At 37.8% G+C, this 60000-nt stretch overlaps 2 protein-coding genes across 3 annotated transcripts; one reads left to right on the top strand and one right to left on the bottom strand.

Annotated features, from left to right (window-relative positions):
* Window positions 1-3715: 3715 nt before the first annotated feature.
* Window positions 3716-35737, bottom strand: LOC106869395 (cerebral cavernous malformations protein 2 homolog). 2 transcript variants are annotated; one of them, XM_089358998.1, is made up of 12 exons: window positions 35125-35737; window positions 17534-17671; window positions 16156-16236; window positions 15068-15160; window positions 14392-14479; window positions 13134-13180; window positions 11889-12024; window positions 10745-10793; window positions 10044-10200; window positions 9214-9352; window positions 7672-7801; window positions 3716-6892 (listed from the first exon to the last, which is right to left on the bottom strand). In XM_089358998.1, exons 1-12 carry the CDS (start codon window positions 35671-35673, stop codon window positions 6763-6765), a joined length of 1737 nt encoding a protein of 578 aa, XP_089215124.1. In that variant the 5' UTR covers window positions 35674-35737; the 3' UTR covers window positions 3716-6762. The 2 variants fall into 2 exon arrangements, with proteins under 2 accessions (XP_089215124.1, XP_089215125.1); XM_089358999.1 differs by lacking the exon at window positions 35125-35737 and adding an exon at window positions 19652-19863.
* Window positions 24903-55454, top strand: LOC106869417 (DGAT1/2-independent enzyme synthesizing storage lipids). The gene is made up of 10 exons (XM_014915148.3): window positions 24903-25997; window positions 44199-44603; window positions 45530-45697; window positions 47084-47182; window positions 47549-47643; window positions 48279-48342; window positions 49595-49670; window positions 50943-51006; window positions 52472-52557; window positions 53040-55454. The coding sequence occupies exons 2-10, from the start codon at window positions 44306-44308 to the stop codon at window positions 53059-53061; spliced, it is 972 nt and encodes a 323-aa protein (XP_014770634.1). The 5' UTR covers window positions 24903-25997; window positions 44199-44305; the 3' UTR covers window positions 53062-55454.
* The last annotated feature ends 4546 nt before the right edge of the window (window positions 55455-60000 follow it).

Raw genomic sequence — 60000 nt, 5'->3', positions numbered from 1 at the left:
ACATGTTTCTAGTAGCATCAAGAATGACCTGATTTAACATACATACATACATACATACATATACGCACACATTTGTGTCGATATATTGATATATATTTAACACTTTTTTGTCAATACAGCAAAATGCTTATTCGTATTCAATGGAATCATTTTTATTATATCGAATTTTATGTAAAGCCTAGTGTCATATATATTCCAGTGAAAACATTACTCAGAGAAAAACGAATGCATTACAGATAGAGAGAGACCTAACTGATAGACCGACAGCTATGCTAACAGAAAGACACCAGACACTAGACAGTGTTCCTATTGTCTAGGTTTGTTTCTTCATAAAGGTCAAAACGATGACAATTATGATAATTATTGTAAACTATGTCACCAGATTTATACTACTATGTGATGAGAACAGCTGGTGAATTAGTTACGATCGACTGTACACAGATATCTCAAAATATATATTATAAACACATGTAAAGAAGGATTTTCTTAAATTAAAAACTATTATATCTAAAAAATCTTAAAAAATCAGAAATGGCATGAACCTTTTGGAAGGAAGCTAATGCATCATGTGTAAGTACTTGCACTGTTTACGGCTTTTCAAACACACGTGTTAGGGGAGAAATCACACACACACACACACACACTTAATTCGATCAGTTAAAACCAGCTGACTGAAACTCAGTTTCCACATATGCTAAACACCTGCTTTGTCAACCAGTAATTTTGGATGAAACATACAAAAGAAGATATAACAAGATAGCGAGCAGAACGTACTCTTCTGATTGGTCAGCAAGAATGTCATGGTGATACTATGTGACCTCAACTGTAACATGGAAAACTTCATGCATGTAAGTACCAGAGTAGATCACTCTCAAAGAAAAACTACTTCGTTTATGCACAAACGGATGAGTAGCTTCTATTCTACTAAGCGATATATTCTGCTTTATTATACGACGATATTATCTGCTGATTTATGCACAGCCATAGCATGTCGTGAACATAATACGTTGTATTCCGCCGAATGGACTTGTTAAACATAGGAATGACAATCTAACCATGCTCAATGCTACAGCCTGCATGTCAAATTAATTCGATAATCGGCAACTTGAAGGCTTCCCTGAAGATCATAAATATTTCTCCTGAGCAACAATGTATCTGTATGATGTCGCCTTGACATCCTTGTGTTCGTATCTTGCTAAAAAAAAAGAACGTATAACCTATGTATCACCCATAACAAGTGGCAAAGGATTGTTTGTATTGTGGAATTTCATCCAATTCCGGTAATCAAAGAAAAATAATATGAATCTATTATCATATTGTCTTTGCGCAGCTTCTAACGCTGGAGATGTACTACGGTGTCGGCTGTTCACTACCAGTGAACTAAAGTAACACCCCTTATTTTTCGAGCACCTTCCGGAGTATTCGAGCGGTTCCAACCAGTGATGTTTTCTCCAAGTGCTCTACCCTTATTGCAGCCCCTATTTGTTCCTCGTACTTCTCGAGATTTATATCAGCACCATTTCTCAATCAACTTTCTGTCTCTTTTGCATATGTCCTTGAGCGATATTATGCAGTCAGTAGGTCAGAATGCCAGACAATACTATTAGCATAATTCCTGCGTTAAATTGGCAAAATCATTACAGCGTCAGACAAAATGTCGTGGTATATCTGCTGGCTTTCTACATTCTGAGTTCAAGTCTCGTTGAGGTCAACTTTACCTTTTATTTTTCCACAGTGTTTGAAACAAAGAACCAGTGAAATACTGAGGTTCCCATTTTCTCAATTGCTATCCTGTTTTGCACCGGTACCAGAAAAAAATGGCAAGTATACCTCGTTTTACGATAGTAATTAGTTCTAATATATGCGACCAAACTCGAAAATAGAACGAAAAAAAAAACATTGAAAAATTCATTAAAATTTTTATATAAGACTTGTGAGTGGATTTAGCAGACGGAAACTAAAAGAAGCCCGTCGTATATATGTGTGTGTGTGCGTGCGTCCCCACCACCACCACCACCATCGCTTGACAACCGGTGTCGGTGTGTTTACATCCCCGTAACTTAGCGGGTCGGCAAAAGAGACCGATAGGATAGATACTAGGCTGACAAAGAATTAGCCCTGGGATCGATTTGCTTGACTGAAGGTGGTGCTCCAGCATGGCTGCAGTCAAACGACTGAAACAAATAAAAGAATAAAGGAAGAGACACAGAAACAATTTAACGTTTGTGTTTTTTTTCATTTACGAAGGCTTTGCACAACTCCTTGCATTAATATTCATCAAACGTGGTTTAAAACACACAAGAAATTAGTTGTCTCCAACGGTGCCATGTTTAATGAAAGCTTCCAGGATATTTGTCTATTCGTTGGTCATCCTATACCCTGTAGGTTAAAGTTATCTCCCTCAGAATAAAGAGGTTATGAAGAGTAATTTCCCCTGAGGTCGGACTTTAGTTTCCGACGGTAAAACCAATACGGACTGATGAATATCACCAACGTGAACTCTCCCTTTATATGTGATAAAAGTATTGCACGAATGTTCTGTTTAAAACGTGTTATTACGTATTTACACTAAAACGGGAAATAGTTCATCATTAAAATGAAATAAAATTGGGTGTGTATTAAATTTACAAATTGTATAATTGGACAAGAGAGCACCCAAACTATACATTACAAGAAATACACCAAAAAATCAGTTTTCTCTTCCTAGAATGTTATCCATCCGGAATCACACATACACAGAGTACAATACAAGTGTACAATGCAAGGAATTTAATAACAATGACATTCTAATTACATCGTAGATAAGGATTGGCTCAAATGAGATATGTCACGATTTTGTAGTGGGAAGGATGTATATAATTGATTGAAACAGCCTCAGTGTATTACTGGTACTGTTGCTAGAGCAACAAAAGGCAAATTTAACGCAGCAATGATGTGAAATCAGAACTATGGAAGATAATATCAAACTCTGTATGAACGAATAAGTGCACATCTATGCAGTCATTTAATTTGCTAAAAAAACCAGCTAAATCTCATATATACAGGGTGTCCACAAAGTCTGGGTACATGGGGATTAACACATATTTTAAGAAATTATTATTTCTTACATTTAATTATTTATGTTATGATTTTATTTACTTCATGTACCCACATGAGGATTAACACATACTTTAAGAAATTATTATTTCTTATATTTAATTGTTTATGTTATGACTTTATTTACTCCATGTACCCACATGAGGATTAACACATACTTTAAGAAATTATTATTTCTTATATTTAATTGTTTATGTTATGGTTTTATTTACTCCATGTAAATTTGAACTCAGTATGTAAAGATGGATGAAATGCCAGAGCATTTTGTCCAGTCTCCTAATGATTCAGCCAGCTTACAGCCATAGAAATGGAACTAAATATTAATTTCTTTATTGCCCACAGGGGAGCTAAACATAGAGGGGACAAACAAGGACAAAGGGATTAAATCGATTACATTGACGCCAGTGCATAACTGGTACTTATTTAATTGACCCTGAAAGGATGAATGGCAAAGTTGATCTTGATGGAATTTGAACTCAGAACGTAACAGCAGACACAATACTACTAAGCATTTCGCCCGGCGTGCTAACGATTCTGCCAGCTCACTGCCTTGCATATTCAGCTGTTGCTCAACTGATTCTGTAAATAAAAATGTCATAAAATAAAGCTTGACAATATATAAGGTTCTAATATATATTTTTTATTTCCTTGTTACTGTTGTTGATGTTAATATGTCATTGTGGAGAAGAGGAGCAAGGTTCAAATCCTATAGTAGACACTGGATTAAACAGAGAGCAAGAATTAGAGAAGGATAAACACTAGGATAGTATTGCTACTTTATTAAACGATTTGTGTGTGTGTGTGTGTGTATGTGTGTGTATGCACCCTTTTCGAGGCATGATATAATAATGGTTTGAGTTTGTTTGTTTCCAGTCTTCCATGAAAGACATGTCTAGCTTTGAGAAACGATTACTTTGCTTCAAAAGAGGGTTGGTGACAGGAAGAGCATCCAGCTGTTGAAAATCTGTCCAACCCATACAAGCATGGAAAAGCAGATGTTAAAAAAAAAAAACTGATAAACAATATGAGACAGACAGAGAAAAATGTGTGTGTGTGTGTGTATTTGTAATATAAAATGTACAGGGCTTTAGTGTAGGTCCGGCCCTGACCTTCAGTCACAAGGGAAGATGCCTCCTTACAACATAACAAATAAGCAATCTATAAACATGGCTTCAATGAAAAGACATGAATGTGTTTCTGGGTGTAATATTGAAATATTTTCCTGTAAGACATGTCACTGGTTTACAGCAAGCAATCTTTTAATTGGTGTTTATACTTTAGTAAGTTGTAGTGTAATGCAACACCACGACCTGCGAAAAAGATCAGGCCGTTTGGTGAGTAAACCAACAAGAATGGTTACTGAAAGCTAGGTGTTTCGAATGGAGAAAGTGATTCAGCTGAAAAACAACACACACACACGTGCGTATACAACCTGTGAGTGTAAAAAGGCGATATAAATTAGCAGTTGATTTGAGCCAACAACCAGGAAGATAAACTCATTTAGTTGAGTCAACAATCAGGCCAGCTATACAGGGTACACTTCTCTATGGGTGGTATATATTGCACCATGACAACAACAAAAAAAAACAAAAACGAGAACCATTCAACAGCATTTTGACCAATTGCTACAGTGAATGTAGGTCAAATATATCATAGCCATATCATAACAACTGTTCAACTATTTGAGAAAGACAGAGAGAAAGAGAAAGAGAGGGAGAGAAAGAGAGAGAGAGAAAGAGAGGGAGAGAAAGAGAGGGAGAGAAAGAGAGGGAGAGAAAGAGAAGGAGAGATTGTGTGTGTGTGTGTGTGTGTGTGTGTGTGTGTGTGTGTGTGCGTGTGTTACTCATTATTTGTAATAACAACAGGATGGTATTTTAAACTAGTTTGTCAGCATTCCTAGAAACCTCAAATGTCAGTGTAAATACCTGTCAGAAGGTTGTTTATCTGTGTGTGTGTGTGTTTGCCAATCACTCTATCTGTCTCTCTCTCTCATACACACACACACACACACACACGCTCTCGCTTTTTGTCTCTCTCTCTCACAAACACACTTTCTCTCTCACTCTGCCCTCTCTTTGTCTTCTCTCTCCTCTCTTACTCTGTTCCCCCGCTCTGTATCTCTTCTCTCTCTCTTTCTTTCTCACTTTCTCCCTTCCTTTCTCTTAGACAGGCTTTCTTGGATGGGATGCTGTGTTCCCATTAACAACATCACAGTCAAGATGCAGCTTTTCATTTGTTTCCTCATCAACAACAGAAATCTAAAGTGTATGTGGTGCATATGTTGAGCATGCGAGTGAGTTGTGTGTACCTGTGTGCATAACTATGCATGTACATGAGCACATATGTATGGGGGTATATGTGCATGTGTATATGTGTGTGTTCTGTGTAGATGTCTGCATGTTTGTGCATCTGCAAGGACATCAGTGAGTGCATTTTGTGCACATGCAAATGTGCATTATTTGCATACATTGCATATATACACATATGCATATGCATTTGTGGATGTGCATGCCATCCATGGCCATCACGTCTCATCCAAAGTGTCTTTTCCTTTTTCCAAGTTGTTAGGTTGTGATTTGAGGGAGACTTGGTTGTTATTTCTAGCAAGTTGAGTGACCACCAACTGACTCTGTTATTGGCTCCAGAGAAATTGTTTTTACAGCTGGGTGGGAGAGTGAAGGTTTGGGTCCAACTAGAAACCACTCATCAGTAAAAATAAGGGGCAGCAGCCTGGCTTTATTTTCAAACAGGAAGAAATGAAGGAAGCAGAGCCAAATGTCTTGCTCTGGTTATTCTTTCCTTCTTTTGAAACTTTCAGACACAGAGGCCTGTGGCCATGCTGGGGCGTTACATATTTCTGTTTATGAATTATTGTAAGGAGGCAAACAGTACCCAGGGCCTTTGTGGGTCACACTCACTCACAGATCAGTGATATATATATATATTCTTGTATATAATGTGTTGTGAATATATGGAAAGAAATCCCATAAAACTCAACAACAATTTTGATAAAAATGAAGAGAAGGTGAGTTTTATGGGATTTCTTTCCATAAATTCACATAACACACCATTATACAAGTATTATTTTCATATTCGCAAACCTACGCCAGAAAGCTACCAGCAAAATATGAAGAATCCATATTAGAAATAATTTTTTGGAAACCTCCAAATTAAAGGACAAATCTAATTCAACTTTTTTACACCTGTATATATATATATCATCATCATCATCATTGTTTAACGTCCGCTTTCCATGCTAGCATGGGTTGGACGATTTGACTGAGGACTGGTGAAACCGGATGGCAACACCAGGCTCCAATCTAATTTGGCAGAGTTTCTACAGCTGGATGCCCTTCCTAACGCCAACCACTCCGAGAAATAGAGAGAGGGAGAGAAAGGAAGATAGTTGTATATAAAAAAAAAAAAAGATATCATAAGTAATGTTTCTATGGGAACAGTTTTGGAAGTTTGAAACAGGTAGCAAAGGGTGGATGGGTAGATGATTAGTGGAGGAGTTGGGAACTGAAGTGTCACTCAGTAGCATGGACTGTCATAAATGATGGGGGGGGGGTGCATTGGAAAAAGAAACAAAAAAAAATAAAACATAAATACTAAAGAGAAGGCAAGAAGGTCTGTATGTGGGTGTGGGGGGGGGGAAGTCAGATTTCATGACACAAAGCTGTCCACATCGACACTGTTCTCCATGTTATCGATCTGGTCCGAGATGCAGTCCATCATTCGATCAAATTCATCCATATCTCCGCTGTTTATTGAGTGAGTTGTAATGCCGTTGTCTCTTGATAAATTGGTTGGAGAAACGTGAACAGAAAAACAAAAGGAAAAAAAGAAGTAAATAACATGAAATTATATTAAACAAATCATACACACACACACACACATATATATACAAGGGTTGGACAAAATAATGGAAACACCTTAAAATTTGAAGCAAACTTATTTTAACATGGAGTAGGACTGCCTTTGGTAGTAATTACAGCTTGAATTCTATGAGGTATGGACTCGTTCAAAGTTTGAATTGTTTCCAAAGGAATTTTCATCCATTCTTCAGCTAAAACAGTCTCCAGTTCTTGTAATGATGATGGTGGAGGATATTGACTCCTAACTTGTTTTTCTAAAATGCACCATTAATGTTTAATAATATTGAGATCTGGGGACTGTGGTGGCCAGATAAGATGTTCAGCTTCACTAGAATGTTCCTCATGCCATTCAGTAACAACTTTAGCTGTGTGAATCGGTGCATTATCATCTTGAAAGATTGCGTTTCCCTCCAGAAACAGTTAAATTTGATCAGATAAAATGCTTAAATAGTCTTTATTTGTCTTCCCACCAGCGCCTGACAACTGATGTTGGCGTGTTTACAACTCTGTAACTTAGCAGTTCGACAAAAGGGACCCATAGAGTAAGTACTAAGCTTACAAAGAATAAGTCTTGGGGTCGATTTGTTTGACTAAAAGGCGGTGCTCCAGCATGGCCACACTCAAATGACTAAAACAAATAAAAGTGTAACCAATCAGTAAATTAAAGACAGATAAATAAACCCAGTGGATGACTTACTTGCAGAGCTGGGAATTGCTGTGGAAGCTGGAGATGGTTCCATGGCCATTTGCTGGAAGCGCCATAGAATTTTTAGACAGGAATTCTTCAAACACATGATAGTCTTTTGCTTCTATGAAAGGACCCATGCCTAATAGAGATGTTAATAGAAAGACATCGCATTAGAAAATAGTGTGGAGATGGAATTGAAAGAATAACAGAAGAATGGTTCTTGAAGGCGTTGTTTAGCCCAAAGTCAGTCCAGAGTGGGGCCACAGGAACCTTTGTCCCAGGTGCAAAATTTCTGAAGGATAATTACAAAGTAGCAGTAATAAATAAACAAAATAGTGGGCTCTCCCTGGGTGCTCATGATTATTATTATTTATGTTATTTTTAAACATTATTAGTGTTATTTTATTTTTAGCTATAGTGTATCTAGGGTAGCGAAGGTGCATAGCTCAGTGGTTAGAGCATCAGGCTCACAAGCATGAGGTACTGAATTCGATTCCTGGACCAGGCTGTGTGTTGTTTTCTTGAGCAAGGCACTTTATTTCAATTTCACGTTGCTCCAGTTCACTCAGCTGTAGAAATGAGTTGGGACATCACTGGTGCCAAGCTATATCGGCCCCTTTGCCTTTCTTTTGGATAACATCGGTGGCATGGAGACAGGAGGATAGTATGTATGGGTGACTGATAGTCTTCCATAAACAACCTTGTCCAGACTTGTGCATCAGAGGGGAACTTCCTAGGGGCAATCCCATGGTTGTTCATGACTGAAGAGGGTCCCTTTTTTTTTTCATCTAGGGTAACATTATCTCATGTATACTTCTTGTTTGAAGAAAGTAAGGTGTGATTTGAGGGAAGTTTGGCTGCTATTCCTAGATAGCCAGTGTCTGAATTAAAGACAGGATGTTTATATGTGAATTGTTTTTGAGGCTGGTATCGACCACATTCGGATGATGCTTTTTACGTGCCACCAGCATGAAGAGCCAGTCAGGCGGCACAGGTTGAGGTGTTATTAGCTTTAGTTTGGGCTTTAGTTCTTCCAGCAATGCTCAACACATTTGGCAGCAACTTTCCTCCGCTGGGTTCAGTTGGTTGCTTGTCTTGTACATCCATTCCATGTAATGGTGACTATCTTCAGACCATCTTGGAATGTCTGCCACCAAATGATTTTCTGTCTGTTATGAAATGCCTGTCATCAAATGGTTCCCAAGTCAAGTCATGGCTGTTTTAGGAGAGCAATACAAGGTAGATTTTGGCAAGTCTGATACACAAAGCGGGCATGAATAGGGGTGGTGCACATATCGCTAGATAGGGGTATAATCCAGGTAAACTTGGGTAGAGATGGTAAATAAGATGGACTTGGGTAGGTATGATATATAGGGTGGACCTGGATAGAGTTGGTATACAAGGTAGATTTGAATAGGGGTGGTACATATACTGCGATTTCATAGCAATAGAAATTACAGTAGTTGTGTTAAAATGGTATTTGAGAGAAGTGAAATGACAAAGAATGTCTCCAAGATGTCTGTGGAATGAAATTACTGATTGATATCTCACCAGTCATCATATGTTTCCTTTCTTGTCCGAACAAATTGAAAACTTCTTTGCAAAATTCTCCTGTGGTTGCACCTTTCTGTCGAGCAGTGAGCAGAACAGCAAACTGACACAGTTCTGTTTTGGTGAGGCATTTGTGCAGCTGCAACATCAACAACAACAATATTAATAGTGACAACAAAAACAACAACTTTATGAATGAATCACAACAACAACTTCAACGCTTTTGTTACTGTATTTATTTTGAGATGCTCTGTTTCTTTCAATTAATTTTAAATATAACAAAGAATTTAGTAAAATAACTTAGTTATCATTCAGCTAGTGTTAGGAACATAAATTGATGATGATGATGATGATGATGATGATGATACTCTTTACTCTCTTTTACCTGTTTCAATCATTTGACTGTGGCCATGCTGGAGCACCGCCCGACCCCAGGACTTATTCTTTGTAAGACTAGTACTTATTCTATCGGTCTCTTTTACTGAACTGCTAAGTTACGGGGATGTAAACACACCAGCATCGGTTGTCAAGCGATGTTGGGGGACAAATACAGACACACAAACAAATACACAAACACAAATATACATATATATATATATATATATATATATATATACACACACGACATGCTTCTTTCAGTTTCCGTCTACCAAATCCACTCACAAGGCTTTAGTCAGCCCAAAGCTATAGTAGAAGACACTTGCCCAAGGTGCCACGCAGTGGAACTGAACCCAGAATCATGTGGTTGGTAAGCAAGCTACTTACCACACAGCCACTCCTGGATAATGATGATGATGATGATACAAGTATAAAGACACTTTGAGGCTTACCTTCTTCAGATAATCTTGAATGACCTCAGAATAATCACCACCAGTCAGACTAATCTCACTTTCGGTGGTTACACTAATTGTGCGCTTGGATGCTTTTGGGGAACGGCTGTAGGATGAAGTGTTGTTCTTGGTAAGGTTCTGGTCAGAGGTTGTTATACTGGAATGGAAGAGAAACAGAACAAATGAAAACTGTTGACAGATACACATCACATTTTACAGCTCTGGAAAACAAGAAAATAGGGAGGACAGCAATGATGAAAAGTACCAGTAATACACTGTGGTATTTAGATCACCTACTGCTTACCAATGGAACTGCTCCTTTAGAGATGGCTATGTGCACTTTAGAGATGGCCAAGGGCACTTTATTATTTACTCTTTATGTCATCATCGTCGTTTAATGTCCATTTTCCATGCTGGCATGGGTTGGACGGTTTGGCTGGGAGGCTGCACCAGGCTTCAGTCTGATCTGGCAATGTTTCTACAGCTGGATGCGCTTCCTAATGCCAACCACTCCGAGAGTGTAGTGGGTGCTTTTTACATGCCACCAGCACAGGAGCCAGTCAGGCAGACAGGCCTGGCATCGGCCACGATCAGTTGATACATTTTACATACCACTGGAAAACGTTATAGTGGATATCTCTAAATACTGAGGTTAAATGTCTAAATGAATAAACAGAAATAAAAATAGAGGGAGAACTTACTACGATGGTTTCAGTGCTGTGTCTTGGGCATTGTTAATGGTGGTGGAGTCTGGAGATCAAATACAGAAACAAGAATGAATACACATAGATAAAACACATGCACATACACACACAAAGAAAGCCATATTAATACATGGGAGTATATATATATATATATGTGTGTGTGTGTGAGCGAGCATACATATACACACGCTTAAACACAAGCACACACATAGATACATAACCATCATCATTTAATGTGCGTTGTCCATGCTAGCATGGGTTGGACGGCTTGCCTGGGATGGCACATATATATATATATATATATATATATTTGTTGTATTCTTTTACTTGTTTCAGTCATTTGACTGTGGCCATGCTGGAGCGCCACCTTTAGTCAAGCAAATCGACCACAGAACTTATTCTTTGGAAGCCTAGTACTTATTTTTTCAGTCTCTTTTGCCGAACTGCTAAGTTACGGGGACGTAAACACACCAGCATTGGTTGGGGTGGTGGGGAGTCAAACGCACACGCACACATCAACATGTACACACCCATATATATATATATATATATATATATATATATATATATACGACAGGCTTCTTTCAGTTTCCGTCTACCAAATCTACTCACAAGGCTTTGGTCAGCCCGAGGCTATCATAGGAGACACTTGGACAAGGTGCCACAAAGTGGGACTGAACCTGGAACCATGTGGTTGGTAAGCAAGCTACTTACCACACAGCCATCCTGCACTTATATATATAAGATAGCATATATATATATAAAAACATAGAGGTGCAATGGCCCAGTGGTTAGGGCAGCAGACTCGCAGTTTCAATCCCCAGACCAGGTGTTGTGAGTGTTTATTCAGCGAAAACACCTAAAGCTCCACGAGGCTCCAGCAGAGAGTGGTGGCGAACCCTGTTGTACTCTTTCACCACAACTTTCTCTCACTCTTTCTTCCTGTTTCTGTTGTGCCTGTATTTCAAAGAATCAGCCTCAGATGCAGAGAAAGAGATGAGAGAAAGATAGTGAAGATGTAACATTTTTGCTACAATACTAACCTCACCAATCTCAGTTGACCTGCAATGGCCATAAGCACCATCTCCTGCGACCTGCTTATAAAGGAGAAAAATTATAGAAATAACTTCCACAGACTTACCACTCTGTGTGTTTGAAGAAGGCACTGATGTTCCGAAAGCACCATTTAAGTTGATGTTGATGAACTGAATGGCTACATCGGCATAAACAAGCTGGAAACATTGGTCGACCAACGCACAAATTTCTTCAGCTTGCATCTTCAATGAACAATTAGAAAATTTTTTAAATATATTAAAAATGAAGGAAAATTAATTACCAAACTATACTTGTGTACAGAATAGTTGACTAGGCATAAATACCTTAGATAAATCACACCATACAATTACCCAGGTAGAGTACCTCAGACTATGTATGATGCAAAACATTTTTCCCCCAGGGTGCCATGACTATCAAGGACAATCACGCCTTGCATTTGTAAGATTTGAGGGTTAATAGACTGTGAGGTGTCATTCTTCAGCAGACCCAACTCATTTTCAGGGTCAGGGGCCAAGTAAAAAACAAATTGTATTTCCAATGGTCACAGTGCACCACCTGCTCCAAGAATTGAACCCATGATCCTCCAGTGATAAATGCAACATGCTAACCACTCAACCACAAACCATCAGTTCTCAACCTGAGGTCTGCAAAGTTAGTACTGGGGGTCTGTGAACTATATTCAAAATTTCATGTATATATATATATACACATACACACATATATATACATATACATATATCATCATCATCATTTAACGTCCGCTTTCCATGCTAGCATGGGTTGGACGATTTGACTGAGGACTGGCAAACCAGGAGGCGACACCAGGTTCCAATCTGATTTGGCAGAGTTTCTACAGCTGGATGCCCTTCCTAATGCCAACCACTCCGAGAGTGTAGTGGATGCTTTTACGTGCCACCGATACGAGGGCCAGTCAGGCGGTACTCAGTCAAATCGTCCAACCCATACTAGCATGGAAAGCGGACATTAAACGATGAACGATGTTGTTGTTGTTCAGGTCACTGCTTGGAATCAAACTCGGAATCTTGGGGTTAGTAGCCCATGCTCTTAACCACTACGCTATATGCCCATATACTGTTTTATTTCTACAGGATTAACTAAGCTGAGCTGATATAACAGAGACAATTTATGACATCTAATTTAAGATGGAATGTTTGCCTTTGCTCTGTAGTGCCGTTTCCTAGGAATTGGTAAATACATGGTCACAGCTCTTCCAATTGGTCTGTTTCTCTTTTATTTCTAATCTCAAATTGATGTCTATAGTGTTTGCTATCACTACATTGGAAATCTTAGCAATGAATTCATAATTTACCTTGTCTTCAACATAAAGTACGGCCAAGTTACATTTCTCTGGAACTCCTGTTAACAAATGAACGAGAGATGAAATTAATAACATGAATGAATGAGTAGAAAATAAGAAGGAAAAGCAGGAGTACTAAGGAAGTGTTAATTATACTAGGGAGGTAGGGAGTATATGAACTCATGACGGAGTTAATAACGTAACAGACAACAAAGGAGAGTAAAGATTGTTTGCCAACATAACATGGCAGTCCTGGTTTAGGACGAACGTTGCTGTAATTTAGCCCCAGGAGACATCATCTCCAGCTGGCTATACGACATGAATTGTGTCCTTATATTTTCGAATAAGGGAATCTAGCACCCCAACTCAGTCGTATAGCCAGCTGGAGATGATGTCTCCTGGGGCTAAATTACAGCAACATTCGTCCTAAACCAGGACTGCCATTTTATGTTGGCCAACAATCTTTACTCCAAAGTACTGTTACTCTTTACTCTTTTACTTGTTTGTCATTTGACTGCGGCCATGCTGGAGCACTGCTTTTAGTCGAGCAAATCTACCCCAGGAATTATTCTTTGGAAGCCTTGTACTTATTCTATTAGTCTCTTTTACCGAACCGCTAAGTTACGGGACGTGAACACACGATGTCAAGTGATGTTGGGGGGACAAACACAGACACACAAACATATACACATACACACACACACACACACATATATATATATATATATATACACACACACATACATATATACAACAGGCTTCTTTCAGTTTCCGTCAACCAAATCCACTCACAAGGCTTTGGTCGGACTGAGGCTATAGTAGAAGACACTTGCCCAAGGTACCACACAGTGGGAATGAACCCAGAACCATGTGGTTGGTAAGCAAGCTACTTACCACACAGCCACTCCTGTGCCTATGTTGCTGAATATCTCTCGTTGTGAGATTTACAAATAGTAATTTTCTAATTTATAGATCAGTGATTAGTTGTCACTCTGAAAACTATATATTTCGAGCGGGAATTTGGCAGCGCCACCTGTAGCCAAACAATTATTCTGTGCTGATGAAGGGAAATAACCCATAAATCGCGATACACAGATATTGTTTTGAGCTGAGTGGGGGTGCTAGATTCCCTTTTTCGAAAATATAAGGACACAGATCGTGTCGTATAGCCACCATTACCACCAGCACCACCACCATTCTGCTAGGTCACTGCCTTGATGATGATGATGATGATGATGATGGTTTCCTGTATAACACTGTTAGTACTTGCCGTATTTAATCGGTAGAATGTAGTCGTTGTCGTCTTTGATGTAACACACTGCTGCTATCTCATGGATGCAGATACGAAGTAGCAACTCCTGTGGGAGAGATGTAACATAGTCATTAGGGAGCTGGTGTGTTGTCAGTTTTGATAAGGATGATAAGGGTGGGCGGGGGGGGGGTGGAGATTCGGAGGAAGGTGGGGGAGGTGTAGAGGAAGATGTAATATGAAGGAAGGTGAGGAAGGTGGGATGGTGTTGGGAAAGGTGAGGGGGTCGAGCAGAAGGTTGGGAAATGTAAGGAAAGAGTGACCAGTTTGGTGACAGAGTGGTCTGAGATGGCACACATCCACGTTGGTCAGGTACTTCTCTCTCTCTCCCCTTTTTGATTTTGTGTAGGAGTGAAGGAGAGAAAGAGGAGAGTAGTAGTGGTAGGAGATGAAGGAGAGGGAGGGAGAAAGTGAGAGAATATGACCTGAGGGGTAGGACAGTGATGAAAAAGAGAAAAGCAGAGGACTGAGAGAGAGAGAGACAGACTGACAGACAGAGACAGACAGACAGACAGAGACAGACAGACAGACAGAGACAGACTGACAGACAGAGACAGACAGACAGACAGACTGGGAGAGACAGTAAATATGTCGGCAGTATCATCATGTGCTACAGAAGAAATAGTTGTCTGCTTACATCTTTGCAGGTCAGTTTTATGTTGTGGACATTGAGTGTGAAGCAAGTGCCATGCTCCTTATCCGTTGTCCGATGATGGACTCTGCCTTGTTTCTGGAAAATGTTGGAAGAACGTGAAAGTAACAGTGTAATGAAAGAACAAAAACATAAAACAAAAACATAAATAATGATGACGATGACGATGATGGTGGTGGTGGTGGACTCTCCCATCAAAGACATCGTATGAGCAAGTCTATAGTGGGGGGTGGATGCTCAAAGAGTGTTACCACTAGAATAAGAATAGCCTGGGCAAAGTTCAGAAAGCTTCTACCCCTACTGGTGACAAAGGGCCCCTTGCTCAGGGTGAAAGGTAGATTGTATGATGTATGTGTGCAAACTGCCATGCTTCATGGCAGTGAAACACACACATATATACGACGGGCTTCTCTCAGTTTCCGTCTACCAAATCCACTCACAAGGCTTTGGTCAGCCTGAGGCTATAGTAGAAGACACTTACCCAAGGTGCCACACAGTGGGACTGAACCTGGAACCATGTGGTTGGTAAGCAAGCTGCTTACCACACAGCCACTCCTGCGCCTATATACAACAACATGAAATTTTGATGAGCTGGATGCTCTTCCTAACGCCAACCACTCCAAGAGTGTAGTGGGTGCTTTTTAAGTATCACCAGCATGGGGCCCAGTCAGATGGCACTAGCATCGATCACGCTTGAATGATGCTTTTTACGTGTCAGTCGGGCGGCACAAGCATCAGCCATGACTACAATTTTGCTTGACTCAACAGGTCTTCTCAAGCAGAGCAGATTGCCTAACAATTGAAGGGTGCTTTTAAACAGGCCGGTTCAATATGCTATGCTTGAGAAGACCTGTTGAGTCAAGTGAAATCATAGTCATGGCTGATGCCAACTGCTAGAAATAACATCCAGATTACCTCGTATGACATTCCTATTATGTTAAAAGATGAACACACTAACATTTTATGATGCCTGAATCAATAGCTTTGTATTGTTTTATTCATGAAACAATTAAAAAATAGCAACAATCAGCATTAACAGCTGAAATAGCAACAGTGAACATTTAATAGCTTACCTTGCCTTCATCAATAATGCGTAATACATCTGTTCTGTTTGTGACATCATCAATCTGCACATCTGGAATCACTCCAGCAAACTGTAGAAAGTGAAAGTAAAGTGAGTTGGATGAAAATCCAGGCAATCGTCATCTTCTGACCACAGATGATGCTGCAATATTCACACGGCAAACCATGCAAATAGCATCAGGCATTTTATTCACATGATCTACTTCAATTTCTTTTTTATTTGTTTGATTTGGTGGAAAGTAATGTGTGTCCCACGGTTTTTTATTGGCCCCTAGGACTGGTGACATTGAGGCCATTAGGACTCCCTCTTTGAGCAGTTCCAATTCAACAATGGAGTAATAATATGTGCAGGGAGGGAATTCCAGAGGATGAATATTATGAGAATAAGGCAGCACTGAGCATAATGGTTAGTTTGGGGCTTGGTAGACGGACAAAATATGGGTGATGAAAGGAGACATGCAAAGTGGAAGGATCTGGATAAGTGGAGGTGGCACGGGGTCAGTCAGCTCCAAGGAGCAGTGGCCATTGCAGTTACAGAAGTAAAAGTAGAGAGAGAAGACAATTCATCTGTGGAGCAGAAGCTGGAGTATGTCTTATTTCTTTACTGCCCACAAGGGGCTACACATAGAGGGGACAAACAAGGGCAGACAAACGGATTAAGTCGATTAGATCAACCCCAGTGCGTAACTGGCACTTAATTTATCAACCTCGAAAGGATGAAAGGCAAAGTCGACCTCGGCAGAATTTGAACTCAGAATGTAAAGACAGACGAAATACCGCTAAGCATTTCACCCGGCGTGCTAATGTTTCTGCCAGCTCGCCGCCTTGTATGTCTGGAGCATGTCTGTGAGTTTAATAGGCTTTCTTTGACTGTGGTCCAAGACATATGAATGTAAGGAATAGCAAGCATTATCTCAGATACAGGAGGAGAATTCCACTGTGGGATTCACCTGAGCTTCGTTGTAGTATATTAGAGAGGAATGACAAGAAGTATCATCTGCAAAGCAATTAGCATTATCAGGTGGTCATGTAGCTTGTTTACAGCAAGAAACCTGTTCAGTCCTGACCCTTCCTTTCATACTTAAACCTCACATCCATTAGCATAAAGCTGCCTTCCTCTCTACTGTAGCCTCACTCAGTTAAAGTGAGTGAACTGCAGAGACTGGTGGGAAAAATCTTCAAGGTGAAGAGCCAGGAACCATGTGGTTGGTAAGCAAACTACTTACCACACAGCTACTCCTGTGTTAACTTCAAACATGAAACCCAAATGCCAGATTTAGTTCACAGAGAGCTGAATTCTTGATCCCTACTGGTGATGGTGGTATTCATTATGTTCTATAGACAAGATAAAATGTACATTCAACTTACACGAACTTTCTTCTCCACATAGTTTTCCAATAATGTCTGAGGGTTGACGCTATAGTCAGGCTGTGACATGTGCTTGGCACCTTCCCTAGAATCAAGCCTGTCATACATATCTGAATCACGAGAACTTCGATAAGGGTTCTGAAACAGTAAAAGACAATATTAAAATGGTACAACGGAATGGTTTTATAGAAACAGTAAGACATTTTTCCAGTCAAAAAGTAAGAAAAAGCCTCTGTATGGCCGTTCAACCTGCTAGAAATAACAACCAAATTTCTTAGAAATTTCTTGTAAAAATAAGTGTACACTGAATAACGTAGTCCTAGATACACTATTTTCTTAGGGAAAGGCGGGATGTTCCCAGCTGGAGCATCTTTGATCATCAGTCAGCTGGATTAGAGCTGACATGGAACTAAACAACACTTCTGATACAGTCAAAAGATCACAGAATTATAACAGATGAAAAATAAGAATGTGTGATGTTCATGCTTCCCTTCAGGAGGCTGCTTTTGAGCAAAATGAAAATGCTGCTAACAGAAGCATTTAACTAAATTCTCCCAAAGTAAACTTCTGACACTCATTGTATTGTCCACTGCTCAACTCCTATGTCCAGCATACACCCTGCTTTTATTGATGATATACATACCAGTAATGTATCTGGGTTGGCCAAATGGGCTATATAGTTCCTAACCACATGGCCTTTCTGCTTAATTACGATTCCTGACAAAACCACTGAATTTTGAGGGAGGATAAAAATTACTGCCAGAGCAGCTGTCTGGCTTCCGTGCTAGTGGCCTGTAAATAGCCCCATTTGAGCGTGATCGTTACCAGCGTCGCCTTACTGGCACTTGTGCTGGTGGCACGTTAGAAAATTATTCGAGCGAGGTCGTTGCCAGTGCCGCTGAACTGGCTCTCGTGCAGGTGGCACATTAAAAAACACCATTTTGAGCGTGGCCGTTGCCAGTACCGTGTGACTTGGCCCTCGTGCCAGTGGCACGTAAAAGCACCCACTACACTCTCGGAGTGGTTGGCGTTAGGAAGGGCATCCAGCTGTAGAAACTCTGCCAGATCACAAAATCCAGGCCTTGTACCTATACTAGAAAAGATTATTATTATTATTATTATTATTTAAAATAGTCTGATTCAGCCCCTTTTGCAGGCTCCTTACGGAAACCTACGAAAAGGACCTAATGGGACAGTTTTGAATAACAACATAACTCCCACTAAATATATATAAAGTTTTCTTTCGAAAACTTGCGCAAATCGGGCAACAAAAACAAAATGGAGTTTGTTATTGTGTGTCTGTCTGTTTACGTTTGGTATTTACAAATGTGTATCTGGTTTATTGTTTCGTAATAAGGCGTGGTTCTTTTCGTTCAGGCAAATACGTATAAAGTAGGAAAGAAGAAAACTAGGACAACAACGATGATAATAATATACATAACAACTATAGGCCTAAACACTAGTATAATGTAGTCCTAACAAGATGACCATGGACAGCAAAACCTTTCATCTGTTGGATGAAGTTTACCTGATCTACAGCTAAAAAACTATATCCTACATAACAAGCTAGAAATAGCAACCAAATCTACACCTCTCCCTTCTTTAAAAGGAAATAGATAATGGATAATGTAACCCTAGATGTTCGCAGTCTGAATAAAAACCTGGTAGGTCAAGGCCGGAAGGTCTTGGATTATAAGCCTACACGATCAGTTAGTTGATAGCTGAACAGTTGTTTTTATTTTTGTCGTTTTTTTTTTCAGGCGGACTAGGCATAAACTTTACTACTCTATGCACAATAAAAATAACCAACACATAAACATACACAACGGGGAAATAAAAAAGCTCTGTGATCGATTCAACTGCTAGAAATGGCAGCTAAATCTCTACCAAATAACGCACTACCATCTTAAAAGTGGTAGCTTACATTAGATAATGTTGTTTTAAGATGATGAAGGCTGGAATGCCTTTAACAATGGGTATACTTCAACAAGAGTAACGTGAGGCCAAACAACTATAAATATTTAAAAAACAGGAAAAGAGAAAGAAAGCGAGAAAGAGAGAGAGAGAGGTGAATGGGAAAGTTTGCGAATTCACAAGTTTATATAAGGAAATATGTACCGTTTTATCGCTATTTTCTTCTTCCATCAGATAATATAGGCCATAATTTGGAATGATATCATCAAACTCTGCTATACAACTACTACTGCAGCACAATTCCTCCAACTTGGCCGTCACAGATTATTTAACGCTTCCAAACGAAAACAACTTCCAAACTTTCCCAAACTTTCAACCAAGTTGTAAAACAATTGCGAGTTACTTCCCCTTTGCTTAGCTATTGACGGAAGTAACTGACTTGAGGAACACACTGCTTCAGACACAGGTTGTTGACAAATGCGTCACAGTTAAATTCATTGATTGATTCATTCATTCATTCATCTGTATACCCGTATTTGATGGCATAAAAGACCCACAGACATATCAGATGCACACGAATACACGAATTTCAGCGGCACATATTCAGGAAAAGGTTTTCGTGCATTCAAATTTATGGGAGGCCCAAATTCTGATATAAGACTAGGGTTGATGTTTTTGTTTGTACACATTTTTTTGGAAAGGAGTATATCTTATATGCCATCAAATACGATATATATTTTGTAAAGTTAATCAAGTGGAAATGCTACAGTATTAGTTAATGGAGTCCCTCTATGGTGAAGGCGCGTGGCCTTGTGGTTAGGGGTGTTTCATTCACGATCACTAGCTCGTGGGTTCCTTCACCAGGCAGCCGTTGTATTCTTGAAAAAAAAAAAAAAAAAAAAGACTATTTCACGTTGCCCTGCAAGTGGGAGAATGGCAGAATCGTTGGTGCGCAGAGATATTTTACTGCAAATCTTCCGGCTCTCTCTATTCCGAGTTCAAATTCCACTAGTTCTGGAGAAGGCAACGAAAACCACTCCAGAATTCATCCTAAATCTAGTCTTTGTAGCCGAAGTTGCAGTAATCTGCTTAACGGTGGTAGAGTAGAGTGCAGAACTTTCCAGTTCGCATAGGGAAGTTTCACATGCACAGGGCCTGCCCTAGATTAGTCTAGCGGTGGTACCTATAAGAACAAGCAGCCACATTTTGGCATATTTATCGTTTGGTACTCTCACGCCGCCCAAGCTTAGTTTTTTCACAACTTTCTGGAAAATGCATATTTCTTAATAAAAAAAATTGCAGAGATATGATTTTGAGGGCGAAGAGAACGATTATGTTAATACTATTTAAACAAAATTTTCGAATCCCTTTTTCCTGTCACTAGATTCTATTTCTTGATGATTCTCTTTAAAACGCATATTTTTTTTCATGACATTTTGCAGAAATACGTTTTCGAGGGTGTGGATTACATAATGAAACGATTCACAATATTGCAGTGCACCACACAATTTAATTATTGATATCAATTACAATTTCCAGTATGTCAATTATGGTGAACGCTCATTTTATTACCAGTGGAATGAGTATATAATCGATTGAACGATTGATTAATCATTTAATCTGTCAATGTCCTTTCGTGACAGTCTGTGATCTTACCAATGACTATATGTTCCTCAAGAACATGTTTTTCTTCAGCACTTACTGTATGTTTACTGTTTGTGCCGATGAGAATGCTTGAGAAACACAATCATTGATAAGGTCACGGGCTGTAAATAAAGGACTTTGATTGACTTGATTAATCAATTGATCGATTACCTAATTGATTAATAATAGATTGAAGTGAAACATAACCAGTGCATGTGCTTTATTGACAGTTAGACCCTCTCAAAAGAGAATGTTTGTCATCACTAGGTTTATTTTGAAGCTTCTCAATTTTAGGCTCTTTTACACGTTTGAAATGTCTTGTGGGAACCAGGTACTCAGAATACAGGTGTTGCTACGAATATCTGCTCCTAACCTCTTCTATTATGACCTAGATAACTATAATAAACAAGAGAGCCTCTTCTGGACGCATCTCTGTTTAAGGCTTGCAAGGCTTCCACAAGCCATTCAAGTGTTTCTGTTATTTTTTTTTTGACCACCTGACTACAGAGTGTGGTGCCCTGCCAAAGGTTTTCTTTTGGTTAATGAATGTTTTGGTATTGTGGTTTACTCTTATCTAAGAACTCATGTAGCTGTCTTACTATAAATAGAACCTCATTGATTCGCCAACACGGCACAATTCTAAACTGTATTTCTTCCAATCTAATTAGTTGTGTTGAAACCCTGACAACCCACATCTGTCCCTAGTTAATACTGGGCATTATGGGTATCGGTGTAGCACAGCAACTAATTTTTTTGTTTGTTTTTTTCATGTCATATGTGACTCAAGATTTTAGCTTGGTTTTATTGGCTGAGTGCCCTTCATATCACCAACCAGTTTACAGCCTAGACTTGTTACATTTTGCCATTTCACCAGCACCAGGGAGACTACCTGCCAGGACTGAAAATATTCCAGCGATACAATATCAGAATTTATTTTAAGTTTCTTATTCGGAGAGCAGATGGGTTTTCTTTCCTGCCATTTTCTCAGTTCACGTAAACCTCGAAGATCTTTATTATTTACTTCTCTTTTAGTAATGTTGCTGCCACCCTGTTTTGCTATGTCTATAGCTTTCCTGTGTATGTATGTACGTATGTATGTATGTATGTATGTATGTACGTATGTATGTACGTATGTATGTATGTATGTATGTGTTTTTTTTTCAAGGGATTAAGATATGTTGGGATTAAGTTGTAAATGTATCTTCTACCGAGATAAATATCCGACGATACATTAAATATCATCCTAATATTTTGATATTTTCTGCACTTTAGTTTTCTAATCTATAACCTTATCAACAGGTTTTCTTAAACTAGGTCGACAATATGTAGGTTATTTCAAATTTCTTTTATCTTATACAGTTCTATATTTAAGAGATGAGGAATTATTTACATTATTTACATTTGACGGATATTTGTCCTCATCTTTTTTGTTGTTAACACAACGTTTCGGCTGATATACCCTCCAGCCTTCGTCATGTGTCTTGCGGAAATTTCGAACCTGGGTTCTCATTCCTAACGATGTTACTATTATTATATTATTATTATTATTACTATTATTAATCAGGTCGCTGCCGTGAATCGAACTCGGAACCTTGGGGTTAGTAGCCCGCGCTCTTAACCACTACGCCATATGGGGTGAATTTTAAGGCTTATAAATCTATTATTTTTCTATCCTTCCTCAATACCGGTTCCCATATGCTATTCATATCTGCACTCGGTCTGCTTAGGAGGTTGTTGTGTCCTAGCATATGTGCTGCTTCTTTTAGTTTTCGTATTTTCCAGTGTTGTTCCCTGTCTATTATTTTAACTTCATCCCACAGGGGGAGGTGGTTTCCATTTTTCCATACCTGATCAGCTATACCCGATTTATCAATATCTCCTCGTGTCACAGCTTTGCGATGTTCTTCTACCCTTATTTTGAGGGGGCGACATGCTTCGCCTTTGTATAACCTACCACAGCTGCATGGGATGGAGTACACGCAGTTTTTGGTCATATTCTCTTCTGTTGGTGGTTTTACCCGAAGGAGATATTTGCGAAGTGTTGTATTGCTCTTGAATACTGCTCTGATGTCATATGGGCCGCATATCTTTTGTATCTTTTCGGAGAGGCCTTTCACATAGGGTAGACAGACTGTAGACAGTTTATTGGTTTCATTTATCTTATATATTTTTAACTTTTTTTTATCGACGTGGTTTCTAATTTTAACAACTTTCATACCAATGCATTTGAAACTCCGATACTCAACACTGCGCTTTAAAAGATTTATATTTAAAATCCTTAATGTTTTTGTATAAGGATCTCTTGTGAACTTCTATTTCAAATTCCAGGTTAATAGACTTGATGTGTGAAAATAAAACTAAATGAAATAAAAAGTAAAAAATGAAAAAAATTAGAACATCTTTCATCGTGGGACTACTGGATTAGATATGACCTTAGGCTAAACAGCAACAACAAACCTGAAAATTGCAAAAGTTAATTAGTTTATTAACTCGACCAAAATCTTAAATATTTTCTTCATTGAAACACAGGCAAAATATTTTATTAGAAATCTGAATACAAAAAAGTGAAATCAATAAAACTGAACCGTTACCAGAAAATGAAATAAAGGGTGGCACAATAGAAGAAGGATCCGTTGTTGATAATACGATAAGGGGTCGTTAGCGATGGTGATAGAGAAAACTGGGGCGATAACGTTTACCTCGGTTTTCTGAAATAGTAAAGACAGGTGTCTGGCGTATTGAATGGTTCCGAGTGAATTTCTTGTAACCCTTACAGCAACCATGGGCAAACAGGGGCCAGCAGGACGCTCTGAATGGCGCACTTAAGGAAATTTATTTTGTCTCATGCAGTCCGCTTTTTGAAAAAGGTCACCCATACATTATCAAATGTGTAATATCTAATTTGTGAGACCCAAATGTAGGAACAGAAGCCTTAGCTTGTTAGGATCATGGTTATTTAAATTTTGTGAAAATAATGCAATGGAAACGATAGAAGCTATATTTTTATGAGAAAATATAGTTTCTCCTTCAGTTATTTCTGTGAAGATTAAGTTTCCCAGATTGCAATGACGTGTTGCAAAATTTACTAAAAATAACGTATGAAAATCCACGTCTATATTTGAATATTTTCCAATCAACCTCCGTACTTTGCATCTTTTAACTGCTGGGATAGCTTGCGCATTTCAGTTTAATTCTTTTGCTCTTTACTTGTTTTAGTTATTGGATTGCGGCCATGCTGGGGTATCACCTTGGGATTTACTCGCACAAATAGACCTTCAACACTTACTTTTTTTTAGATCTTATTCAATCGGTTCCGTTTACCGAACCGTTGAGTTACGGGGATATAAACAAGATAAAACCAGTTGCCAAATGGTAGGGGAGGAAGCAACTTTGTGTGTGCGCATTTGATTTTGTATATCAATATCAATATATATATACATATACATACATACATATATATATATATATATATATATATATATATATATATATATTAATTGTCACATTATATATATGTATGTGTGTGTGTATTTGTGGATTTTTTTTGCACACACGCACACACACACACACATTAAAAATGGGGAAGGCCGGTTTATGGGGTTATCCTGAGTTTCCCATCTATAAGGGGTTTGGTCTTACGGTGTATTGTCGGATCTCAAACCTGTTGGCCTAAGAACTCTTTAAAATATTTTGAAGAGGTCTTGGGGTCTGACCAAAACCCTTATGGACGAAAAACCCAGGGTAACCCCATAAACTGGCCTCCCTCATTATAATATTAACTGCTCTACATCTTAGAGCGTGCTTCTTCTCTGGATTTGTTTTACTATAAACACGACGAACTTCTGTCAATTTGTGTCTACGACGTCCTTGGCGCTGTAGCAGAAGACACTTGCACAAAGTGCCACGCATTGTGACTGAATCGGAAACCATATGGTTGGGAAGCAAACTTCAAAGCCAAACAATCATGGACACAGCGCAATATCGGTTGGTCACAGCCAGAGAATACGTAGAAAGTTGACAGTTTGGTTAGCAATTACCTCAGACCACTCCCTATCAAGCTAGCCAGCTGTGACGCTGCACTCTACAACTTTCTCTCTTCGATTACTAAACGTAATTAAAAAAAACTTTTGTCATAGTTTAAGCGAAGAGATGGCGCTAGTAGTAATGTTTATTATGAGCAGGGGGAGTAACTCTCAATAGCCTAATGTTACTATGTATATTTCATAGTCATGCCTGATTCCCCGTATTACACAAGTTAGTAGATGTATACAGCAGTCTGTGGAGCATGATATTGTAAAGATTTACGGTTCCACACTCGTTACCTGCGGAGTTTAAGGATTCTTATAACTACCCACCGCATCATCAGTACATTCGCCACTGTTTTCATTGCGATCATCATAAACAAATACTAATAAGTAACACCACATCGCACCCTCACTCCCTACGTTAGCGTGTGTGTGTGTGTCTTTGTGTATATATATATATATATACATGTGTATATATATATGCCACTCACATATATACATAGACAGAGGTTGAACAGACGGAGCGTCTAAGTTATCAAACGAAAGCGGTGCACTAATGTATAAACATAAGGGATAGTAAAAATAATAATACAAAAAAAGCAAAACAAAACATAAACAGTAACTGGATATGAAGAGTGTAAAAGAAATGGAACAGAGAAACAAGGAAAAGAGAACGGAGGAATAAATAGAGCGAGCGTTTTATGTTAAGAGGGAAAAAAGAAAGCAAAAAACTGCAAGTTGAAGTTGTAAAAGAGTTTGGAAAGCAGCGATGTTCTTTTGATTTGCTATACATATATATATGTATATGTATATGTGTTTATGTGTACCGACCACATCTTGATTCGATATCTAAATATTTTACGTTCCCTTGTTCTATTCCAGTAAGTAAATTATCGTATTCTTTTTCTTCCTTTCTTTTTGTTTTTGTTCTTCATCATGTTTAATGATTCCTAAGTTTTTGATACCAAACGTAAACGAATAGGGACACCGAAGTTGTAATAATTTCAATGTATTCTAATTTATAACTCTGCTTTTGAACTGTCGCTGTTTTCTTTCTACACAGTTGTATGTCTGCAAGTGTACTTATTTGAACTGGAATCTTTCGCTCGTCTCACATTCTTTACTTCACAAGTCAACTCTGGGAAGTTCTACGTGGTCGCTTGAAACAGCTGCCAAATTTCCCTTACTATCGTTAAAAAAAAAGGTGAACCCATTAGATTACGTAGTCTAAGATATACAATGTCTTTAAAAAAACCAAAAAAAAAAAACCAAGAAAAATCCCGGGGGGTCCTACTGGAACGTTTGTGAGTCCGTCCTCTCCTGAGTCTCTACAGTAACAAAAGGCTACCGAACGGTCTACGATTAAATGACCATTAACCTCTTTGTCAGTCTGTCTGTCTCTCTGTGTATACACTATAAACATGTCCCCCCCTCCCTCCTGTGTAGATGACAAGTCGCTCGTCTCAGTTATACACACTCATATATTTTCATCCAAAGATTATCCTCTTTAAATCTCCGTATACATAATTCAAAAATGATGGTTTCTAAAATATGTAGGGTACTACTAAAGCAGCACTGTCCCGAACGCGCTAGCTAGTCGAGAGTGGTCGATCCTAACCCTAACCCTAAACATGTAGTCATTTACACACGCGGGTTAGGGATAGGGTTAGGGACAGGGACAGGGACAGGGTCAGGGCTAGGATCGACCACTCACGACTAGCTAGCGCGGACGCGCGACTGCGCGTTCGGGACTGTGCTGCTTTAGTAGTACCAATATGTAGAAAGTCACAGTTGTTTTTAATGGGTATAGACAGGGATCATGTCTGCACCCATATTTATTCTGATATCAAGTTCGCTTCGTAATCACCCTGTTCTGAGTTATTTCCCACCGTCAGTGTCTTAGGCAAGTATCTTTTCCCATAGATTCCATAGGATTGACTTGCACCTTGTAAACTCTGCAGTAGATTGTCATGTATAAATACAAATTGGTGGAAATCTGATAGTCTTGCAGGCAAGCCTACCAAATTACTGATGTTCCATCGTCATTAGTCAGAAATGTGATGAACCAAGGACTGACCAGTTAAAAAGTTGTAACCAATGACATTAGTTTCAGAACTTACTGAGATGAAACTAAATATCAAAAGAATTGTGTTTGTTGCTGCACCGATTTTCTCGGTAAAAATAATACACCAGTTCATTACTGGGAGGTGGGGTTATATCATCACCCTTACCCCCAGTCCATATCATCACCTTAACCCCCAGTCTATATCATTACCCTTACCCCCAGTCTATATCATCACCTATACCCCCAATAGCAGTCTTTAAATTTGTGGCATTTTATTTCTTTAAAATATTTAGTTACATCTCTTCATATTTGAGTTAAGATTCTGTCAACATGAGCGACTCCATGTGGACTAGATAAAAAAAGAACCAATCAAGAACCGGGGGTCATTATGATGAACCATCGCGACCCCCCCCCCCCCCCCCCATTCACCCATCTACCATGTCCTACAAATTTGGGTCCTGCTATCTGTTTAAGAAATTATTCACTTTACATTTTGAATTCAAATCCTATTGACTTTCATCCTTCTGGGGTTGATACAGCAGAATGAGTTGAGCATTTGATAAACTATGCTTTTCTACTCTAAGCACAAGACCCGAAATTTTTGGGGAGGTGTGCTTGTACTGCAGATTTCCACTTGTACTTCAAGACAAAAATTCACACAAGTCTCGGCTTGTACAGCAAATTACATGTATAATGGGGAGCTCATACTGTGAGGTTCTACTGTTTATATATATATATATATATATATATATATATATATACATATATACCAGTGTCAGCTCATTAAATAAGATTAGTGGGGGTGCTGCTTCAGAAAATTTTTAGCTGTTGTTTTAATATTGTGTAAAAGGAAACAAACTTATAAAAAGAAAATTTATACATAAACTTGATCAGTTCATGTTTTAGCCACTGCTGGGTAGTGTGTTCAATTTGTTCACTGAACACTGCTAGGGCCTCCAATGCTGGACAGGTTACGGGATAGAGGTCAGGTTAATATGGATTACATCTTCCTAGTGGTCAATATGGGTTTGCATAGAGCCAACAACTTTATCTAGAAAAAAACAAGGTTATAGAAGCACTGATGACAAATCAATATCTGGGAAAGGAAGGCCTCACATGGTGCAGCAAACTCTGAAAGGAATTTGCAAGGCCAACTCTCCTGACCACCAGGAGACAGCCAAGAGTCAAGAACACTGGAGAAAAATCATCAATGGCCCGTATTCCATGGGGATTGAAGGGCTGAAGTTTGTAAACTATTTCCCTATTCTCCAAATAACAATAAAGATCTAGGTGTACAACACTAGGATGAGGCACTCATCAGGGGGGGGGGGGGGAGTTAAAATACACCACACAGCCTCTTTGCTGCTGATGTAATGACTTCTCTTAAATGCTGATATCTCATCAGGTTTCGTTCCCTTATACTGCAGCCAAATGCAGCCTGGTCACTTCTTTGATTGAAGCACCCATCAATGTGCTCAGTCAAATCTATAAAATATGTCCAGAAGTATATCAACAAAATTAAGGTGACGAGCTGACAGACTCATTAGCACGCCAGGCGAAATGCTTAGCGGTATTTCGTCTGCCATTACGTTCTGAGTTCAAATTCCGCTGAGGTCAACTTTGCCTTTCATCCTTTCAGGGTTGTTTAAATAAGTACCAGTTATGCACTGGGGTCGATGTAATCGACTTAATCCCTCTGTGTTTAACCCCCTGTGGGCAATGAAGAAGTATATCAACAGATGTAGAACTGGAGACTGTCCAAGGCACTGCCCACTGGTTGCCAATAACAGCTTTTCTCATTGCATGTTGGGAGATGTGGTGATGTCTCCATTATCTCACTTTCTTCTCGTATGTAAAGTACTTTCTCCTTGATCTGAGTTTCTTGAAGAGGTGGCTTTCGATAACTTCTTGTACAATTTCCTTTTCTTCACTTAAAGAGTGACAAGATTACCTGAGAGTCTGTGAACTAGTACTTTACCTTCAATTGGTACAGTATTTTTTCTTTTTTTTTTTACCCCCTTAGGATTTAGTATCTCCTCACTGACGATATGTTCTACATGAGTTGTTTGAATCTTATTCATAAGCCAGAACAAACAGTGAATGTGTGTTAGTCTATGAAGATATAACTCCTGCAATCAGCCAAATCCGTACCTTTTGTCATGAGATCTATAAATCAAATAACATTCTGGAGTAATGTCCTGGCATTGAGACCATGTTTGGTTCGTGTGTGATAGACTGGAAGATTATTATGTCATTTGAAAATAGGTGGAGCATTGTGTGTGACATCTGGCTCTAGAAAACTGCTCTAATATATTCATCTGACCAATGCAAACATGAAAACGTCAATGTTAAAATGATGACGGTATGTGTGCCTGTATGTATGTTTATGTGATGTATATATATATATATATATATATATATATATATATATATATGCATACACGCACACACACACACTTATGCATCATCATCGTCGTAGTCGTCGTTTAACGTCCGCTTTCCATGTTGGCATGGGTTGGATGGTTTGACTGAGGGCTGGCAATCCAGAAAGGCTGCACCAGGCTCCAATCTGATCTGGCAAAGTTTCTACGACTGGATGCCCTTCCTAACGCCAACCACTCTGAGAGTGTAGTGGGTGATTTTTACGTTCCTCTACATATGTATATACACACGCACATATCTTCATACATACATGCACGCACGCACACATACACATGGGACTGGACTCGAAAACGTTGTTGTGAAGCAAGTTTTTCAACGACACAAGCTCTACCGCATGACCTTGGAAGAGAGAAAGTGAGGTGAAAACAAAATACATTAATACACCTATTTATTCCTCTCGTAGTAAGCTTTCTACATTGTCAAAGTCACCTGCATCATCCTAATTACAACAACACCACTACAGTAACATGTTCATCTCCACCACCACCGCCGCCACCCTGATAATAATAATATCAGATCTTAATTGCAAGGATTAGCAGACACGTTCAATGTCGTATTAAGATGACATAATCACAGCAGCATTGAGGCTGTAATTCACCCTTTCAAGTTATGCAGACAAGAGTTATTTCCCTCGCCTACACCTTAGCTTCCATCTATTTTGCATAAATGCGTCAACGTGTCGAGTGTCAATTGAGACATTGTGAATATTGAAGAGTTAAACCTTAAACGATTCACTGCTCTGCTGTATATCAACACATCAGCTTGTCTGGAGACTAAAGTGTAGAATCTTAAACAAGGCTTTCGGCGAAGGTAAAGAATACGCACACCCGGTAAGGGTTAGGAGACGAAAGTAAAGAAGACGTGCACCCGGTGTTGTCGGTTTAGGGTTAAGGGTTAGGGTTAGGGTTTTTGTTACGCCGAAATCGGGTTGTGTACGTATTTTGGCGGAGGTAAAGACAATGGATCACACCCACTTTGGGATTTTTTTTTCTTTTTTACAGGAACCCACTATATCGAGTGCGGAGATTCCGAATTCGCAAAAAAAAAAAAAAAAAAAATCTGCATTTCAAAATTTTAATTCCCCCACCCACTAAATTTCTTAAATTTTCACTTTAAAAAAAAGTTGTTTAATTTGCGAAATACGCAGAAAAATACGGAGATTGTGATTCTGAAAAAAAAAAAAAATTCTATAAAATTTCAATTTAAAAAAATAAATCATCATCATCATCGTTTAACGTCCGCTTTCCATGCTAGCATGGGTTGGAAAATAAATAAAAATGAACACCCCCTCCCCTCTGCCCTATGACAAGAAGTGAAATTAAAGTGTTTTCGCTACTAATGTTTCACGCATGTATAGAATTATAAAATAGCAGATGCAAAAAGTATCTAAACAGAAAACCTGATATGCTAGAAACACGTTCTCAAATTTTTAATACGAATTACCAAAGAAAAAATTTCAAAATTTAAATCCGCCCCAACCTGAAACCTGACAAGCTAGAAACAACAGCCAAACCGAGGATCAACTTTCTAAATACAAATTACCAAAAGAAAAAAAAATTAATATTTTGTTGTGTGTGTGTGCAAAAAATCTAATTTTTACATACTTCTCTTAATTCCAAAACACCCTGACCACAACATGTTGGGTTATGTTTGTCATAAAACATTGGTAGAGAAAACACTTTAATTTCACTTCTTGTCGTAGGGTGGAGGTGGGGTGTTTGTATTATTTATTGATTTTATTGTAGAAAGAATTAAGGCCTGAAATTTTGGGGGAGGGGGCCAGTCGATTAGACTGACCAGTATGTAACTGGTACTTAATTTTTCGACCTTGGCAGAATTTGAACTCAGAACGTAAAGACAGACGAAATACCACTAAGCATTTCGCCTGGTGTGCTAATGTTTCTGCCAGCTCACCACCTTGAAGTGGATAATGTTGAAGTTAAAACTAAGGCAGCAAACTGGCAGAATCTTTAACACACCAGGTGAATTACTGCATTCTCAGATACTTAGGTTTTGGTTAGTATAGACCCAGGTTATGTCTAATTTAATAGCACCACCTGGTGTAGTCTTTTAGATTGTGATTCACACCTCAGTCCTATATGGGACACCATGGCCCACTCTAGCAAAGTTATTATTGTTGGAGACATATCCGAGTGTAGGAGGTTGGTCTACGATTTCTTAGGAGAAAATTGTCCAGAGAACTTTTGAATTTTATGAGATCCGTTTCCGTTTTGATGTATTTTGGTATGATATTAAAAAGAGCTGGACCAGTTGAAGTAAAGTAGTTGTTTCGTAATATTGTTATGTGTCCTGAGTTCGATTTTTGTAGTGGGTGGATAGCACGGGGGCCAAGTTTTGGGTGGATTTTAAAATTGATGCCAACATCATTTGTGCAATATTGATGGAATATTTATCCACATCACACAAATCCACTTTTATGCTCTGAGTTCAAATTCTACTGAGATTGACTTTGCTTTTCATCCTTTCAGGTTTGATAAAATAAATACCAGTTAAGCACTGGGGTCAATGTAATCAATGTACCCGCCTCCCATAAAATTGCTGGCCTTGTGCCAGAATTCGAAACCAGTGTTAAAGCTAAAACTGGAACGACATGCTATATCCTCTTAATTACTTGTTTATCTCAAATGACAGTTTCTCAACGAAATGTCCTTGAGGTTTTGTGTTATCAATCAGTGAAGTGTTAATAACCACTTCGTTATCTGTTCTTTAAATCATTATCATTGGATTGTTGCGGGTGGGGGGCATTTGTTTTTGTAGCTTGTTGATGATAATGACAATGATGATAGTGGTGGTGGTGGGGAGGAGGAGGAGGATGTCTCTCCTAATATTGGCCACTCAACTGTGAAGTAGGAATAAGAAACTGATATATTTTCCCCCCTTGCCCCCAATTTTTTTTTTTTTTTTTTTCAGTCATGCAAACTGGAGCAAATGAAGTTTGGTACTTTGTACAGGGGAACGATAAAATGGCTGCGGTTGTAATTGAACTCATGACCTCATGATCAATAGTGCAGCACTTTAATCTCAGTTTGCTGTTTGTTTATGTACTTTTACTTTTTCTTTCTTTCCATTCCCTGTCTGGGGAATGGAAGTAGAGGTGTAATATTCAGAGCCTGGTCCTTGCTTCAGTTCCTGATCCAACAGGCTTATTACGATCAGCCATATTCTAGAACTTCTTATGTCTAATGTGTGCTTCAGTTTCTTAAAGATGGCCGGGTGAGACTTGTGGGTGGTAAAGAAGTAGATATATAGAACTGTGTATAAGTGGGTACTCTCTACCCACTTATACCACCCTCATGGACCTACTTGCACACAATGTGTCCCTGTTGAATCCCTTCCCCACAACGTACCCTCCTTATAACCCCCTCCTTCTACTCCTGTCTACTCACTACATTCCCACTGCGTGGCACCTTGGGCAAGTGTCTTTCCATCTACCAAAGCCTTGCGAGTGGATGTGGTAGATGGAAACTGAAAGAATCTTGTTGTGCGTGTGTGTGTGTCAGTTTGACAATTGGTGATGGTGTGTTTATGTACCTGTAACTTAGCAGTTCGGCAAAATATATTTTAATGTATATATTCACACACACACACACACATATGAACACACACACACATATAATATAAACACACACATACATGTATATGTATTTAGAATAGATATGGTGTGTATGTATGTGTGTATATGTATATATATATATATATATATATATATATATATATATATATATATATATATATATATTATAGGCATTTATGTAGAACAGAAATAGTATATATTTGTATGTGTATGTGTGTGTGTGTGTGTTTGCTCACTCCATTGGTCATCTCTTTTGCACGACTCAGACTCCTGTAATCACCCTTTACCACTTCTTCCCATTTCTCCGTCGTTCTGTCTCTCCTGCCAGCATCATCCATTCTTGGATCGGTGAAATAAACAAAAACAGATGACATCAACTTCTATAAAAAAAAAATCTGTCATCATTCCATAAATGCTGACGACAAAACAGCAAATTGCTTATTTGATAAGAATAGCAGAATGTTTGGCTGCAACACTCTCCCTGCATCCATCTGTCTTTCCTTTTCTCTATCTTTCTCTCCTCTCTCTACTCCATCTCTACCCCACCCCCTATCTCTCTCTCTCTCTCTCTCTCTTACACTATATCCAGTTATGCTAATATTCAGTTTGGTATTTCAAACAACATTAGATTACTTCATAGAATATTTATATTCTGGAACAGTGAAGTATTCAAATTAGCTTTCAATGGCATTTTTTAACCTTGAATTGAATATTATATTCGACAAAACTGAATATTCCAGATAATTGTTTACATTAAATTCCAATGACATACTTTGACTATGGAAGAAATCTTTCAATCTGAAACACCAAATTCTGTAGATAGACTCTTGGAGTTTTTTTTTTTTTAATGTTATAATTGTTAAGGGAAGGATTGTATATGTCCCTTTTTTGGAGTCCTTCAAAACTGATGAGAAAAAGTGGGGAACTGGAGATGTGACTTGAAGTCTTGTAGTGGAGTGAATTCTGCTATGGACATTAATGGCCACTGGTGATGTCCCCCTGGCTTTTTTTTTGTTTTTTAACAATTTTGTCCCAAACAAGGCTTGATGCTACTGCAGTGTAAGGAACTTGTTGTGGTGAAATCCCGACACTCCTTTGGGATAGCAAGTGGACTGTCCTAAACCTTATAAAGGCGCATGTGTACTGACAGTGCGACGTATAGTGTGGTGTGTGCAGTTGCATTTGTGAAGGCAGTCATTGAGAAGAGATATAAGTTTGTTACATGTTTGTTATGGATTTAGTTTTTGTAATGTTATAACAATGTTACAGTGTAGTCTATATCCAAACCCCAAGGATATAAGAGAGCTACAAAGAAGGAAAAGAAAGGGCCTATAAATTTAAGAGATGTTGATTGAAAGAAGGCTTAAACGACTGAATATCATAGACCAGAGGAAGACAAGATGATAGAACTGTGTTCCAGAGAGCAGCAGTTTGAGGAAAGAAGCCATTGGAATAAAAGGACAAAAGAACTTATGACAAGCAGGAAGTTCAACAGGGAAATGACGTGTCTGGGAAGAAAAGCAGGTGACATGTTCAGAGGAGTTGACAGAGGTTACTAGACCAGAAAGTTCATCAGAGCAATACGATAAGAATATTTATAGAAAGATACAACATTAGATATATTTTGACAATAAGCCAAAGACCGAGTAGAAAGGAAAGAACCCACCATCTTAACAACTTGATTCTGACTTATATCTGAGGTAAAGCTAAAACTCTGAAGGGACAAACCTTGTACCAAGATTTAACACTAAATTAGGGATGTGACTTATACACAATTGCAATTTATACATGAGCTAATTTGATGTGTTGAGATTTCTCTCTCGGTGAAACTGCTGATATAAACTGAGATTCTAACAAAGCAATATAATATTATAAAAACATGAGGAAAATCCAAACACAGACTTACCATTCGCATTTTCCAGAATCTACTTTCAATACTTCTGAGACTGGTGGCCAAACTGACAAAACTGTGCTCCGTGTTTTGACCAGAACAACTGCTGCGTAGACTTGTATGACTCATCTTCTCCATTTCCACATTTATTTCGTCACTGAAGCTTCTGAGACGTAAGAAACTGTCAATGCTGCAGTATTGGTGTTGTGCAGCCATGCAGCTCAATGAACTTCGTTGACTGTTCCGCTCGATTGCCAACTCATCTTGCAGAGTTGAGGTCTTTTTAGCAATGGGTCTCACCTTCGACCGACTGTTGGCCCTGTCACGTTTGTTGGTGGTGTCGTTGTTGTTGTTGTTGTTGGTGGTGGTGGTGGTGGTGTTACCTTTGGCTCCATCTTCACCCCCACTCACTGTACTTCCCTCCCGGGTAGATGGCGCCGTGTGCAGTCCTGATCTCCGGCAGTTGATATTGCTATGAGCCAATATCTCCAGAGGAGAAACCAAGTTCAATCCTGGAAATTTAAACTTTGTGCTTTTCCAGTTGTTTTTGCCTTTTTGCTTCATGGCTTTTGATATTGGCTCCAGTCTATAAAAGTACTCAAATTCAATCCTGGCCTTCACCCACTTTTTTTATATTTTAAAGAAATTAAGTGAGTAAATGCAGTTTCTTAAAGAAAACAAATTAAAGAAATGCCTTTGATTTGTATTATTATTATTATTATTATTATTATTATTATTATTATTTTATTTCCCAGAGTTCTCGGTCTTACTTACTCTGGTCGATTCTGTGAGAGCAGACAGCAACCTGTTGTCAAGGGTCTCTTTCTGCAAATTATAAACTTTGGTACTTGGAAGACAATCAACACCCAAGAACCAATCTCAAAATCCTAATTTTCCCCAATAAAGCAGTTTATTATTATTCTTACTTTGGTTTGGTTCAGGTTCGGTCTTATTCCTGATAGAAATTTATGTGGGTAGTGGGTTACTACCTGTTACCTTGGATATCAACAGGTTTTAAATATTTAAATATTTTGCATTTGTATTGTCCAATTACAGCCTCGCATGAATGAAATATTTTACTCCTGTACCTATGTAAGCAATCAATACTTTTAACTCATTAATAATGGTGTATCTATAGATCACCAATAAATATAAGAAAAAATCCTATAAAGGTGAAGGTGTGGTTATGTCCTAATGGCAAACGAAAGTACTAATTTAGCTGGCAGAATCGTTAGCACGCCGGGTAAAATGCTTAACGGTATTTCATCTGTCTTTACATTCTGAGCTCAAATTCCGCTGGGGCCGACTTTGCCTTTCATCATGTCAGGGTCGATTAAATGAGTACCAGTTATGTACTGGGGTCAATGTGATTGACTTACCCCTTCCCCAGAAATTTCAATCCCTGTGCCTATAGTAGAAAGGATTATTATTATTATTATTATTATTATTATTATTATTATTATTATTATTATTATTATAAATGTTTTTGTTTGTTTTCTGATCTGCTTTATTTTGTTTGTCTAATCATTTATATGTAACCTATGATATCTCTGCCTCTCCACTCCCATATATATATATATATATATGTGTGTGTGTGTGACACTTGGTCTATTTATCACTGGAGTTTAAAAAAAAAAAGCATTTATTTTACTTATTTATTACTTTCGACTGGTTTGTAATGTAAGAGACATCAGAGCTGTTGTTATAGTATGTGAAGTATTTGTGTGTGTGAACGAGCAGAGAGGAAGAATGAGGAGGAGTCAGCTGAATTTAGTCAGTGGGAGAAAGAGTAGAGAGGGAGAGAGAGAGAGAGAGAGAGAGAGAGAGAAGAGAAAGAAAGTAGATAGGGAGAAAGAAGGTGGTGGGGAGATAGAAGAAGAAAAGTAGAGAGGGAGAAGGAAAGAGGGAGAGAAGAGAAAGAGTAAAATGGGAGAAAGAAAGAGGCAGTAGAGAAAAGTGTAGGGAGGAAGAAAGAGAAAGAAGCAAAAATGGAATGAAGGTTTCTCCCTGTCTTTCTCTCTTACTTTTTCTCCTTTTTATAAACTGTTAGTTCTGTGTGTGTGTATGTAGATAGATATATAGATAAAGATAGATAGATATATAGATAGATAGATATGTAGGTAGATAGATAGACAGACATATATATATATGTATATTAGCTGTTGCTCTGTGTCATCAGATCTTTCTCATATCTTGGTGACTTTATCCCCTCCTGAAAAAGTTTTGTGATCTGACAAAAAATCCGACCTAATCAAGAATTGGTATTGCTTTCTGTTGTTCTTCAAGGTTTTCGCTTTTGTTTTCGATGTCTTCAATGCTGACCAATATTTTAGCAACATATTTATAGCGACGGCAATGAAAGCATAACCGCTGGCTGACATTTCTGCTGCACAGTTTCAATGTCAATTATGGGTAATTAGCGTTGGTTATTTTATTATGATTGATGAAGAGATGGTGCTCGGTCAGGATCGATGTGAGTTACGGGTTTTCTGTTGCCTGGAAATAAAAGAGAAAATGAAAAAATCACATGAGATAGAAAAAGTATTCCAACTGAGTAATCTACATCTCAACAAATGTCATACTGTGTGACACTTGTGTCACCGATTGTGTGACACTTGTGTCACTGATTGTGTGACACTTATGTCACCGATTGTGTGACACTTGTGTCACCGATTGTGTGACACTTGTGTCACTGATTGTGTGATACTTGTGTCACCGATTGTGTGACACTTGTGTCACTGATTGTGTGATACATGTGTCACTGATTGTGTGACACTTGTGTCACCGATTGCATGATATTTGTGTCACCGATTGAATGACTACCTTTACTGCTACTCCTGCTGCTGCTACTGCTACTACTACTACTATCACTACTACTACTACTAAAACTACTGCTGCTGCTACTACTACTACTACTACTACCACTACTACTACTACTACTACTACTACTATCACTACTACTACTACTAAAACTACTGCTGCTGCTGCTACTACTACTACTACTACTACTACTACTACCACTACTACTACTACTACTACTACTACTACTACCCAGTCAATCTGCTGCTGCCAAGAAACCAGCTTCTCCCCCCTGCTCCCATTGTCATCTCAGTTGCTTGGCTACCATATTATGGGACCCCCTCTGATAACCTCGGGCATCATATTTTGCAGATGAAACAGTTTGGCAGGAAAGATTAAAAAAGCATTAAGGACTCGACATAATCACAGTCACCACCACCACCACCATCACCACCTACCACCACTATTGTCATCACAGCACTGCTGCCACCACCACCATCAACATCATCACCACTGTCATCATTATCACTATATACTGTCATCTTTATCCTCTTCCCTCCTCCTCTCCCTTCTCATCATCATTACCATCTCCCCGCCCCCACTGTCATCATCATCATCATCATTATCATCACCGTAATCAACTTGTGGACAATATTTAGTTGTCTCTCCTTGAGATGGAATTTGCCTTTCGTCCCTTCTTCAACATTGATAAAATAACTATTAACTTTACATTAGGTCTTTTTCCAGGTGCCTTACCCCTCCCCCACTTATGTAAGAAATTATTATCATTATTATTATTATTATTATTATTATTATTATTATTATTATTGAGTGAGAGAGCAGGGCATGCCATCAAAGTGACACTGGGGTAAAATATACGAAGCCCAGTATACCCATCATGACTACCCGTCTGATAAGGGTACACCAGACACATGCATCACAACCATATGTAAGCGACATGGTGATCTCATATCAAGAGAAACGGCGCATGACCTTGCAGGTGGGACCCAGTTAGAATTTTCTTCAGGTTGAGGAGCCCATCCCGCTCAAAAGGTCCCTGAATAAGAGTTGCTTAAGGATGTTGAGCAAAACACCAATGTTTCCAAACGTGAATTATCCAAACCCCAAAGAATTCCTCTCGATACATGGCTATGATGCTCCCCCACTACTTCTGCTCATGATCAGAGATGCACATATCGTCAGCCACCAAGGGACATGCTCAACTGGCTAAGGTCAAACAACTGACAAGCTAATCTGTGGTATTGAGCAGAATATTTGTTGTAGCCCATCTTTTACAATGTACATGATAATACCATTATTATTATTTTTATTATTATTATTATTATTATTACAAAGAATAAGCTGTGGGGTCGATTTGCTCGACTAAAGGTGGTGCTCCAGCATGGCCACAGTCAAATGACTGAAACAACTAAAAGAGTATTATTATTATTATCATTATTATTATCATTATTATTATCGTTATTATTATCAGGATGGTGGGTTGACAGTCATAAGAGTGACAAATAAAATACGTTGCACTATCTGTTCCAACTTTTTACATTCTGAGTTCAAATCTTGCCTGTTTCCAATGTTGTTTTCATCCTTTCAGTGTTGATAAAATGAATTATCAGTCAAGTACCGAGGCTGATGGAATCGATAGAATCCCTCCCCTTAAAATTGCTGGCCTTGTGCCAAAATTTAAAAGAATTTCAATTGATTTTTATTAACCCATTAGGGCCTAAATTGTTTTTATTTGATTTATTACCAAAAATCTTTTTTTATGCAACTTTATTTAATAATAAATATCATCATCATAGTAGTAGTAGTAGTAGTAGTAGTAGTAGTAGTAGTAGTAGTAGTAGTAGCAGCAGTAGTAGTAGTTATTTAGCCCTAGGTCAGCCACAACTGAGCAGACTTATTTATAATAAAAAGCACTATTTCAGCCATCTCTCAAGTATTGAATATCTCTGGCTATATTATGCAAAGTGTTATTCATCATTCTTAAATGTGAGGGGCCAGGTTGGCAGAGTTGTTAGAATGCCTTGCATTACTTGTTCCAGCTGTCTGTATCTGGGTTCAAATCCTCCTGAAGCCAGCTTTGCCTTTCATCCTTTCGGGGCTGATAAATAAAATACAAGTATTGGACCTGTACTTTATTTCATTTAGTACAGTATCAAAACAGAATGCCTTGTGGTATTTGTTGTTGATTTTAAATTCTGCCTACTGTCACCCGCTGGGGGCTCAGCCCCCCCCCCCCAATATTGATAGGTTCTGGAAGTTCTTCAGTAAATGTCCAAGTATTTTCAGCTGGTCATTGGACAGGAGACCAGTAGGTAGGACAGAACACAACAGGTGTTTCAAGCCTCTCTCTTTCTCTCTCTCTCTCTCTCTCTCTGGTTTAAAGAATGTGATGGAAAGTCAGTTCAGAGAATGAATAAACTACACTGTATGTATTGAGTTGTTCTTTTCTTTAATTCTTACCGTTGTCTGTCTGCCTCTCTATCCATCCATCCATCCATCCATCCGTCCATAATATTTTTGTATATAATGATAAAATGCTATAGAGATCTTTTGTTAATTTTCTGGAAGGCAAATCGTATTTGGTCGCTGCTAAAAGTTTTTCTCTCTCTTTTTCACTATATATATATATATATATATATATATATATATATATATATATATATATATATATATATATATATATATATATGTATATATATATATATATATATATATATATATATATATATATACATATATATATATATGTCTTCATAATTAATTAGGCTTATATTCATATCTAAGTGTATACATATGCATGTCTGTTTTGTGTGTGCTTGTGTATTGCATGGAACAAAAATGGTGGAATTCCTTTGAAGAGTGATTGAGATATTGAGATATTCATTCACCTGCATGAACGTTTAAATGAATAATTCAAAAAATGCAAATCTAAATGTATAAATAAAACAAAATAAGTATTTACCTTGTAAGCTTCTTGCTTCCAGATAGATTTTCTGAATCTATTCCAAATATGTTCCTACCAAATATATTTTCGCATTCTTCTTTAAAACTTGTGACTTTTACATCAGCTCTGATGTTTATTTATGTTTTCGGTCTTTCTTTCTTTCTCTCTCTCTCTCTCTGTCTCTCTTTCATAAGGTTCTGTATGTGCGTTTGTGTATGAAAGGCATCTAATATATAACATTACAAAACACACACACACACACACACACACACACACACAAAAAAAAAATAAATAAATAAAAAATTTTAGAATATCACCAACAGAAAATAAAAAAAATTTGGAATTCTGAAACTCAGTTATATCAACAATAGAAATCTGGGATAAATTTAACAATTCCAAATTCTGCAAAAAAATCTAAAGCTTCGAAGTTCAACATTTTGGGCTCATAATATCAACCCATTTTAAAAACTTATTCTGTTTCATATTACATTTAAATTATTTTACTTGATGACACATTCTTTCTTCCTTTTTTTTCTCTTTTATTCTTTTATTTTTTGTTAATCTTCCTTATTTTTTTTTGCGGGGCAGGGGGTTTCTTAGTCTTCCTTTTTTCCCAGCTTTTCTTTTCTTCTTCCTTCAATCCTTCACTGATCTGCAATTGTATGTTCTAAAAGGTTGCTGAGTTTAAACAAAGAAAGTTACACAGATAAGCATATAGCTGTGTTAGAATGTATTATTGCCACAGGCATAGACTGGATTGAGAAGTAAGGTGTGTGAATGTTTGGAGGTAAACCTAAACATTATTATATAAAACAATTGCCATTTGTTTAATGCCTTGCATCACTATGCAAATGTCTTTCTCTCTCTTTTCATATATATATATATATATATATATATATATATGCTCATTGTTTATATACATTTGTCTTTTGTTTTTCTGTAAATTTCATCTATATATATATTTTTTCTTTTTGTTCTTGAATTTGCCTGTATGTACACACACACACACACACAATAACATATATGTATACATACACAAAAGTTTACTTGCACATTTCACACACACACACACATATATATATATATACTTTATTTAAAAGCAGCAGAAATATCACAAAAACTGTTACTCAGAGTTTCACGTTCCTGTTCGTCAGACAGTTTTGTTAGGAAACAGTCTGACAAACAGGAATATGAAACTCTGAGTAACAGTTTTTGTGATATTTCTGTACATATATATGTTAGAGTATTATAGTTTGCATGAAGCATTGTCTGGTATGTTTTCAATTTCCTTTTTTTTTTCATCGAACCAAACAAATGCAAGTTATAAGAAATGATACAAGTTGTAGAAATGGTGTTGTGAATTTACAACACTATTTCCATGATTGAAAATTTCCTGAAGAAGGGCTCATAACCTGAAATATCGACATAAAAATTTTGAAATACTTCAACTTGTATTATCTCTTATAACTTGCATTGTTTTAGCTTTATAAAAACAAACCTTAAAAAACATTTACACACACACACACACACACACACACACACACACACACACACACACACACGTTGATTTAGAGTGTTTTCAATCATAGTTTATATAGGACAACATTTCTTTTTTAACTTGACATCTGCCCTTTAAGATTGAGAGGTACAATTTGAAGGAGGTCTAACTGCTATTTTTAGTAGGACTCTAGAGGTTCACTCATTACCTCATTTTATCGCAGTAGATAAAAAGCAGGTTTATTTTTAGTTCATTATAGTTCTGGCGACTCACTTATTTATTCTTATCATTAACAAAGGTTGTGATGGGGTAACTGATAATATTTGAGTACCATGGGGGTAGATTTTTGTGCTGATATCTAACCTAAGTTTACATTACTTTTCATCCATCACTATAAAGTACCTGTAATATACTGAGGTTGATTTGGTCACTTGGAGCTCACTGCTCCAGCCACATACATTCAAGGCCTTGAACAGAAAGTAGAAATTGCATTATTTCCAGCAGTTTTTACTGAATCACCTGCTGCACATCCATGTGCATCCTGAGGTATGTGCATCGTTTGAGGATAAAAACCTGTGCATATATGGACTGCAGCAGTTTTCGATTTGTTGTGGGGTTTTTGTTTTGTTTGATTCTGGAGTTGTGTAATGTGAGTTGTGCTCTTTTGTTGGATGGTATTTGTCTTTTCTATGTATTGTATGATGTGTTTTAGTGTCAGACAGTAACACTAAGTATACTAAGCATACACACACACACACACACACACACATACTTCCTCTTCCTTCCTTCCTCTCTCTCTCTCTTCCTCTTCCTTCCTTCCTCTCTTTCTCTTCCTCTTCCTTCTTGCCTCTCTCTTCCTCTTCCTTCCTCCCTCTCTCTCCCTCTGTCTTTGACTTGCTTTCTCTAGAACTCTCCTTCCTTTTTTTCTGTCTCTGACTCTCTTTTGTTTGACTCTGTTTCTCACTATAATCTCTGAGTCAATCTCTCTCCCGTCCATCCCTCTCTTTCTCTCCCCTATCTCTCTTTCTCCCCCCCCCCGTCTCTCTCACACACACACACACAGCACTGTGTCTTCTCATCCCTGCTCTTGCATTTTAACACGATGTGTTTCACCCAGAGCCAAAGTAGTACAAACTAATGTTGATCTCACCCTTCTGATGTTTCAAAGTACAATAATTAATATATCACAGAAAGTCTGACACAATTTTAATGATTTTTATCAAATTAAGTTTGCTTTGTACAAACATATTTCTAAGTTTGTTTGTGTTTGTACGAAAAAGTCTTTGAGTGCCAAACCACAACATAATGTCACAGCACTGATTCATGTTCAACCAGTCATAGCATAACTGTTCCAGTTGTTATCACAAATCCACCAACTATGATGGAGCTGGTGTCCTGGAATTTATGATTGTTTATGAACTCCTAATTATAATTAGGTTATATAAATATAATTAAGTACATTTAAATGTCTTGATATGAAATGCTTTCAGAGCTGGAAACCAAACTGTTAAAGGAATTCTGTCGCAGTATAATATTTAACCACTGATATTTTGTGCAAATGAGATCGAAACTGAACCAAATTCAATGACTGGCACCCGTGCCAGTGGAGTGCTAACAGCACCATCTGAGCGGGATCACTGCCAGAGCAGCAGTCTCGCTTCCGTGCCGGTGACATGTAAAAAGCCCCATTTGAGCGCAATCGTTTCCAGCTTCGCCTTACTGGACTGTTATTATTAAATCACATTTAGTTTTTCAAAATAAATGTAAATACATAAATGTGTTCTAATGTCGTCTTTCATATAATTTTCTTTGTTTCCTTAACTTCAGGAACTTGTGCACCACAGAAATCTAATGACAGCAGCAACAAGTGCAACAGCAGTGCATTAAAACCTTTCAGCACATTGTTGGAGTACCAGCGTTTCTGCTCAAATGCAATGATGGATTTCGGGTCGTATTTCCATGTGAACATCTCCACTGTGGCACCGGGACTCTATGCCTATGTATCCATGCTGGACATTAACTACATGCGATGGGTGTTATGGCTGGTCTACCCAATCATTATATCTTTCCTTCTGCCACTCATCCTTGCCTTCTGCCTCTTGGCCTCCATCCTCTTCCTTCATTTCTATTCATACCGACATGGTCTACGCCAGGCCTATGCTAAAGACTTCTGGCTTGGGGCTCGACAGAGTCTAGCGGTGCTCTGGGATTTTCATGGCTACATATGGCACAGTGAGCATTTCTTTCTTTCTTTCTTTCTTTCTTTCTAACATTGTTGTTATCTTTAACTTTTTGTTTGTTTCATGTTTAATTTTTTTTTGTTTTTAAATACATTTTTTTATAACATGGGTTAATTTGTTTTGTTTCATATTTACTGTGATATTCATATTTTCTAGTGTGTGTGTATGTGTGCGCACACGTGTGTGTGTGTGTGTGTGTGTGTGTGTGTGTGTGTGTGTGTGCTTGTCTATACATACATACATATGTATCTCAAACAGATTCCAAAGAGGCTGTTGGTCTGCATCAGCCAGTCTTATAAAATGAAGTAAAATCATTGAAAAGAGTGCAGAGAACTTGCTGTGAGGCGGGGGCGGGGGGGGGGGGGGAGAATCTAACATTTTGGACCCTATCTTTCTTCGGGAGAAATGTTGAAAGGAGAGAAATGAATGAGAAACAGCAGAAGTTTTTACATCCTCCAACTTCAAAAGATGAAAAAAAAAAAAAAAAAACGGGCTGCAACTGATGAAGAACGCAGGACCATGTGAGCTTCATTTGTGAACAAGAAGTGGTAGGAGAAGCAGTGTGAAAAGGAAGAAGAAAAGAGAATGGGATGAAGGGGTTTCTCTGGCCGACAAGAGAGCTCCTGAAAGTCCTTGCTCAGCCTGGTAGAAATAGAAACCGAGAAGATCGTAGGGTTTGATTTGAGCGAGATTTGGCTACTATTTCTAGCAGGCTGAGCAAAGAGTTTTAAGCTCTCTGAATGTCTAGCCATTTCTCATCTCAGCTTCAATTACTGATATTCCATTTTCAAACTGTTGGGTTGATCTCTCTGTCTGTTTGTTTGTTTATCTGTTTCTTTTTCTTTCTTTTTTTTCTCTCTCTTCTCTCTCTCCCTCTCTTTCTCTCCATAATGTTTTCTCTTTCTGTGTCTTACACAGGTTATGAAGTAGAAGGATTTGAGAATGTTCCCAGTTCAGGTCCGGCCCTTCTCATCTATTACCATGGTGTTGTTCCCATTGATGTCTACTATGTCATGGCCAGCTGTATCATCCATAAAGGTCGTACAATCCGTGCCATTGGAGACAGATTCCTATTTAAATTACCATGTAATGTCAACATTTCTACATTTCATAATATATATACCAAATTTTTTTATTTTACATATATATACACATTTTAGTTCTCTCACTCAGTTTTTTTCTTGTCTTCTATATCTATCTTGACAAAGGGCAAATTGCCCAAAATATTGATACATTAACCTTTTTTTGACATTGACTTTCTACAGTTTTTTTCCATTGCTTTGTTTGTTTTTGTTATTTTCATTTCTTTTTGTTCATTGTCTTCTGGACTACCATACTGATGGGGATCAAAATACTGGATTTCTTGGATTCAACCACCTCCAACTCTGAGAGAATGAGAAATAAAAGACACACGAAGAAATAGGGTAAAAAAATATGAAATAACAAACATGGCTGCGTGGTTGCAAAGCTCATTTTCACTTGGATGCATGGGTCTTCTCAAGCACAACAAATCACCAATCGTCTCAGTTCTATGTCATCCCCTCTGTGATGTTCAACATCCACAAGTCATCACTACCTCATCCCAGGTCTTCCTGGGGCTTTCTCTTATGATCAAACCAGTACAATCTTCTCTCTTGTATACTACATCTGATGGCCCTTACATTCAATGTTTATCTCAATACATTTATACTTTAAGTATGCATACTGACATGGCATATCCAGTGGAACATGCTAGCTTAATTTCTTTCAAAGCTTCACATGTCCTCTGCATTTACAGCCCATGTTCCACTCTCATGTAGCATTGCTGTTTATACACAAGTATCATACAAGATCTTTCACTCTGTGAGAGACATATACGTCATTGAATACTCGAAATGAGGAGTAGATAGACAGCCGACAGCTGATGAAGAATCCTTTCTCTGTGTTTACTTGTCCTGTTTTCCATTTTTTCTCTTTGTTTATGTATTTCATGGTATTTGCACCATTGGTGATGTCCTCTAAACATATATACATGTGTATATATATATATATATATATATATATATATATATATATATATATATATGTATGTGCATATATATATTATATATTATTTACTATTTATGATATACACATATATGCATATGTGTGTACCGTTGTCAAGACATTGTGGTGTTGGTGTGTTGGCTGTAAATGAGCTTCACTGTTATACAAGTGAGGTTGTTCGTTTCTAGTCTTCTGTGAAAAAACATGTCCAGGCATGAGGAAATATTACCTCACTTAGAGACAAGCGAGGCTTACCAACAGGAAGGGTATATGGCTGTGAAAAATCTGCTTCGACCAATACAAATTCTGTCTGACTCATGCAAGCATGAGAAAGTGCATGTTAAATGATGAGGATGATCATGATGATGAGGATGCAATAAAGAGAGAGGCTTGAATGAAGTATGTGTATGTCATACGGAATTAAGTGACATTTCTGTCTTGTTGCAGTTGTCAGGATTTTGATGGAAGCTTTCAAAGTATCCCCTGGTACAGTACAGAGCTGTATAAACTTACTGAATGAAGGACATATTATAGCTATTGCTCCAGGTGAAGTATCAATATTTGTACTGTTTTTATGTTTGTAATGTTTTATATATTTTTTGTTTGTAATTCTTTCTATTTCACATTCATTTCTTGACATAAAGATAAAAATAAGATAACGACATTCTATGTAAAAGCGCTGACAAAATAAAAGGGATGACAAAATAATTGAGCCGAACAGAATCCTGGGATCAATAGTCTCAACTACTCCTCTCAAATTTGCTGGCCTCGTTCCTAAATTGTAAACCATTGTTATTGTTGTTGTTGTTACTATTTCCAAACTATCTTCCAGTTCAGTGTTTTGTTTGGATTTACTGTTTCTCCGATTTTACACTCAACAAGAGGTCACTTTTATCTTTCATCTGACACCAGGTGGTCTTCGAGAAGCCCTCTTTGGAGATGAATATTACCAAATTATGTGGAGCAAACGAGTTGGCTTCGCTAAAGTTGCACTCAAAGCGAATGTGGTGAGTCCAACCTTTCACTCTTACTCTCAATTCTATCTCACTCTCATTTGTTTGCTTTTTGTTATTTTTCCTCAATTTTTAAATATTTTTTTCTTTATTTTCCATCTATTGATGCTTGACTCTGTGGTCTTTAGAAAGTTGCATCTCAATCACAAAGTTCCAGGTTCACTCCTACTGCACAACATTGTATGCATGATAGTGTGCAAGCACTGCCAAGTGGTTAAGAAATTTGCTTCAGAGTCATGATATCTCAGGTTCAATCCCCATGAGTGGCACCTTGGCCTAAGTTTCACCCAAGTTTTGCAAGCTAAATCAACCGTTATTATTATGTTTAAAGCAGCAAGCTGGTAGAATTGTTAGCATGCCGGACAAAATACTGCCCCCCCCCCCTCTCTCTCTCTCTCTCTCTCTCTCACTCTCTCTCTCGGTTTCAGTCTTTCTCTCTCATTCTCTTTCATAGTCTCTCATTCTTAATCTCCCTTTCTCTTATTAACTCTCCCTTTTTCTTGTTATCTCTCTCCCTCTCTTATCTCTATCCCTAGTTTGCTTTCTCCCTCACCTTGCCTCTCTCCATCTCCCTTGTTCTCTCAGTCTCTCTCCCTCTCTTACACCCTCTCTTCCTTCCTCTATTGCAGCCCGTTATACCAATGTTCACTCAAAATATCCGAGAAACATTCCGAACTCCATCCTGGAGTAGAAGTAAGTCACATATTTTACATCATTTTACATTATTGATCCTTTAATGAATTACATATGAATATGTAGAAGTGAAAGACACAAAATTGGATGAGGTAAGGGAAATTACTCAAATAGGCCAATGGTAGAAATTTAGATAAGTTATTAATTAAAAGCCATGCTATTAGCCTATTTGATTTATCTTCCCTTAGCTCATCATCATCATCGTCATCACCGTCAGTGTTTAACGTCTGCGTTCCATGCTGGCATGGGTTGGATGGTTTGACTGAGAACTGGTAAGCCAGGAGGGTGCACCAGGCTCCAATCTGATTTGGCAAGGTTTCTATGACTGGATACCCTTCCTAACGCCAACCACCCTGCAAAGTGGACTGGGTGCCTTTTATATGCCACCTGCATGGGTGCAAGTCAGGGAGCACTGGCATTAGTCACGCTTGAATGGTGTTTTTTATGTGCCACCAGCACGGGTGCCAGTCAGGCAGCACTGGCATCGGAACGCTGGAATGGTGCCTTTTACGTGCCACTGGCATGGGTACCAGTCAGGTGGCACTGTTGTTGGCCACGACTACCATTTCACTTGGTTCAATAGGTTTTCACAAGCATGCCATATCACCCAACAATTGAAGGGTACTTTTAAATGGGCCAGTTATGCGACACTGGCATCAGCCAGGACTATGATCTCACTTGGCTTGCCGGGTCTTCTCAAAAGCTATTTAATCAGAATACCAGAATACCATGGTTACACCACCGATTCAACTGAAGAAGGCTGCGAAACGGCTGTAACCCTAAGAAAGTTAAGTGACTGAATAAATATATTCATTTCTCATACCTCTTGACTTTTTATGGTTTATATATTCCCCATGAAGTAATTTCATTGATTGGACCTTCTGGATTTCAGCTGCATTGACACTTTGCAATACATTTCTCTATATTAAGTTACATTGTGGTCTGATAGCCGAGTGCGTTTGAGGAGATTTCTGTGATCGTCATACAACTCTCTGAATCATATATCGTATACAAATTTATGTTTACGTATGTATTTCAGTGTGGAGGCACAACGGCCCAGTACTTAGGGCAGCAGACTAGCAGTCATAGGATCACGGTTTCAATTCCCAGACCTGGCTCCTGTCAAACTGACCCACCCATGCCAGCATGGAAGGCGGTTGTTAAATGATGATGAGAATGCTGATGATGAGGATGATATATTTCTAAGTTTTGAAAATATATATATATATATGCTTTTTTTTTTCTATTTCAGATATCTTAAGAAAGCTCTATGAGAAAACAAGATGGCCTCTCCTCCCAATTTATGGTGGATTCCCAGTAAAATTAAAGTAAATATATTTATATATTTTAATAGGTACACCTTATATATATATATATATATATATATATATATATATATATATATATATATATATATATATATACATATATATATATATATATATGTTGTTGTTTGTGGAGAGAGTCATTGAAAGTCAACGATTATTGAAAAGTTTGCAAGACAGAACGTAAATTTTAGGAAAAATAAATAAGTAAATGAGTGGAAACTTTATCGGTGTGGAGAATGACTCTCCCCAGACACAACAAAATATGTTTCAACATACTGACTCACATAGAGAATCCCAAAACGAAGTGTATATATATATACACACACTGTTGAACTGCATAGGCTCGAAACGTAAAAGACTTTCTCACCTTCCTGAGCGTCAAACTGATACACCTACTTGTTTATACACCTGTCTTCGTCTTTTGTTTTTCTTTAAATTTCAACTATATATATATATATATATATATATATACATATACAATATATATATATATATATATATTGTTCCTATACCATTTCCACCTTTGTATTACCTGAATTTCTTCACCCATCCTTTTCCATCTTGGTCTTTCTTCATTCGTTTTGAGGTTCTCATACCAATCCCTGTTACAGTATTGTTGAACCACCCTATTTTGGGTTGCTCCTATCTCCTTTTATTTTACAACTTATTTGACAGAGAATTAGATATTAGTCTAACTTGCATAGGGCCTGGTAGTCCTGGTGGTGCTTAACATCCAGAGGATACGGGGCCTATGTTTTGTCAGAGTTTCTTTAACCTTATCCAGACAGGTGTACAGTTTAGCATGTTGTTTTGCATACTTACCTTATTGATCTTCGTATTAATATTTCAACAAGATGGCAAACTGTCCGAATCGTTACTATCCCAGACAGAATGCTTAGCAGCATTTCGTCTGTCTTTATATTTCGAGTTCAAATTTCGCAGCGGTAGTCTTTGCCTTTCATCCTTTCGTGGTCGATCAAATAAGTACCAGATTAGTAGTGGGGCTGATGTAATCGACTTATTACGCTTCACTCAAATTGGCCTGCCTTGTGCTAAAATTTGAAACCGATATTTCAAGTTACAGAACTACCCAACCAAAAGTGTGTTTAAAGGGAGATAAAAATGTCCAAAGAGTCGCCTCCCTTATTTGTTATACATATTGGAAATACATTTGAGCCGTTTAATGATGACGACGAAATAGTTGATATTTAACTAAAAGGAGCCAATAGACATCTTCATGAAAACATTTATAAATTTTGTTTTTATTTCTAGAACCATATTTGGTGAACCAATTTATCCTGACCAATCAGAAAGTCCAGAAGAATTTGCTAAAAAGGTAAACGTAGCCAAAAGTTGAAATTCAATTGCTTAATTGTGTAACACACACACACATGTTTGAAAGTTTCTCTCTCTCTCTCTCTCTCTCTCTCTCTCTCTCTCTCTCTCTCTCTCTCTCTCTTTCCTTCTCTCTCTTTCCCTCTCTCTCTCCTTCTCTCTCTTTCCCTCTCTCTCTTTCTCTATACTTAGTTATTGATTCCTGGTACATGTGCTGCACAGTAGGATGGGATTCTCTTACTGCTGTTTTTTACCAACTTATGCCTGTCTTACAGTCTGCCTATGTCTTACTGACTTATAGTTATTTTCTGCAGCATCTCTATATCTTACTGATGCACAGCTATGCCTTACTGGTTTACAGCTACGTTTCATTGCTGGCCTATGTGCTATTGATGTGCATCGATGTCTTACATTCTGTTTTTGCTTTACTGACTTATAGCTATGTCTTATAGCACACCTATGTCTTGTTACTATAAAGTTATACCATCATGTAAAAAGCACCATTCGAGCGTGGTCGATACCAGTGCCACCTGACTGGCTCCCATGCTGGTGGCACGTAAAAAGCACCATCCAAGCATGTAAATATCACATTTGTGCTTTGAGTAACCAAATATTTGTAACTACGGTCAGTTTACACAACCTATATTGGTTTACCTAATGAAAACTAACTATGATCTGGATGATGCTCTACAGTTTGTCTAAGTGAACACTGGTGTGGTAGAAAAATCCAAGTGATACCTGTCAGATAATTAGAAACACCTGAGCAGGTCTTACGAGACTTTTACACTCAACTTTCTTGTTAGTTATTCCCACATAATTCCTGCATGCTTTTACAATACTTTTCTAGTTGCCACTGACATTAATAAATGAAATGCTCTTAAGAAAGTTTCTAGACTTTTGAAGAAATTTGACCTCCTAACTCTTATTAGGGTATAGATGGCCACTGTTCTGAAAGTATTATCATCTCCACTGTTGCTCACATTCGGAACACCAACCTACCATTTGGATCTAGGAAGATCCAACCTATAGGTTGCTACTAAGTTCATGTCTTTCTTAAGCAGCACTACTACCAACTCGATCCATGCTGGATGAATCACACATGGTCCTTGTAGTGAATTGGAAGGAGAATGAGCTAGTGTATTCCAAAATTCTGGTCTCACTGATGGCTACCACATCTAGATTTAATGACCTGGGATCGTCCTTCAGGTGTCCTTGCTTCCATGCCGGCCCCAAACCTTGTACATTTAAATATCCCTCTCTTAATTGTGACATATTGGCTTGAGGAATGGTAATCTAGGGTTTCAGGACTGTTTGTCCTGGGATCACTTGATGTGTCCCTTTAGAAATACAGTTTTTTTTTTTTTTTTATGTAACTTCTTTTTAAGTAAACATTAAACAATATTTACATCTCTGTTCTGATCTTTTTTTATATTTATTTATCTTTTCAATCTCTGCCTCTTATTAAGGTTGAATGTAAACTGCAAGAGTTGATCAGTAAACACCAGAGAATTCCTGGCAGCATTCTACAAAGTTTATTGGACAGAGTTGTTAAGTAAGTAGCAAAACACTTATATTTCTACATCATTTACACACATTCACTTATTTACACCTATGCATCAACACATCTATATACTTTATACATACCTACACATATACAGAGACATCTACACACAACTACACTTATCTACAACCCAGGGCCAGCTCAAGGTACCGGCAACTCAGGCAGTTGCCTGGGGCACCATGTGCTAAGGGGCACCAAGGAGGGTGTGACAAAGACAAGGAAATTTCCACAACCATCAGCTTGTACATGACAAGGTTTGGTTTGCCCAGGGTGCCAGCAACCCTAGGGCTGGCCCTGCTATGACTACTTGCATCTACACCTGTCTACATTTACACTTACCTCTATCTACATTCCTACATATGCACACACTTACATATCGACACACATATAGCAATACACATTTACCACCACACCCCAATGTCTGTAGCCCCTACCCAGACTTACACAAATATTTTCTCTATTGTTCTCTTCAGGAGGAAACCCAAGCAGTCATGACAGGATTACAAAGACTCTGACGGAGATTTAGCAAATTCCTGTGACCTTTCTTCCTCTTCTATGATGACGTTGATGGTGATGGTGATTATGATGATGGAGATGATAATGGTGGTGTTGATGATGGCAGTGGTGGTGGTGGTGATGTGATCATGTAGTTGATGATGTTGATGTTGAGGGCAATTGTGATACAACTATGACAATTATGGCAATGGAGGTGATGAGGATGATAATGACATTTGTAATGAAGATGGTGACAACAGTAACAATGATGATAATGATGATGATGATGACCAACACATTTCTATACTGCTGCTACATTCATTTATATCTTATCCCAGTCATATCTTAACCTCTGGTTCTCCTCTCCTCTCTTCCACTTCACCACATTCTACCTAATTACCTGTTTTTGATAAGTGTAATTATCATTGGGTTTCTCCCACTTTACCCACTCTCTCTCTCTCTCTCTCTATCTCTCTCTCTCTCTCTCTATCTCTCTCTCTCTCTATCTCTCTCTCTCTCTCTCTCTCTTACATTCCTCTCTTGCAGTCTTCCTTTCTCTGTCTGTCTATGGTCTCACACTCTCTCTCAAACATTATCTCTGGCCCACAGACAGGCTGTCTCCTCTCGCAGACATTTCTACTGCTACAATACTGGCCTCTGAACTTTAGAGTTGGCTGGTCTTGTGTTGAATCCACTCAAGAACTCTGGATTCACTCATGTTCCTTCTTTCATTCCCCCATATTGTGTGTTTGATAAAACAAGCCTCTTCTTTTCCTACTACATCCAGCCCTTTCTTTATGACAATTTACACTGGATGTTAACTACATCAATGTCACTGGTCTTAGAGGACCCTCAGAGACCATACAAGAACTTCAGAGACCATACAAGAACTTAAGAGACCATACAAAACCTTCAGAGACCATACAAGACCTTCAAAGGTCATACAAGACCTTCAGAGACTATACAAAACCTTCAGAGGCCATACAAGACTTTCAGAGACCATACAAGATCTTCAGAGAACATATAAGACCTTCAGAGACCACACAAAACCTTCAGAGACCATACAAGACCTTCAGAGACCATATAAGACCTTCAAAGACCATACAAGGCCTTCAAAGGCCATACAAGACCTTCAGAGGCCATACAAGACCTTTAGAGACCATACAGAACCTGACCAGATTGAACTAATACAAATAAAAAAAATCACACATTCTCCTTCATTCCCTGTGTCTCTCTTTGCCTCTCACTTTCACCTTCATCCCCTCCCCTCATTCTTATTCATTTCCACACACTCCTCTCATCATCCATCCTCATTCACACTCACCATCTCTCACTCATCTGCACACTCACCATTCCTGTCTCAGTCACTCTGGCTAGCCTCTAACTACCACAACAAACCCCTCTCCAAGCAATAAAATTGCTGTAACAATCAATGCTTTATGAGGGATGGACCAGATATATTTTATTTATGATAGGGGTGCTGGACTGATCCATTTTGTTTTTTATAGAAATGATCAAATTAGACCAATTTATTTTTACTTTCCCTTTTTCCTTTATATATTTTTAAAAGTCATTTACCCCCCCCCCCCTCCACACCTTTCATCTCTTCTTTCTTTCTCTCTCATATCTTTCTCATTCCTCCAATTCTCTCTGCTGTTCTGCCTCTTTCTCCTTTCCTCCTCCCCCATCTTGATTGCTCTATATTCTCTCTCTCTCTCTCTCTATTTCCTATCATTTCTTCTCCATATATTTCTGTCCACTTTTCTTTACCTCTCCCCTCAAATATCTGAAACATTAAAATATCAAATAATTTGTATGCAAAAAGTTATTTTCCAGATAAAAAACAAAACTCGCCAAAGATTGAAATAATGCATTTGTCTGTTTGTTGCTTCAACTTTCATCTCCCTGCTTATATACACATAATACATATATATGTGTGTGTATATGTCACTCTCTCTCTCTCCCCTCCTCCCCTATTCTTCCCGCTCTCTCTCTTTCTCTCAACACACATAAAACATATTTGTCTCTATGCCATCAGAACGAAAGCAGAAAAGTGAAAAAATTGGAGCAGTGCTGGAGTGAATCCTCAGTTTGATGCCCATGAATAAACTCTACTAAATGTGTCAAGTACTTTTTCTCCCATTTATACAACCCTATTGTTTATGTTATAAAAAAAATTTTTCCTTTTCTTTTGGAAACTTGGAGCAATATGAAATAAATTGTTATAATGGTGGAACTTCAAGTGGACAATAATAAATAATTAAACTCCTTGGATAGAACAAAACACTGAAGGCCCCTATGGGACTTGAACCCACATAATCCGTGGACATGACAGATGTGTTAACGTGGGAAGTCTTTGAAATTTTTTCTATCCTAGAAAGTTTTTAGCCCAATATTCTGTATGTTGTTCTTTATAGCTTTCTCTACTTCAAGTTACACCGTTAAAATAATTTAAACAAATGTGTATGTTTACATATAGATATGTGTGTCTGTATTTGTATATATATATATATATATATATATATGGATGTGTGTTTGTGTGTATATATTTGTGTGTTTGTGTGTATGTTTGTGTTTGTGTGTATATGTGTGTGCGTTTATGTGTATATGTATATGTGTGCGTTTGTGTGTATTTATATGTGTGTGTTTGTGTGTATATGTATGTGTGTGTGTATATGTATATATATATATATATATATATATATATATATATATATATATATATACATATATGTGTGTATGTGCTTGTATATATGTTTATATGCTTATGTATACAAACTTGGCAAATGTAGTTATTTCTCTATAGATTGAAACAAAAACAAGATATGCCGAACAACCTTTATCTGTTTTCAACCCAAATTGTCTCATCAGTGATGTTCACATCACATGACCCAGAAACATCAGCAGCCAACCTATTTATTTACACAACAAATCCCGCAGCTCTAGAGAACTGGAGCAACTAATTTGCATATCATAATTGTTTAACACTTTATTTAATATCAGCAGCTTTTGAATAGGGATCGCAGTCCATACAGTATCAAAGTATGATATATAGGGCTGACCAAAAGTCAGCTGACAGTAAGTTAAGACCATTTAATTCCAAGATTTATTTATGTTTAACAACTGAATGAATTTAATAAAAGCATCTGAATATGAAACATCATGGAAATTGTTCAAACTGAAGCCCTTCTTGAGCGACACATTTTTCCATTCGAATTAATACAGAATTACAGATAGTATTTATGGAGTTTTGATTTGCTGTCGGGTTACTTTTGGCCAACCTTGTATGCAAGCATGGCAGATTTAACCATTTCTCTGTAGATTGGTGAAAAATGAACAGCCTGAACTTGAGTGTCTGGAAACATGAATAAGGATGAAGTTCCAGACAGAAAAATGTTTTGTGTAGGGATAAAGGGCTTAGGTGGTGGTGTGATAGAAACAGTGTTAGTGATGAGAAGAAAAGATACAAGGGAACCGTTGGGAATGATTGTTAGTGTTATGATGTAGCGCCAGATAAACTCTGATCAACCAGACTTGATAGTATTAGTATTGTTACTGCTGTTGTTGTTGTGGTATTATTGTTACTGCTGTATGATTTCAGTCATCATCTGAAAGGAGGTGTTCTCTGAATGCAAATTACAACAGCAATTAAACATATTCATGTTCAAATCTGCCGGAACACGTTAAGAATGAATCTCTACATGATAGTTTTGATTCTCGCAGTTTGATGTTTACATGACAATTAATTATTGACTTGGAAGATATCAGCATGCATCTGCAAATAAACTTCCGGATTCGATGAAGAAGTACCACCATTCTTGTTTAGTTCATTGATCCGGATGTAGCTTTCATTGAAGAGACATACCTAAGTCGAAACACCGGTGTCTTAAAAATATTCCTACGTCACTGAGTCGTGTGAGTTGTCAACACATACTCTGAAAGGAGTTGTTCTCCGAAGGCGAAATACAAGAGTCATTTGCATAATCATGTTCACGTGATTATGCAAATGATCATAATCACGTGCAGGAACATATGAATGAGGATGCACACTTTGTTTTGATTCTTAATGTTTTATGTGCTCATGATAATTTATTGCAAACAACAGACTCGTCAGATATTTAGGTCTTTAAACAGAAGCATTGATTTAAATTTTTGGCTATTTTCGGATGAGAAGAAATAGAACTAACAGGAAATCTTTGAATTCCATTACCAAAGAAGATTCCAACAGGCAGCGCTACTGACCATATTGTTCCAGATGTTGTTATAGTTAATTTAGCGTGAATACATTTAATTCAATGAGCATTAGCAAAAATCTAATCATAAACAATTATACGGTGCCATAGACAATGACCCAATGGCTAATATTTCTTCAGTTATTATGGCCTGTGTTTACCTTATTTCGTTTTGAGAATCATTTTTTAAAGAATGTTTTTTATTTTATTATTGGAAAATTTTCTCACAAATATTTTGAAATATGTAGAAAAGAAACGTTTATCAACCTAGAAACATAAAACAAAAATGAAGAATCCTATTTCCTTGTATTTATACTTTTTTCTTTTAGTTCGGTACCATTAAAGTATTGGAATATTGAGAAAACAAAAGAGAGAGAGAGAGAAAAGAATAAAGCGAACGACAGCTTCAAAATCTACTGGAATTTTTAGTCTCAAAAGGTACTAACTAGAGGATGTATCTGTTTCTTGATGTGTCAGATTGTTAAACCAGAAAAGGTTACTATGACAACAGTAATTGTGGTAAATGTTAAAGAGTACGGAAATTTTTTTTTTTATTCTGTTGTCACATAAATTCGTTCGTTTTTTTTCTTCTTCCTTTTCTTGACAGTCCATCGTCATAAAGTATGAAAAGAAGTAAAAGTCATTCAAATATCATAAGCGATAAACAAAAGTTGAAGGGGAAGAATAGAGCCACAAATACGATAAAAATATTTTTCAAGTTAATTCAAATAACATTGGAAAGGATTAAAAAAAAAAAATTGGAAAAAGCAAACGAATTTATCCGACAACCCAATATTTCTTTGAGTACGTCACAAGAATTCAGAAACGCCAAGAGATAAGATATAAAATGTTATTAACGTTGGAAATCGAAGGAGATAAAGTTATAAATAATTGGGAGTAGAATATTGCGTTAAATAAAATTATTAGATCGAAGGCTGCTGGTGGGACTTGGTCTACATCTTATATGAACCTGACAATCATTCTATCATTATAACAAAAACAACACTTCGAATTCTCTGTATCCACTGCAGTAACTTTGTTCTTAGCAACGGCGATTGTTAAACACAGGCACAAGGTCTACAATTGGGGAGAGCAGGGGTTTAATCGAATATAAAGACACCAATGCTCGATTGGTACTTTATTTTACAAAGTTCGAAAGAATGAAAAGCAATGTTTCGGGCCTTGTGCCTAGAGTAGAAAAAAAACCTTCTTCCTCTCATACCAGCGCACCTACATTTTTTCGGTCATCTTGGAAACATCTGAACCACTTGTACACTTGTGTGTGACTCATACACTTTCTGCAACTTTGCACAAGCCTCTGAGCAAGTATCGCCATGACAACTTTCTCTGTCATGGTCAATGCGACGATCACACGCTACACAACTTCCTTCCAAGCACTGCTGTAAACAACAGAAGTGAGCTAGGACGTTAAAACTTAGTGCGCATGCGCAGCAGAGTTCAAGGTCAATCTGTGCTAACTGGCTTCTCTAACTGCCTGCTTTAGCTTCGTTCCTGTGGCAACAGTCCAGATACTTATTGATATGTGTGTGTATACCTATATATATATACACACACTAACGAATATATATAAATATATGTATGTATATATATATGTATGTATATATATATATATATATATATATATATATATATATATATATATATATACAAACACACGCATTAATACATGCACACGTACATAAATACATACCCAAATACATAAACACACACAACTCATCACGTACATATAGGCACTCGGCCTGAAATCGACTCACTTTAGTATTTGACTAATGCTTCACTTGATCGATCCCAACCGGGAAGAGGAACGAAAAGCAAAGGTGATTTCGATGGGGCTTTGCAGTCAGACAACGAAAGAATGTAATTAAGATAAGCGTCTGAACGATTTTGACCAACGAGAAAAAAACAAAAAACAACAGCATTGGTTGATTATATTTTCACAACTTTATTTTATCACATTTGACTGGACCAGTGAAGTTTCTGGAGTAATAAAAACAAAAAATAACATCAATTTGCCATGAAATATAAGAATGACGACATCATGTTTCAATTGTTGGCTCAAATCTGTCAATATTAGTGAGGTAGATAGGACGGCGAGCTGGCAGAATCGTTAGCATGCCGGACAAAATGCTTAACGGCATTTCGTCCGTCTTTACGTTCTGAGTTCAAATTCCACCGAGGTTGACTTTGACTTTGCCTTCCATCTTTCCGGGGTCGATAAAATAAGTACCGGTTACGCACTGGGGTGTCGATGTAATGGAAATTGCTGGCCTTGTGCTAAAATTTGAAACAAGTATTGGTGAGGTGGGTTTACAAACAGCAATGTTCCTTTCGTTCCCACACCAAGATGCACATACACATACACATATACATATGCATGTATATATGAGTATGCATATGTGAGTATGTATATATTTGTATACATATCTAAGTGTGCGTGTGTGAATATATATCTCTATTTATGTGTATATATATAGTGAGAAATTACAAAAAAAACCCAAAAAAACAAGACGGGTATGTAAACAACATACAAACGTATTAGTTTAACGCTCGGGAAATGAGAAAGTCTTTTACATTTCGAGCCTACGCTCTTCGACAGAAATAAACAGAGAGAGAGAGAGAATAGAAAAATTATATATATATATATATATATATATATATATATATATATATATACGTATATATATAT

This window comes from Octopus bimaculoides, chromosome 10, assembly GCF_046866305.1.
Source record: "Octopus bimaculoides isolate indiv1 chromosome 10, ASM4686630v1, whole genome shotgun sequence".
Taxonomy (NCBI): domain Eukaryota; kingdom Metazoa; phylum Mollusca; class Cephalopoda; order Octopoda; family Octopodidae; genus Octopus; species Octopus bimaculoides.
Note: the sequence above shows the minus strand (reverse complement) of the source record. Positions and strands in the feature narration are given on the sequence as shown.

What these genes read in the sequence shown, in the direction of transcription:
- LOC106869395 (XM_089358998.1), bottom strand. Translation starts at nt 35,673, where the DNA reads ATGAAGCAAAAAGGCAAAAACAACTGGAAAAGCACAAAGTTTAAATTT. An exon ending in CATTCTACCGATTAAATACG is followed by an intron (nt 13,181 to 14,391) that starts GCAAGTACTAAC and finishes ATTTGTTAACAG; the next exon opens with GAGTTCCAGAGAAATGTAAC. An exon ending in AAGGAAACATATGATGACTG is followed by an intron (nt 7,802 to 9,213) that starts GTGAGATATCAA and finishes CATCTCTATTAG; the next exon opens with GCATGGGTCCTTTCATAGAA.
- LOC106869417 (XM_014915148.3), top strand. Translation starts at nt 44,306, where the DNA reads ATGATGGATTTCGGGTCGTATTTCCATGTGAACATCTCCACTGTGGCA. An exon ending in TTGCACTCAAAGCGAATGTG is followed by an intron (nt 47,644 to 48,278) that starts GTGAGTCCAACC and finishes CCTCTATTGCAG; the next exon opens with CCCGTTATACCAATGTTCAC. An exon ending in AACTCCATCCTGGAGTAGAA is followed by an intron (nt 48,343 to 49,594) that starts GTAAGTCACATA and finishes TTTCTATTTCAG; the next exon opens with ATATCTTAAGAAAGCTCTAT.